The sequence below is a fragment of the Malania oleifera genome, chromosome 9, assembly GCF_029873635.1.
Source record: "Malania oleifera isolate guangnan ecotype guangnan chromosome 9, ASM2987363v1, whole genome shotgun sequence".
Lineage (NCBI taxonomy): Eukaryota > Viridiplantae > Streptophyta > Magnoliopsida > Santalales > Ximeniaceae > Malania > Malania oleifera.
Window position 1 is genome coordinate 69536599 of NC_080425.1, and position 72089 is coordinate 69608687.

At 36.5% G+C, this 72089-nt stretch overlaps 1 protein-coding gene and 1 non-coding gene across 2 annotated transcripts; both read left to right on the forward strand.

The window, feature by feature from the left end:
- The first annotated feature begins 40019 nt into the window (after positions 1–40019).
- On the forward strand, positions 40020–40126 carry LOC131165123 (small nucleolar RNA R71). Its single transcript, XR_009139445.1, has one exon. It is a non-coding gene; the product is annotated as a small nucleolar RNA R71 (small nucleolar RNA).
- Positions 40127–40727: 601 nt separating this feature from the next.
- On the forward strand, positions 40728–44760 carry LOC131163493 (classical arabinogalactan protein 7-like). The gene is made up of 2 exons (XM_058120088.1): positions 40728–40762; positions 44412–44760. The coding sequence occupies exons 1-2, from the start codon at positions 40728–40730 to the stop codon at positions 44758–44760; spliced, it is 384 nt and encodes a 127-aa protein (XP_057976071.1).
- Positions 44761–72089: the final 27329 nt, after the last annotated feature.

Consider the following 72089-nt stretch of genomic DNA (forward strand, 5'->3'; position numbering starts at 1 on the left):
ACCAACGATCCGCTTCGGCAGATTCGGAGAGAACTTCCCCAGGAGCGTCGTGGTGACTTTGGATTGTCGATCCAGCGAAGATCTGGCCCGAAATTGACGAAAAAGAGAGAGAGAACCGAAGGGGAAAAAGAGAGGAGAGAGATTTCTTACTTATGGAGTAAATTTCCAGATTTTTCTATTTATTGGACAAGGGATTTCGTCGACAAACCACGTCATTTGTCAACGAATCCTTCAATAATTTCGTCGATGAAATTCAGTCCTCGTCAATGAAATTTAGTTGGCTCAGAACGCCTCTCAGTATTTCTTTGTCGATGAATCCCCTATGTTCGTTGATGAATCCTCTTATGCCTTCATCGACGAATCCCCTGTGTTCGTCGACGAATCCTCTAATGCCTCCGTCAACGAATCCCCTGTGTTCGTCGACGAGGCCCTAATAACTTTCCCTCTGTTTTTCCTTCCAAAGTGCAATGTCGTCGATGAAGTCGAATGCCTCCTTCTGTTTCGGTTTCCATTCCCTTTTCTTTTATTGTTTAAATACCATTTTAAATGCGGGTCGTTACATTCTCTCCTCCTTATAAAATTTCGTCCTTGAAATTTACTATTCACCAAACTTATCGTCCCTTAACAAGAAAAGGGTCTACTTATTTTATTACCTACCCTCACTTATGGCGGAGGAATACCGTGGTTACATTCCGAGTCTTGGGAGATTACATATACAAAAGAATAGTTCTCCAAAAACTAAAATACTACACTATTTAAACCATTGCATGTACTTGCAAAAAAAACTACCTAACTACTTACATTTTATCCAATCAACTTTCTTGGAATATATGTGGATAGTTGTGTTTTATCTGCTCCTCAGACTCTCAAGAAGCCTCTTCTACCGCATGATTCCTCCATAAAACTTATTACCTAAGGAATTTTCTTGTTACATAGCTCCTGTACTTTCCTATCCAGAATCTGTAGTGGTATCTCCTCATACACCAGTGAATCACTAAGCTCTAAATCCTCATAAATGATTGACACGAGAAGGGTCGGGGACGTATTTCCTTAACATAGCAACATGGAATACGTCATGGATCCTGGACAAAGCAGGTGGCGAAGTTAGCCTGTAGGCTACTGGCCCCACTTTATCTAGAATCTCAAATGGACTGATAAACCAAGGACTAAGTTTACCCTTCTTCACAAATCGTACAACCCCTTTCATCGGAGCTATATTTAGAAACACATGATTACCCACATCAAATTCTAGATTCCTGCGGCCTATATCAGCATAACTTTTTTGTCGGCTCTAAGCTGCACTGATCCTGTCTCTGATAAGCCGAACCTTATCACGCGCTTTTTGCACAAGCTCTGGTCCCACTTCTCGCCGCTGACCCACTTCATCCCAAAACAAAGGAGAATGACATCTCCTACTGTATAGAGCCTCAAACGGTGCCATGCCAATGCTAGACTGATAAGTGTTATTATATGCGAACTCTACTAGTGGCATGAACTGAGTCCAACTACCCCTAAAATTCAATACACACGCTTGGAGCATATCCTCTAATGTATGTATCGTCCTCTCAGTCTGTCCATCTAACTATGGATGGAATGCCGTACTAAACGATAATTGAGACCCCAGAGCCTCCTACAAGCTCCTCCAAAATTGTGACGTGAATTTCGGGTCTCGATCTGACACAATAAATACAGGCACCCTATGAGAACGAACTATCTCTTGAATGTAGATCTCCGCTAAACAGTTGAGGGAGTAGTTGATCTTGATAGGAATAAAATGGGCGGTCTTAGTCAGACAGTCAGCAATCACCCAGATGACATTCTGGCCATGTAATGCCTTCGGAAGTCCTGACACGAAATCCATAGATATATGATCCCACTTCCACTTTGGGATAAATAACGGCTGCAACTGCCCTGCCGGCCTCTGATGCTCAGCCTTTACCTGCTGGCACATCAAACACTAGGCTACATACTCGGCGATCTCTCTTTTCAAACCACTCCACCAATATGACTCTCGCAGATCTCTGTACATATTCATACTACCGAGATGAACTGTATACAAAGATCTGTGAACCTCCTTTAGAATGGTCTTCCTGATCTCAGTATCAGCAGGAACACATAATCTAGAACAAAACCGCAAGGCTCCGTCATCTGCAATACTGAATTCCTCCCCCTGACCACTCTGTACTTTGTTCATCACCTCTACCAATTCTAGATCTTCTTTCTGGGTGGCTTTAATTCTTTCCTGCAGAGTAGGCTGTACTACCAAGCTAGCAATACACACTGGAAGATCGCTCTCTACCAACTCTACACCGAGTCTCTCCAGATCCATCATGATCGGATACTGAATTTCCATAGCCGCCAACACTGGTTCCCTAGATTTCCTACTCAATGCATCAGCTATCACATTTGCTTTTCATGGGTGATAATTGATGGTACAATCAAAATCCTTAATCAGTTCTAACCACCTTCTTTACCTTATATTCAGTTCCTTCTGCGTGAAGAAATACTTTAAGCTCTTGTGATCGGAGAAAATCTCACATTGCTCGCGGTACAAGTAATGCCTCCAAATGTTTAGTGCATGTACCACTGCAATTAATTCAAGATCGTGTGTAGGGTAGTTCTTTTCATATTCTTTTAGTTTCCTGGATGCATATGCCACTACCCTACCATGCTGCATCAATACACAGCCAAGTCCCTGCAAGGACGCATCACTATAAATGACATACCCCTTACCCCCTGATGGGCTAACCGATACTGGTGCTGTGAGTAATCTCTGCTTCAGTTCCTGAAAACTCTACTCATAGCTGTCGTCCCACTCAAATCTGACATTTTTCCTCATCAGTCATGTCAAGGGTCCTAACAAAGCTAAGAATCCCTCAACGAAACGACGGTAATAACCGGCTAACCCCAAGAAACTCCTGATCTCTTGGATGTTCCTCGGCCTAACCCAATTCACTACCGCCTTAATCTTACTAAGATCTACAGAAATTCCATCTCCTGAAATAACATGCCCCAAAAATACAATTTTCTCGAGCCAAAATTCACATTTACTGAATTTGGCGTACAACTTATTTTCCCGAAGTGTCTGCAAAACCTACCACAAATGCGCCTTATACTCCTCATAGCTCTTCGAATAGACCAGTACATCGTCAATAAAAAACAACAACACACTGGTCTAGATATTGGTGAAAGACTCTGTTCATCAAGTCCATAAATACCGCAAGAATATTCGTCAGACCAAACGGCATAACAAGAAACTCGTAATGCCCGTACTTGGTCCTGAAGGCCGTCTTTGAGACGTCTTCTGCTTTTACTTTTACCTGATGGTAGTCGGATCTGAGGTCAATCTTCGAATACACTCATGTACCCTGGAGCTTATCAAACATATCGTCAATACGGGGTGGAGGATACTTGTTCTTGATTGTCACTTTATTAATCTCCCTATAGTCTATACACATCCTCATAGTCCCGTCTTTCTTCTTTACAAATAAAATTGAAGCTCCCCACGGAGATACACTGGGTCGTATGAAGCCTTTTATCAAGCAAGTCATGCAATTGATTCTTCAATTCTACCAATTCTACTGGTGTCATCCGATAAGGTACTTTAGAAATTGGCGTTGTACTGGAAGGTAGATCAATAAAGAAATCTACCTCACGGTCAGGTGGCAAGCCTGGTAACTCATCTGGGAAAACATCTGTAAACTCCTTTACTACAGGCGTGCTAGCAAGCTTTAATTCATTCTCTAACATCTCCTTTACAACAGCCACAAAACCCTAACAACCACTCATCAGTAATCTTCTGGCCTGAACAGTTGAAACTAGCTGAGGCGAGGATTAGACTCGCGACCCTACAAACTTGAATTCTGCTTCCCCCGAAGATCTGAATATCGCTTCTCGTGCCCGGCAATCTATGCTGGCAAAATTAGTTGCTAGCCAATCCATGCAAAATATAACATCAAACCCGTGCATGTCTAGCACTATCAGATCCGCAGACAAAGTTTTTCCTTGAATATCAATTAGATAACCTCGGAGCACCCTACTATACCTCACTACCAACCCAGTTGGTGTAGATACCAACAATTCAACATCTAATGACTGTATTTTAGCTCCACATAATTTAACACACCCCGATGACATGAACGAGTGTGTAGCTCTGGAATCAAACAATGCAATAACTTTAAAAGAAAGCATAATGACCATACCTATCACCATGTCATCTGACATCTCAGCCTCACCCAGCATCAGAGTAAACACCTTGGCTAGAGTCGTATTCCTCTACTGGCCCCCACGTGGTGCTTGATAACCTCCCCGCTATAGTCTAGGAGCTAGAACTGCATCTGGTGGGGTAGGATAGTCTCGCACCATATGCCCTGATCTACCACAGCGATAACACACTGGAACTACATCTGGTGGGGTAGGACAGTCTCGCACCATGTGTCCCAATCTACCATAGCGATAGCACACCACACCACCAGCTCAACACTCCCCCCAGTGCCTCCTACCATAAGTCTGACAGACTGGAGGACCCTGCCCTTCCTGCACCTCGCGTCCTCCCATCTCTTGTCTTCGTCCTTTACCATGGTTTCCTCTCCTCCACTGACCAGGCCTATGACCCTGCTAGTAGCCCGTAGATGCAGATCTCTTCCTCTGTCCCTGCTTCTCTACATCAAGACCCTCACCAATCTCTGCCAAGGTCACCCTGTCGACCAACTCAGCAAAGTCCTGAATCCGCAGCACCACCACCTGCTTAAATATATTTTGCCTCAAGCCTCTCTCAAATTGCCTCACTTTCTTCACCTCATCAGGAACAATGTATGGGGCAAAATGAGAGAGCTCGATGAAACGTGTTGCATACTATTGGACAGATAGTTGCCCCTACTTCAGACTTAGGAACTCTTCTACTTTAACCTCCCTGACAGTAGCTAGGAAATACCTATCAAAGAACAATTCTTTAAACCGATCCCATATCTTAGCTATCGGAGTCACCCTATGCTGCTCCAATAGTCTCACTGCAGTCCACCACCTTTCAGCCTCTCCTGTCAGTCTATAGGTGGCAAAGAGGACCCTTTGTTCCTCAGTACACTGCAACATGGCCAAGACCTTCTCGATCTCCTGCATCCAGTTCTCGACGGCGGCAGGATCAACTCCACCCAAGAATGTCGTGGGATTCATCTTCGTAAACTTCTCTATAGTGCACCCATGGTCTGCAGATGAACCACTCTGCTCCCTCGAGCTCTTAGTGATCTTAGCCATAACTTGCTGAGCCACGCTACGTAATACCGCGTCAGAGTCGGTCCCAGCTACACCTGATGGTCCTGCTCCATCACTGCCACTCGCATGGGCACTAATTCCTTCTAGATCCATCCTAAAAAAAACAACTACAAATTAGGAATTATATCTTTATAATTGGCCCACCTATCCTCACCACTCATCTTAACATTTCTAACTCATTTCTAATTTCCCAGTCCTACATTCTAGGAACACAACCCGACAATAGCTTACTATGGTTTTCTTGAAATCATCACCTTAGGAAAAACACAAAAACTACCATGAAAGTCCTGCCTCTAGGCTTTAGAAGAACCTTAAATCTTTTCCTAGACTCTGGTATCATTTCCGCTGCATTCTAGATTCTACAGAATCTAGCAACCTAGTCTCTGATACCAAACTGTGACGACCTTCTTATTTTCCCTTTAAAAAAAATATAATAATAAAATCAAAATCACCAATCTCAGCTCAGCAGATCATAATCCACCTGGACCTGTGGGTACCAGGGATACATCAAAATAACCAACGGAAGCCTAGGCAGTAGGAAACATACAATCATATACATCTCAATACCATATATCACAATATATGCTAGAGCCACAACAATCACTGTATTTCAATATATACATTCCAAAAATTATATCTAGGGACATATCCCCAAAATCTAACTGTCCTACAAAACTTACCCTTCAAAAAGGGCAGATAACTGCTCTAGATCAGTGGGGCTTTTCCCACTTTCCTATTAGAGGCACTTGAAAAGTTTATAAAATTTAGGGGTGAGACACCTCTCAGTAAGGGAAATAAACTAATATCAGTGTGTGGCAACATGAGTATATTGTGTTCTACATATATCATACATAACATACTCAGTAACTGTTTGTCAAATCTGGGAAAACATATATATCATCAAATCATGGTAGAATATACTACATTTTCATAAACATATTTCATTTTATATAATCATAATACAAAAGCATCCCTAGTAGGTTAGTTGGCCGTTGTCATGTATTACCCCCACATGATTGGGTTGTGTGGCCCAAAGGCGGGACCTGACAATGGTTGGCCGACCACTACCAAGTCAAACGTACAGTCTGTAAGCCCGATGGGTCTGTCTGACCTGGTCCGTACACCAAGGGTGATCACACACACTTCTTAAAACCCACATCAACCATCCAATCTTACACCACTCCGTACAGCGGAGTTAACACAAATATCATGATCACGAAGACTATGGACACATAGCAACGATACCGTGCAAGTGGTAGCCTAGACCAAGCCAACCAGGTTCTGATACATATAGTATATACTAAAACTGTGATACATGGATATCTTATATCAAAATTTTTCTCATCAATCATATCATTTTGCATATATATATATATATATATATATATTTGTGTGTGTGTGTGTGTGTCATAAAAATCATCGGCCCCTACGCTGGTATTTCACATTTTACCATAGTTCGGCCCGTACGCCAGAAATCATATCATAGCCCGTATGCTAGCAATCAAATTCATAGCTCGGCCCGTATGCCAGAAAATCATATTATAGCACAGCCCATATATTGGCAAATCACACCCATGACACGACTCATACGCCGGCAAATCATATCATAGCACAGCCCATACGCTGGCAGATCACACACATAGCATGCCCCGTACACCGATAAAATACATAAAAATATCAGCCTGTATGTCGGTTTTCCATTATGAAAATCCGTATTATTCACACTCCTAGAAAACAGTATTTTATAACAATTTATACTCATGACACACTAACAGATTTTCACAAATTCAACATACCATCATTTTCAACAATATTTTTCCCAAATATATAAATCATATATAAATATATTTTTTTTCTGAAATCGAACGCTATATATACATATACATTTCCTTAAAAAGAACTAGCTTAATTTTTCCCTTTACCTGATTCCTGAAAAGTCCCTAAGAAAATCTACCCCGCTTCCGCAGGGTTCTCAACTCAACATCTTGGAAATAATATTTTCCACAACTAAGTTTAGTATTTCTAAGCGTATAACACTTTTCTCAACTATCAAAAATCCAAATATTGAGTAAAAATCCTTACCCTGGATTTGGGATGGTTTCCACCTTACTTTCACCAACGATCCGCTCTGGCAGATTTGGAGAGAACTTCCCTAAGAGCATCGTGGTGACTTTGGATTGTCGATCCAACGAAGATTTGGCCTGAAATTGACGAAAGAGAGAGACAGAACCAAAGGGAAAGAGAGAGGAGAGAGATTTCTTACTTATGAAGTAAATTTCTGGATTTTTCTATTTATAAGACAGGGGATTTTGTCGACGAACCACGTCATTCGTCAAAGAATCCTTCAATAATTTCATCGAAAAAATTCAATCCTCGTCGACAAAATTCACTCGGCTCGGAACGCCCCTCGGTATTTCTTCGTCGACGAAACACAAGGGATTCGTCGACGAATCCTTTTATGCCTTCATCGACGAATCCCTTATGTTCGTCGACGAATCCTCTAATGCCTCCATCGATGAATCCCCTGTGTTCGTCGACAAGGCCCTGATAACTTTCCCTCGGTTTTTCCTTCCAAAATGCAATGTCGTCAATGAACGCTTCGACTGCCTCCTTCTGTTTCGGTTTCCATTCCCTTTTTTCTTTTATTGTTTAAATACCATTTTAAATTTGGGTCATTACATACACTCTGCTTGTTTTAAATTGATTAAGTTCTTCTTACATGGACATCACCCAAGACTCATCTTCTATAGCTTCTTTAATACTTTTAAGTTCTTCTTAGGACAAGAAAGCAGAACGACTCACTAGGTTCTTCAAGGAGGATCTTTTGGCTACACGAGGGGATGGTTCACCTATGATTTGATCTATAGGATGGTTCCTAATAAATTTCCAATCTCTAGGTAACTCCTGAATTTCATTTTCATTATCTTCAGATGATTTATCATTTACTTTTGAGTTTTCACTTGCGTTGTTTTCAATAGATAATTTATCTAAGCATTTTCTAATATCAAGATCATCTTCATCATCTTTCTTAGAAAATGGATTAGATTCATCAAACACAACATGGATAGATTCAATGACAGTCAATATTCTTTTATTGAATACCCTATATGCTTTACTATTAAGAGCATAGCCTAGGAAATGCCTTCATCAGATTTAGAGTCAAATTTCCCTAGAAGATCATTATCCCTAAGTACAAAGCATTTACAACCAAAAACATGAAAATAGGAAATATTAGATTTATGGTTATTCCACAATTCATAAGGGGTTTTATTAAATAACGGTCTGATCAACACCCTATTCATGACATAACAAGTATTATTTATGGCTTCGACCCAAAAATATTTAGGCAAGTTATGCTCATTCATCATAGTTCTACCCATTTCTTGTAATGACCTATTCTTTCTTTCTACCCCACCATTTTGTTGAGGGGTCCTAGGTGCAGAAAAGTTATGTGATATGCCATCTAGGTCACAATAATTTTCTATGCCTTCATTCCTAAATTCAGTGCCTGTATCACTTCTTATATGAGTTATCTTAAAACCTTTTTCATTTTGAATTTTCCTACAAAGCTTGGTAAACTGTTCACATGATTCATTTTTATGTGAAAGAAAGAACACCCATGTGAATCTAGAAAAGTCATCAACAATGACAAAAGCATATGATTTACCACCAAGACTTTGCACAGAATTAGGACCAAACAAATCCAAATGAAGAATTTCAAGTGGTCTAGTGGTGGATATAAATTTCTTTTTCTTAAAACTAGATTTTGATTGCTTACCTATTTGACATGCATCACAGATTTTTTCTTTTACAAATGACATTTTAGGCAAACCTTTTACTAATTCTTTTGACTGTATGAGTCCAATCCTATTTTGATAATAGCAAATCACTTGGTATTTGATATGTGCATTGAGATTGTGAACAGGAACAATATTTAGCATGCATGGAAGGCTAGAAAGTCATGGAAGCCATGAAGGTTAAAGCATATACATCTTGGCACAACTCATGGAACTAAAAGAGTAGAAGAATTAAGATGCAAGCGGCAAGTTCAAGATCGTCATGGGAATGGGTATTCGAACTGAATGTATTTACATATTTCATATGATTTAATTCGAAACTCAAAATACACCCTAGAATGGCCTTAGGACTCATGCATCTCATGAACATCTTTAGGGAATCTTTATGGACTTAGAGATATTTTAAAACTCTGAAAAATATTCTATAAAAGATCAAAGAAAGAGTGCAAAAGAAGATTTTGAAAACTAAAAGAAAAATCCCAAAAATGGTCTGTTCAGAAGACTGAACTCCCTGACCAAAAGACTTAAGTGTCAACTTCAAAAGGCTAAAGTGTACGCTTAGTTGTCTGAAGATGCAACTTCAAAAGACTGAAGTTTAAGCTCAATCGTCTGAAGAATTTCTTCAGAAGACGAAAAATTAAGTTCAGTCGCCTAAAGAATTATTGGAGAAACACATAAGCAGGCAAAAGCATACTAGAGGACTGAATCCTAAGTTTAGTCGTCTGAACCCGCAACTTCAGAAGTCTGAACCCTAACTTCAGACGTCTAACCCTGTGTCCAAGTTAATTTTTCGAAGCTCTAAGGAACTTCAGTCTTCTGAGCCTTAACCCTTAGTCGTCTGAAACTGCGGGAAAGTTAAAAAATTTAATTTTTAATGAGAGAACATACAAGTTATTTTTTTAATCAAGTTGATCCAATGGTTAAGACCCATCCTAAGGGTAAGGTTATCTTTATAATCAATATCTAAACCCTAGTTGCCCTAAGAGAAAGAACTTTTGGCATACGATTGAGTGAATTGAACACGTAGCACAACTTGGGAGAACATTGAACACACTGCTAAAGTTTTTGCTTGGAATTTCAAAGCTTATACTTCAAATCTAAGCTAAGGCTATATTTATATTCAAAAGGCATTCTAGTAATCGTTGTGCATTAAACTTGGTATTGAGGTTTGGTAAATCGATTTGCTTGTTAATATTTATTCTCGAAGAGTTTTTCAACTAAATTGATTTACTTGTTAATATTTATTCTCAAAGAGTTTTTCATCTCAAAATCCATTATTGAATATTATTTAAGAGTTTGATCTTAAGCATGCTTATATTAGATTGTTTTGACATGATCACTACTTGAGAAAAGTTTTTTCATTGGCTCAACATTCTTTGATTCAAGTGTGTATTCATTTAAAGATTCGATATTTTCGATAGTACAAAACCACTTGATTGAATATCCATAGAGTTCATAACTATATATATTATTAAGGGATATTTTTTGAAAAATATCATATTAGGTTTTTGATCTTCGGAACTTATATATATATATATATATATACATATTCATATACAAAGATTGTTTTGGATATTTAGAAGAAAACTTATTGATCTAGATCTTTATAATATTCAAGACAATTTTTTAATAAGATCACATTTGGTATTCGTGCATCTAGAAAGTTGAACTAGAACTCTAAGTTCTCCAAAGCATTTACTTATATCATTACTTGGGAGATTTGATAAAAGGGAATTTGTGTTGAAGCATATAATTCATATAACGATTATATCGTTACATACATACTGAGCTTCAAGTTTCATCATATGAATATGTGTTAGGTTTCCAATTGTACTCACTAGCTTTGTTAGAAGCAATATTGAGTTATTTTGCAGATTTGAAATTCTATATGTTGACCTTATAGGTCACGGCCAGTTTTGATAATGAAAAATACTCATTATATCTAATGGGTGTTTGAAGTTATATGCAGGAACTCAAATTGACAAGATCATAATGCGCATAGAGAGAGTGAAGATTGAAGACTCAATTTCTATTTGTATTGTATTTCACATTTATTCAAAGGGTCTATAATAGTAATCAGGTTCTTTGATTGTAGTAATTGCATGCACCACCTGCATGATACAATAGGTAAGTTTAGACGAAAAAGGATAAGCTCAAAATGAACATGACCTTAGAAAGACCTTAGGGATTACCCTTCGGTCGACCGACGTCGAATTTTTTCGGTGTCTTCGAATGGACTTAGAAAAGACCCTAGGACACTCACCTTTGCACTTATATGTCTTAGGCACTTTAATAGGGTGATTTTGTATTGAAACAAGAATGATATGTACAAGTTATGCACTTTCGGTCGACAAACCTTTACAGGTCATTTTGCCCTCGATCGATCGAATCTGGTCTGGGTTAACCGATTGACCACAATCCGGTCGACCGTGCCCCTAAAGCTTATTTGACCCTAGTCGACCGAACCACCTGAAAATCAAGAGTTTGACTTCCTGGTCAACAGAGAGACTTTTGAACTACACCAACCTGGTTGATCGAGTTCCCACGTGTGGGAACCCAACAGTTAGTTCATTTTCACCCTGGCCAACCGAACTGCGCTATTTTGAAAAATCGCCTTTCCCAGTCGACCGATCCTAAATTTCAAAATTGTCTTAGTCGATCGAGCCATATGAACTTCGGTCAACCGAAAGTCTTCTAGCCGACCGGTGCTCTCAAGTTGTTCCGAATTTTTATCGCAGTTAACTATTTTAAACGGGGTTAATTAGGGTTAAAATGATTTAAAACAAAATTAATAATACCCTACATGTCCTAACAACTATAATTCTTCCAACTTCTATAAATAGCCCATCATTTGCAAATATTAAGGTGGATTAGCCATTTTTATTCGGAGAGATTCTCTGAAATTCCCAAAATCTATAATACTCATTTCTAAGCCTCGACTACTCATACTTACCTTCTCTTACTGCCAGAAGTCTTTTGTAAGTAGATAGAGTGATTGTTTAGAAAGGTTTGCTCTCCTTGTTTGTTTGATTGAAATGATTTTCTTGAGATTCAAACCTAAGTGTTTCTTAGGGGGCTTTGTCAATATGCCTATCCTAAGAAGACTTGCATTTAGCTTCTAAGTATTGCATTTGTATTGCAATATCTTAGGAAGCTTGTATTTTCTTTTAGGGTTACAAAAACGTTTTCAAAAACATAATCAAATATCTTGTATGATTTATATTGACATATTTTTGAAAAGATATTTGTGTTTGTGATATTGATCTTTGTTGCAATATTTATTCACTTACATATCATTTGTTAAATACAAAGGTTAAATATCTTTTGCAAACCAAGCATATACACTATATTCGTGATTGAAAAATCCTACTGATTGATATACTTGAGACTTACTTGACATCTTTGTGTGAATCTGTTAACTGAATATCTTGAGATACAAAGACTGTTTGTTGGCACTCTCATGCACTAATTACAACGATTGTAAATCTATTTGAGAGTAGACATCTAAGACCACACTAAGCTTACATATTAAATCATTTGTGGTGTATGTGACTGAGCGCATTTGGGTACATATCTGCTTTACAAAAAAGTACAATCATTGTACTAGTTACTTTGTGAAAAATATTGTTGTATTTCCAGGCATGGCCTGAGGGGGTTTGATCTAACCTAGAAGGATTAGGTTGGGGTCTGCCCTGTGAATTTGACCTAGGGCCTTCTTCGCTCCGCAAGGAGAGTTTGTAAAGGTTGAGGTTAGCCTTGTGTTAATTGACCTAGTTGTATTAAGTGCTGCTCCACCTTTTAAGTGAGTCATTAGTGGAATCCTCGAGCTTACGAGCTAGAGACGGGGACGTAGGCACAGTTGGCAGAACCCCGATAACATATGGTGTGTATGTTTACATTTTCGCACTTTATATTTACCGCACGAGTATGTTATGGTATGAATGATGTGCATGAATTAAATTTTCACATATTTTATTTATCAGCACATTGGGAATTGTATAGAAAGACGCTAGGTTACAAAATCATATTGACTTCTGACTTAACCTAGGAGAAAATTTTAAATTTCTAATTCACCCCCCTTTTGGGAATACACCAATTCTAACAATTGGTATCAGAGCCTCGTTGCACTAGACTTAAATGTCTTTTCAAAAAGATCATAATGGCTCAAATTGGTGTATCCCAATTCGGTGAGGGACAGTCACCTTTCAGTCCTCCTACATTTTATGGTGTTTATTACACCTCTTGGAAAACTAGAGTGAGCATATTTATAAAATCTACGAATTGGGGGGCCTGGCAAGTGATTGATAAGGGAATTTGTATGGCTGTAGAAAATGATATTAATTTGTTGCATGCAAATTCACATTCCATGGACATGATGTATTTTGCTTTGGATACTAATATTCTTCATGAGATTATGGCATGTGCTAGTGCACAGGAAATCTAGGTTGAGCTGGAAAAGAGATATAGAGAGACCTAGGAAAGGGAGATTGCCACTCTAGAAACTCCAAGATCAGATGATCTGGTAGTGGCGAATCATGAGTTGGTAATCAATGAGAGGTATATGATTTACCTCCTGTTTCAGTTTGTTATGCAGTTGATGATTCTTATACTAATTGTTGCAAAATATCATGTGAAGAATCATCTGTTGATCTTTGTGAAAGTACTGCTGTTGTTGCATGCAATGATTCATGTGAAAATTATTGTGTTAATTCGTTTGATGAATCATCTGATATTCTTTGTAATAATTCTGTTGACAAAGCATGCAATGATTCTTGTAATAATTATGATATATCTTATGATGAATCATGCATTGAATTCACTATTGAAAGCATGCCTTCAAACAAAGAACTAGAATGTACTTTATCTAAAATGCATAAGCTTGTAGTTCAAACATCTAAGCATAAAATACTTTTGAAGAATGAGAACAAAAGAATAGCAAAACAATTAAAGGAGTTAGAAAATTATCATGCTATTCTTGAAAAGAAAAAGAATGAGAGAATATTAAAAATTATATGCTTGGAGAAAGAAACGAATGATTATTCTAGATTTACACTCAAAGTTATAAATGAGAAGAATAATCATAACAAATCCTTAAAGATTAAAAAGAAAAATATTTTCAAAAAGGATTTAGAACTGTCACATAATTCCCACTATCATGCCTCAACAAGCAATCATAAGAATTGTAAGCATATCCTTTCACGCATTTACAAAACCTTCTTACATTATAAAAGAAAAGGGCACAACCGATTTATTTTCTCATCCAGAAGTGCTAGAGGGTTAGAAAAAGAAATGATGTGGGTAATCATGAAAGTAAACCCTTTAGGAACTGAAGAAGATCGGAGTCAAATAGATATAACTTAACGATTTTCTGCTTTCTTAGATCATAGGATTAAGTTTAGGGGTTGTGATGACTATAGGTTTGGGAAGTGGTTGTCGCTTAAAATGAAAATCTTAGTAGACACACTCACTAAACACGATCTTGTTATACTAAGAACCTTTATCCATTTCCAAATGGACATGACATCTATGCCTGGTATTTAACTCAAGATGCTCAACTCATGGTTAAAGATAAAACATCTCAAGTTAAGCAACTGTTGTTCATTGCACATAAATGAGCTTTAGGGGTCCATCATATTCTATATATCTTTAACTCTAATCTCATTAATCACAATTGAGTCATCACTCTAGGTATAAGCACCAGTAATCATAAATTCCATATGTACTAGTGCTAATTAAAAGTCATTCCTCTCAGAACCAAATTAGAGGCATCCACAAAGGGAATCAAGTCTTCATCTAGATATAATAAAATTTTTCCCTTTGAGTTTAAATCATAAATCCTCTAATTTTGGCTTATTCCATTCACAAAGAATCCATACCACTTCATGATCATATCTGGTAAAGTATTATCCATCCATGGGCTCGTATCCTTAACTTAATTGGTTAATTATGCTAATTATCCATCCATGGGCTCGTATCCTTAACTTAACTGGTCAATTATGCTTCAACAGATACCCTCCAGCCATGGTTTATTTGAAATTATCAAAGAGCATCATTCTTTAAATATTCACACAATCCATACTACTCTTTGCAAGAGCTAGTTAGGACGTATTGTTTGGCGTGCACATCATGCGTATCATCCTACTTCCTCAAATACTCTTATGAACATAATAGAAACTTAATCTTTAAGAGTATTTAATTTATACTTCTCACATAGCTTTCAAACTTTATATAAAATCATTTAGAGCTTCATCCTCAAGAATTAAGTTAAATGGCTAAAATGATTAATATAGGTTTCAATCTAGATGAATGTACAAAATTCAAAGAAACCTATGCATGAACCTTAACATTCAAAGCCATTTAAACTTACGTCTCTCACATATTGTAAATCATATGAAAAGAGGCAAAGGCTTTGAACTCTTAAAGAAATAATCATTGTGACTTTTTGGTCCGTTAAGCCTAAGAATTCATGCCAAGATTAAACCATTGAAAATCTTATAACTCCTGGCTAAAGAAATTAGAAATTGAAAAAGGAATTAAATGAGTTAAGTACATAACTCAAGGGGAGCATTTCTCTTTTATGACTATTTATATTAAATGCTCTTATGATCATAGCTTATATGCCTTAATGAATTACAGAACTAAACTCATAACTATCCATTGTTATTTATTGTTCATATTATATCTTGATGAATAGTGATTTATGATTATCTAGTATTGTGAGCTATTATTGAATACATTGTTTGATAATACTGGATTGCATGGACGCCATCTGCAAGGCTGTTGTAGAAACTTATTTACTTGCATGCTTGTATAAAACACCAACTACATGACTGATGTAGTATGTTGTGTATTGCATACTGGTAGCAAATATAGATTCTCGTGTGCCTTGAACTTAATTATAAATTTCTTAATTGAACCTATCAGGTACAAGTTTTAAGGGAAAATGTCTAATTTATAGATGACATGCTGCCGAAATTTTGATAGGAATTTTCCCAAAATAAAACCTTGTGCTAAAAATGATTATGATAAAATTAATGTTAAAACATTTTTGAAAGGATGAGTGAAACCAAATAGACTATTAAACTTCATCCTAGTATAATCATCAACCGTTTAGAAAGGTTTAGATCCATTCCTATAGGAAGGGCATAAATGATCCATATGCCTCACTTTCACTTATTGAATATCGAGGCTCTTGAGAATACCCTAAATATTATATCCAATGCTTAAGGGCTTATGATTTGATATGGAATGTTCTTAGGACATAAACATTATTGCATGCCTTAATATATATCTTTTGATGCATCTATGGTTTTTAGAGACAACTATACTAATCAAGTGACAAATTTAATTGACAAATATTCAGTATAGTTGATTTTAAAGATTTGGATTGATGACTTATACTACTAAGAATAATAAAATTAATCTTTGGTTAGTATAAGTAATTAAAGAATCTAAGCACGTACTCAAATTGATAGGGGGAGCATCTAAACATAAAATCCTATTTTGTTTTGCTCACCAATATATTTTAACTTAGATCTATTTTGAATCAAGTGTGGCATGTTCTTAACTAAAATGATATTGTTGAAAATATGTGTTTGTATTTGCCACATGTTGTTTGTGTTTGCCATGTGAGCCTTGCTTTAAATCGTTTGACATCTTTAGGATCATTGTGGTAGTGATTTTATGGTTATATCTTAGTATGTGCTAATTGACAAACCAAAAAATTTGTGCTAAATTTGTGCTTGCTTGTTTTAAAATTATAGTTTCTTTTTCCGCAAACACACCCCTAGTACTTTAAGCAAATATCATAAGGGGGATATATACTTATATATATATATTATATATATATATACATATTTATTGTAATACCTTATGGCAAGAATTACTTTCAAAACTCAAACTTTTTCTCTTGCCTTATTATTATTATTATTATTTACTATATGGTTTTAACTTGCATAACTAGTTTGGTAACTTCACATAAAAATGAATGCGAACTAGTTAGATCGTTTTTATGCTCAAACCTATTATTTGGTATCATATGCCGTGTGTTTTAAACTCAAATCTCTCACGAGTCTTATGATATGTTTCAATTGCCATGGCTTGTGCATATTTATGGTTTAATTCAGTTTTCATGTCATTTAAATCATTTAAATGACCAGTTTTATAATTTGTGTGCTTAATTGCTGAAGTTATCTTTGTCTTTTATTTTGAATCATTACTTGTCTTGCATGTGTGTATGTTGAATAGCCCCACACGCACTTGATAATTAATTTAGTAGGATAGATTTCATTGAGATAATTATTTGAATTAGTGTCAAACCATTGCAATTAATTGATTGAATATAGAAATAAGGATGAAGTGGTAAATAATATTAAAGGTTTTAAAAATACCTAATTCACCCCCCCTCTTGGGATTACTCCTAAACTAACAAATTCTTTTCTTACTAGTTTTGACAATAAGTCCATGCTAGTGTGTCCTAAGCGCCTATATCATAACCAACTAGCTTCATTTATTGCAGAAAAACAAGTTACTTGTTGTGAAGTTAAGTTATCAAAAGTCATAGTGTAAACATTTTCATGGCAATCTGCAGTAAAAAGAACTTTGTGATCTAATTTATTTTCAACTATACATTTATCATTTTCAAATGATACCTTATATCCTTTATAACTCAATTGACTTATGCTCAATAAATTATACTTTAGCTCATAAACTAATAAAAACATTATCAATAACAAGGGAAGGATCCTTACCAACATTACCTACGCCGATGATGCGCCCCTTTGCATTGTCGCCGAACGTCACATATCCTCCATCCTTGGGAATGATTGACGCAAATTTTGCCTTGTCGCCGGTCATGTGCCATGAGCACCCGCTATCCAAATACCACCTGTCCTTGGGGGAGGATGATCTTAAACATACCTGCAAAATAGACTAAGTAACTAATGTTGGTCCCCAAATTTTTTTGGGTCCATGGGGGTTAGTAACTGGATCACCCTTAACAACCCACACTCTTCTAATTTTCGCATGCTTGTTCCTGAATAGGCAATCAAATTGAATATGGTTGATTTGTTTGCATTTAAAATATTTCATTTTACACTTAGGATCTTTAGGTGGGACTTGAGATTTTGATTCACGTGTGGAATGTCTCAAGTAAATATTAGGTCGTCTAACATTTTCAACGGCATTAAAACCTAGACCCTCTTTACTTAGAGAATTTCTTTGAGCACCAAGTAGTTTTTCAAAATTGCATTTGCTCTCGGTGAATTTAAAAATAATTTTGGAGCTATCCTCCAATTTCCTCTCAAGTTCAGCAATAGTTACATCTTTTTCTTTTAAAATAGAAGTATGAGAGGTTTTTGCAATACCAAACAATTTTGACCAATTTTCACATTTCTTTTTCAAATCATCATTTTTTTGATCATTTTACTCAACTGTTTAGATACAAAAATATATTCACATTGTAATTCTCTAAACATAGGCATGCAATCAGAATCACAATCATCAGATGAATAATATGAAGATAATGAACAAGAGGACGATACCTCATCACCATGTGCCATCAAGCATAGATTAGCAACCTTTGAGTCACTGCAGTCTGATTCTGAGTCACTGCTGCTTAATTTATCCCATGAGTGCCTACCTTCATGGCTTTCTTCTTTTTCTTAGTCTCCTTTTTCATTATTGGGTAGTCTGGCTTGATGTGCCCAACTATGTTGCAATTGTAACATGTGGGAGCATTTGAATTTTCTTTTCTTTTTCAGGACTCTCCCTTCTCAGATGCGAACTACCTATATCTTTTGTATGGCTTTCTATTCTTCCTGAAAAATCTGCTAAATTTTCTAGTTATTATGACCATATCATCATTAGTGTCAGGTTTGTTGCATTCACTAGATGTGTTAGTGGAGGTTTTCAATGCAATCACTTTCTTCGCCCCATTGTGTTCATTAACTCTCTCATTTATAGTTAATTCATAGGTGATCAGGTAAAGGTCTCTACCCTTTTACATCAAGACTACAATACATAATGCTCATAGTAGTAGCATTCAAACGAACATCTTTCATATCCTCATCATCATATTCTTCCTCAGTTTTAAGAACTCTAGTTGTACCCTCTGTTTTCATAGGAACATAATTTCCCTTAAAGACGATCCTCCACACCTTCAAATGTATATTTTGGAGGTAGATGCGTATCCTCTGTTTCCAGAAGGTGTAATTAAAACCACTAAAAACTGGAGGTCGTGTGGAAGATGGTCCCTCAGGGAAAGGGGTCACGGAGCTATGAGTTATATAAGATCTTTTGCAAAATAACTACTAGTCTATGCTACATGTCTCTCATACCAATTGTTAGCTTTATCATGATCCCAAGAAGGGGGGGACCAACTTTTAAAATTAATGTCTTAGATCAGTATCCTAACAACAGTATATTCACAACTCTATGGTCAAACTAGTGCAAGTAAAGTAAATCAATTATAATATGTACCAAAAATCAAATAACACAATTTAATTAACTACGCATGCACCAGAAAGTAGTAAAGAGAAATGACACGCAGAAGTGTTATCGAGGTTCGAAAAATTGCCTATGTCCCCACCTTGGCTAACAAGCACAAGGATTACCACTATAATGCTCACTTAAATGGGTGGATCAGCACCTAAACAACCGGGCCAATTAGCACAGGGCTGACCTTAACCTTTACAATCAATCCTTACCGAGCTGGATTACCGCCCCCTCAGGCCATGCCTGGAAACACAACGATATGTTCACAATAATGAAGTTGGTACAATGATTATGCTTTAATGTAAAACATATATATACCCATTATAAACAATCACATACACTCCCAAATGATATAATGAAGTAAGCTCAATGTGGTCTAAGATGTCCACTCTCGAATATTTATGCAAGCGTTGCAATCAGTGCGTAAGAGTGCAAATAATATGATCTTTGTATCACACAATATGTTCAATCACAATGCTCAAACAAAGATATTTGTCACACTTCAGATATCTCAACAAATGATTTTTCTCAACATATAAGTCTTAAGAGATGTTTATATTTTGTTTGCAAAAGGATTTGATCTCTGTGTTCAAAAGATAATATTACTTAAGGAATATTGCAACAAAGATCTTTAAAACATAAACAAATATCTCTCCGAGAATTTTTCTCAAAATGAAACACACGAGATATTTGAAAATGATTTGAAAATATTTTTAGCAACCAAAATCGAATGAGAACTTCTTAAGATATTGCAATGATAATGCAATACTCAGAGGCCCAAGTGAAGTCTTCTTAGGAAAGACTTATTAATAAAGTCTCCTAAGAAAACTTGAGGTCTTGCTCTCAAACAAGATAATATCAATCAATCACACATTTGAGAGAGCAAAACTATAAGACAAGAAAACTTAATTTACACTTACAAACGAATTTTTGGTAATATGGCAAGGTAAGTATGAGTGTGGGATGCTTGGAAGTGAGTAAGAAAGATTTTGGAATTCACAGAATTTTCACTAATCAAGTTTGCTAATCTGATGCTAATCATTCCAAATGAGGGGGTATATATAGACTACCCCTTAATTAAAGTCGTCTAGGACACAGGGATTATTAAATTTTTTTAAAAAATTTTTAACCAAATTAACCCTATTTAAATATTTTAACCGTGGTAAAAATAATATGGCAACCCGAGAGCACCAGTCGATCGAAGGTGAGGTGAGGTTGACCGAGTGTCCAAGTTTGGTCGACTGGGTGAGATTTGAACCAGAAGTTCGGTCAACCGGTCGATAGGGTTCCAAGGCGATTTTTTATTTTTCACGTGATTCGGTCGACTGTGAGGTTTTGAACTAAGTTGTTTGGTCGACCGGACAGTTGACCAGACACACTTGGGAACTTGGTCAACCAGGTGGCTGGCTTAATATTTGGGTGCGGTCGACCGTATGGTCAAGTGTTTGACCTAGAAGGAGTTTGGTCGACCTGGTGATTTGAACTAGGCATGGTTCAGCCGACTGGGCTGTGGTCAAACAATTGACCTAATCACCGATTTGGTCGATCAACAAATATGTACTTGTGAAGTACAATCGACCGAACATGCATTTTAAGTTCATTTCGGTTCTATTTGCTTATGTGATCACCTTTTCCATATAAATATATATATATATATATATATATTTGTGCACGTATGAGTGTCCTAGGGTCATTCTGGGTCCTTTTCATTTTGAGCTTACTAATTATATCATGCAGGTGATGCATATAATTATTACAACCCAGATCCTATTTACTATTACAGACCCATAATGAATAATGAATATAAATACAACATAAATAAGGTCTTTAGGGCCTCCAACTTCTACTTCTTGTGCTGTTATTTTGATTTACCAATTGTATACCTGCACATATCCTCAAACATCCATCAAATACAACAAGTATTTGTCATTATCAAAATCAGGTGTGACCTATAAGGTTAACAGGTATTTTAAAAAATCTTGGTCTTTAAGTCCTAATTATGAAAACATACAACCACACACATAAAAGCTAGGTGACAAGCAATTCAGTATTACACAACCTAACAATTTTAAAGTATGACTTTATCAATCAATCAATATTACCCAATCACTCACAAGTGTGATAGATATTTAATACATGCATAATATACAAATAATTAAGTGCAAGCAGAAATTAAATGAGTTAAGGGAAGGGAGATGGAAACACGATTTTACGAGGTTTTTCCAACTCAGCCTACGTCCTCGCCTTGGGTACCCAAGGATTCCACTATACTGCTCCTTAACTTGGGACTAAACTTACCGTTACAATCCACTGCTTACAAGAGACGTAGCTATCTCCTAATCCGCTGCTTACAAGAGGCGTAGCTTCCTCCTCATGATTCACAAATCAAACCATTAATACAAATAACAATTAAATATTCTTGAACACTTGGACACTTCTCAATAAGCTAATGAGTACAACCAGCCCTAAGCACTCTTACAAGATATAATATAAAGGTTAAGAGAGAATATATATATTTTTTTCAATGATGTATGTAAAAAATATGATCTTTATATGAAAAATATATGTATATGAGATGCTTCAAAGATCTAAACTTTATTCAATATCTCCCAAAAATTATATCTTAAGAATATGCTTTGGAAATCCTAGGGTTTGGTTTCAAATTGCTTTTGCAAGAATAATAAAATGTAAAATCTTTGAATCAGAATATAGCTTTAAATATCATGAAGATTTAAGCTCTTGCTTTCAAATACCTTTTTCAGAAATAATATGAAATATTTTGAATAAAAATATACCTTTGAATATTACAAAAGAGTTTTTTAAACAAATATATATGTGAAATTTGAGTTTTTACTCCCAATAAATATTTTAAATGAAAGAATATGGGAATAGATGAGCTTATAAAAATAAGATTAAATGCTCAATAGTAAATTTAACCAAACCTCAAGATCAAACCAATTTTTCGTAAGATGATTTGAGTGTAAGCACTTGGATTTTGAAGACAATATTGACGAATGCCCAAACTTGATGTGAATACATTAAAAGTAGGCAAAGCTTAGCAAAAGATGTGCAAACATTGTGCAAAAATTTTACCAAAATTTTAACCTAGGGTTTAGAATTGGTATATATAAGTATTCATGGCCTTTGATCAATTTTCAACCATTGGATTATTTAATTAAAAAAAATATTTGTTTGTTTCTACGCTGAAGCATCATTCTGCGCCACGAATTTGTTGATGAATGTCCATATCAGTCGATGAGTGTCCATCAATCGCTCGTTGGCGAGAACAAGGGATTTGGTGACGAGTGGACTATATAAAAAAATCAAGGTCTTGGTATTTTCTCGTCGATGAGTGTGCTGCACTCGCTCGTTGACGACTCCATGTGGCTAGTCGACGAGTGCCCTATTTTTTAGCCCTATGATCCTTCTAAAATGCAGATCCACCTTATGAAAAAAGCATATGAATATGTCATGAAAAACATGCTTTGTAGTGTTAGTCTATATGTCATTTTGAGCTTCGCATCATATCTTATGAGTTATGCAAATATGAACGAACCTAATTTTTGAAATACAATTGAAAATCTAGATTATGTTTATCCTTATACTCTTCTGCTTTCATGGATTGAGCCAAGTGGTATATACTTCATGTTCCTCATGGCTTTCCATAATGTGCTTACCATCTGTGCATGCTAAGTCATGATCCTGTTCAAAATCTCAATGCACAGGTAATATACCAAGTATTTTGTCATTATCAAAACATGATTGGACTCAAAGTCAACAGACAGAAATCTTTGATGCTAACAATGCTGCAATTTTGACATGTGTGTTTTGGTCGTTTGCAGCATCAATAAAGGGATTTCATCATTTTCCTCCAGTTCTCTATGTGGAAGGAACACACTTCTACAACAAATATAAATGTAAACTATTAATTGCAATGGCCCAAGATGCAAATCAACAAATATTTCCTATAGCATTTGCCGTCGTTGAGGAGGAGAGTCTGCGCACATGGTTATGGTTCCTTGAGTGCAATCAGGGTGAAGTGATTGACTACGATAATTTGTGTCTTATATTAGATAGAAATGCCAGTATTCTTGCTACCGTTCATCAAAACGTTGATTGGAAACTGCCGCGTGCACACCATCGATTTTGCTTACGTCATGTTGTTGGCAACTTCAACTAGAGAGTGCACAATACCATGCTCAAGCGGATGATTTAAATAGTTGGTTGGGAGCACCAAGTTAGGAAATTCAATAGTATGATGGAAAGAATCCTAACAGAAGGTGTGCCATCTGTAAACTCTTTTTTTGAAAAGATCCCTCTTAAATTAACGATGTAATCCCAAAAGAGGGGTGAATTGGGTAATTGAAATTTTCCTAGCAAAATTTGAGTTTATTTTATCCCTCTTAATTTAAATTTTTACAACCACACAATCACAATAAGCTAATCAGCGATCGTACTATACCAATCAATAGTCCTAGTTATATATATATGAATGTTGAAATTACAAACCAAATCCAAACTTTAATTAATTTAGTTAAATAAATTTCAGAGTATGATTTTCATATCCTCAAGCTACAAATTCAATAATGCAACTTAGATTATCTTAACACTTGCGCTTCAATTAAATGATCAATCACCAACACTTTACTTCAGCAATTTTGCACCTGAATTCAGATATAAGATCTTATCTGATTTTTTAATCCAACAACACAAACTAGCATTCAAGATGATAACTTGATTCAATCACAATCAACTCTCAATATTCAACAAGTTTTCAATGGATTTAAAGCATCCATATAGATTATAAGTTGCAGGAACTTAAAGAGATAGGGAAGACAAAGATCAAATACAAGATTTTTTACAAGGTTTTGCCAACAACCTATGTCCTTGCCTCAAGCAATCCGCTATGAGGATTTTCCCTTCTCGCTTCATTAACCAGGTGAAGCACCTCTCTCTCCATTCAAGGTGGAGATCCCTCTCTGATGAGAACAATCCTCTTACATGGCAATGATTCAACGCCCTGAACCGTCAAGAACAAAAAACAACAATGCAAGCTTGTTTGTACAATAAAAATACTCTTCAATAAAGCATAATTTGTACACGTTAGAGCACAATATACTTCAATAATCAATATGAAAGTGAAGCTCAAAAATATATCCCTAGTAATCTCATTATAGAGCGTGAACTTTGGAAAATTAGATCAGAAAATCGTTAGGTTTTCAACAAGAACTCACAACAACCGTTCGGAAAGATTTTGAAGAGTATATCACGATTTTAGAACTTTATGTGAGTATTAGATAACCTAATTTGCAAAAAGAATAACTTTATATAAATTCAAGTTGGCTTCAAGTTTGGAAACCCAATTGTTCAAATTTAGAAACAAAATTTGTACTGTTAAAAGTTTAAAACATAGACATCAGTTGACTAAGCCATAGGGTCAATTGCCTGATCTTCTTTAAAATAGCGCATAAGTGGTAGGCTCGCCAAGGCTTGGGTCAATTGCCTGATCTTCTATAAAATAGCGCATCAGTCAACTACCAAAAATAATATTTATAAGACATAAGTAATCTCAAGTTATGTAGAAAGTGGGGAAAGTCGGGTGTCGATCCTCAAGGACTCTAATGCAGTATCAACCACTTCTTGATTAGTTTATTAAAGCATTGTGTAAAAGAAAAGTAAATAAGGAGAGTTTTGAAAAGTTTTTTCTAACAACCACTTAAAAGCATGTAAATCTAAGTTAGCTATACTCCTACAAAACAGTGCTATCTCATGAATTTGACCTAGGATGTCGTGTACATAAACTACACTCAAAAAACTATATGTATTAGTACTAACCCAAAAATTAGGCTAAACAATAGAGGGTCGTTCAAGGGCATAGGTTAGCAAGGGTGCACCAACCGTCTGGAGCACAGTCAAGAATCGGAGTATACCCTATCTCAACAATCACGCCCACCTCCGCAGTGTTTGTAGCCTAATATGTATATATGATCGAATCAATAGTAGTGATATCCTATTATGCAAGGCTTCGTGACAATCAAAGCAGTAAAGAAAGCAGTAAATCGAAATCAAGTAAAGGAAAATAATGTAAAAGATCATTCTATGGAAATCAAAACGTCTGTCAATAATGCTAGAAATACAGTTGAAGATCAAAATAGGGATGTAAATGAAAGCAGTAAATCTATCCTAAGGTTGGTTCTCAATGGTGTTTTAGGTCTCATAGAAACTAGAAAATCAACCAAAAAGGAACTCTAAGCATATTTTCGAAGCTAGTTTATATACCCATTAGGGTTTACAAGATTTGAAATTCAAAAATGGAAACTTCTGCAAGTATCTCGGGATGCAGATCATTGTCATCAACCGTGTCGCCCCCATGTTCTACCTCGGTTGTGCCCTGGTCGAAGCTCCTGGGAAAGTAGGGATTTTAATTTGACTACTCTCAACATAGTCGCACCATTGGGTCTTTGTTGGTCGAGTTGATAGTCGAGGCTTGTAAGATCTCAGACTTTAGGAAATTTTTGGAACTCGACATAGTCGCCCGTCATGGTCTCTTTGGTTGAAGACTTGGTTGAGATTGAACGTATCGTTCCTGGTCGACCGAACCAGAATGTGTCTGACCCCTAACTGTTCGACTGACCGTTTGTGCAGTTCAAACTGGCCACAGTCGACCGAACCATATGAGCGGCCAACTAAACCTTAGTCATGGTTGACCGAACCCATGAAGGGTTCAAAATTGCCTTGAGACGGTTGACCATATCTTCAGTTCAATATTGCCGCGATCGACCGAACTTAGTAATGTGGTCGAACGAACCTTATATATGATCAACTGAACCTCTCGGGTTCATCAATTTTTTACCGCAAGTAAACGAGGTTAATTTTAATTAAACATCATTAATATTTTTCTAAAATGCCTTCCATGTCCCCAATGGTCATATTTTCCTGAAACTCTATATATACCCCTTCATTTGCTTAGATTAACAACTTTGATTAACAAATGTTTTCTCCCAAATTTTTCACTTAATCAAAGTTCCCCCACATACACTTTTATTTCAAAAATCGTTTTGGTGTTAAATTTTTTACTCTCCAACTATCTTTATTACTATTTCAAAAAATTTTGAAAGAGAGCATTTTATTTTGTTTCGGAATTTCATTTTTTAAAAATCACTTACTCTCTTGAGCTGTTAGGTTTAGAGTTCTTCCCATATTATTTCTTTAATAAATACTTTGTGGGAAAAACTCTTTTTAGCCTTTGAATCTTTGCACCTCTATTGCAATATTCAAATGCTCAAATAGTACTCGTTGCACAAATATCTTTGAGCTTAACTCCTAGATTCTCCAAATAATTTTTATTTGCAAAATTCTTTGTTGGAGAACATATTTCTCATTTATATATATATTCATCTATAACTTAATTGTGCAAAAAAATTTTGAAGAACAAAACCCTAGGTTCTCTTATATTTTTATTGAAATATATTTTTGGAGAAAATTTCTTATTAGGGTGTAAATATATTTAAGCACTCTTTCTCTACTGAGCATATTTCATATCATATTAGAGTGCGTGTATTCAGAACTTAAACGTTGTACATCTTTTCTTATATTTAGAAGCATTTTATCATGTACAAAAATATTTTTATTGTATCGGTTGGGTTCAACCTGTAATTGAATTAGGAAGTCTCAGCCCCGTAAGTGAGACTGGTTTGGTTCAACCTAAAAATTGAACTGGAGAGTCTCCGCCCTGTAAAGGAGACAAGTTAGACTTAACCTTATAATTGAGCTAGGGTTTACCTCGCCCCGTAAGAAGAGGTTGTACGTAACGGCTTCTACTCTGCCCATTTAAGATAGCAGGGATAGTGGAATCCTTGGAGGTATGCCTAAGGCGGGGACGCAGGCTGGTTTGGCCGAACCTCAATAACAAATTTTTGTGTGTGTGTGTGTGTCTCTCTCTCTCTCTCTCCCTCTCTCTCTCCCTCTCTCTCTATCTATCTTATTTACTTTCTGCACTTTAATTTCTATATGTATATGCTTGTTTATTTATTGTCATATGATTACGCGCCGAAACTGCGTAATTGGGCATCTTAACCCGGGCTTTACGGTTTATATTTTTAATTAAATGTCCAAAATTATCTAATACTTTAATAAAGTGCTAAAATCATCATTCTTGAACTTTATTGCACTATTTATGAAATTTTGGTAATTTTTTGTCGCAGGAAAATTCCCAAGAACCAAAATCGACACCTATTCGTATTTCATGTATAACTTTTCTGTTCAAGCTCCGATTGAGACGATTCAAATTTCTAGAGAAAGAGAAAAGGATTATCTACAATTTTTGTGTTTTTAGCTTTATGAGATATGGGCTCCAGAAGAGTCAGATTTGTGATGAATAGAAAATGAAAAAAATGAAAAAAATATAACAATACGGGTCAACCCTTTTCAAACGGGTCGGGTCGTGGCTTCACGGATCCTAAGGCACCCAATTTCCCCTTTTTATTCCCCTACTTCTTCCCCCTACGTAGGCAGCCCTGTGAGGGCTCTCCTCTCCTCTCCTCTCCTCTCTTCTTCTTCTTCTTCTCTTCTTCTTCTCTTCTCCTGTCCCTTCTCTTTCCCTTAGCTTTTCTCTGTCCTCTCTCTTGTTCATTCTCTTTCTCCCCTGTTTTCCTTAACCTCTTGCAGTCTATCCCTCTCCCTGTTCCTTCTCTGCTGCTCTAGCTTTGCGGACCACCCTAGCACTCCTCAGCCCACCGGAGTACCTCCATCACAGTAAGCCAGCATCTTCTCCACAGCTCCTTGCAGCAGCTTGCTGCCACGCCAACACCAGCGTAGACCCGAGAGCACCAGTAGTAGCTATCAGTAGCAGTAGCACGCCTCGGTCACCTGTGCACAGCTTCAACCCGAAGCTACAGCAGCCTCACTACAACTTCTCCACCCGAGCCTCTTCTGTAGCAGTTCCATATAGCCGCTGCAACCACTGGTTCAGTCAGCCGAGACCAGAACAGAGCCACCAGCGATCTCCACCCTGGGCAACACACCAATACACAACTCCATCCTTGGCTCTGCCACAACAACACCATACCAGATTCCCGAAGCCACTCCTCGGCCAGCCTAAGCCAGGAACTTCTCCAGCCAGTTCCATCTCCACGGCTCTGTTCATCACTCTCTCTTCTTTCTCTCCTTTCCTTGTCTTTTTAAATTGCAATTGAATAATTTTTATTTTATTTCATTTATTAAAGTTATTCTGCATTTAGGATTTGGATATTTGTTACGTAATTTTTTTCTTGAAAGTTTAGTTTTTATTCATTTATCTTGCCCTTGATTAATGTTAGTATTAGCTTTGAAGAATTTAAGTTAATTGTTTTCTATTTATTGTTCTTTGGTCTATCTCTTAAAAAAGAAAAAAAAGAAAAAATCCAAAAAAAAGAAAAAAATGTTTTTGTTTTATAGAATTTAAACTAGTTTTTTTTCTTCCAAAAATTTAATCTTTTTATCGAAGCTCGGTTTAATTAGGGTCGGGTTGATTAAAGTTTGTATTTTTTTTTGGTTGTGTTTCGTTATCATTCAAGCTTAGATTTTTTTTTATGTGCTCGCATTTTGGTTCAAAATTGTGATTTGATTAAAAGTTTGTTTTTTTTTAGTGTGTGTGTGTTTGATTAAGTTATCATTGCGTGTTTTAATTCTGTGTTCAAAGTTGACATTTTTAATTAGTGTGTGTTTGATGTCCTTTAGGTAGATTAGAGTTTCTATTTTTATTGTTTACTTTAATGCCAACTAGGTCTAGGGTTTTAATTCGTGTGTGTTTGTCTAATTTATCAAAAGAAATCCCAACAATTTTGAAAAATCCCGAATCTGAATCGAGTTTAGTGCATTTTAAATTTCGATTGGAAGAACGTAAATTTTGAAATTAAAACGCATTCCCTGAGGAGACGATCTAGCCCTTAGGCTTAATATTATACGACGTAACTCGTATACTTGGGATAGCTTTCGAGCTGCTCATTTTTCGAGTAAGTCATCATAATTATTTACATGCACACATTTGAGTTAAATGAGATATGTCGCACGTGTATGTTAGAATGTATAGCTTCATTATTTTTCATACACGTTATTATACTGAATGGAATATGAAATGTGGTGAATCAAAATGTTTTAATTAGCCGAAAAATTTTTAAAACCTAATTCACCCCCTCCCCCTCTTGAGATCACACCAAAGTCAATAGGTTATTTGATTTTTTTTTTTACTTTTATGTCATAAGTAGATAATTTATTTAGTAAATGAAAAAGAAATATTTATAAGAGGCTAATACAGGGATTTAGAAAGATGACATCAAAGTGGGAATCCCCTTTATAATAGTATAGATATGGAAAAAGTGCACAATATATACTACTTCTATCTATCCTATCGCCTGTATATTTTGATATAAAAAAGGTGAAAAAAGAAATCCTGCGAATTTGAACTTTGTATTTGAATTTGTATAAATTTGGATGAAACATATTGCAAAATTACGTTATTTTTTTTTATAAACATTTACAAATTCGAATTCAAATCGTACAATTCACACTTTCAAAAACTATTTAAGGGGTTTTTTGGTATCATTGTCAAAAATTATGAAAATAAAAATTAAAAATGCAAACTAAAACCAAAAATAAAAATTTAAAGTCAAAAACTAGCAACCTATTTGTTTAAAATTTGTTAAGTTAAAAAAAATAAAATATTAATTGCAAATGCTCATTTTTTATTTAAATGAAATAATATTATAAATGAAAACTAAAACCAAAGACAGAAATTTAAAGTCAAAAATTAGCAACATGTTTAGTTAATATTTGTAAAGTTAAAAAATAAAATATTAATTACTAATGCTCATTTTTTTCTTTAAATCAAATAATATTATAATAATATCATTAAAATAATAAAAGTGTAAATTAATATGAACTAAAAAACTATAAAAAAAAAATAAAATCAAGTTGCCCTAATTATTTTACTAAATCATTATATGTTCAAAAGTTTACTTTATAATAAACAATCTTATTGTACTTGGCAATTTAAAAGTAGTAAAAGAAATTTAGTAATTATTTTTTATTATTTATATTTGTTTAATTTTTTTATATTTTATATTAATTCATAGGATCAATTTACTTTAATTTTAGTTTAAAAGCGAGTATAAAATGAATGATTTAATTGAAAAAATTATTTCTAAACATTAACATTTTCAGTAATAGAATGTCAAAATAATTGAAAATCATGAATTTTGATTTTCAATTTTTTCACAAAAATCAACAATAAAAGTATAAAAAGATAACTTAAAAAAATACATTTTTATAATTTTATTTTTTATTATATATAAATAAAAATAAAAAATAGAAAATAAAAATTATACCAAGAATATTCTAAAATGTTAATGTGTTTATTTTTTTTTTTTTCAATTTTAATGCATACTAGAACCGTACTTTTCTCAGTTTTAGAATTAAAATAGAAAAGGTGCACCAAGGAATTGAATCACAAGAGAGGGCCTTTTATTGCCCTCTTTTGCACGGAAATGTCAACGACTTAAACAAATATGAAATATTTAATAAACATTTTACAAATTTTTCTTGAAATTGTAGGAAAAGGTCAACTTAAACTTATGCATACACACTACAAACCTTCTACATATAAATAGACAAACTAAAACTTTGAACCAAAAATCTTGCGTATATATGTACGTAAGTTCAAATTCAAACATTAAATTGTATACTCTCATACTATTTCTGGTTAGTCAAAATCATGAGTCATAGAAAAGTTAAGTTTACAGGTCGATTAATTAATGAAATAAACAAGCACGCACAAAAAAATATTGATTCCGAAGTCACGTGGTTTGGCCAAATTCCGGTCTACGTCCACGGGAGAGATAAATTAGTGTATGTACTAGGGAAAGTATGGAGGATGAGGAGGATACAATAATCACTCAACTCTTATAGCTCTCTCTGCTGATTCATTACACACACACTAAATTACGAAAAAAATTTCGGCATTCCCTCTGCCTTGCCTTGTGTTGTGTTCTCTTCTCTTTTTTTTTTCATCTCACACACTCACACACACACATACACACACACACACATATATATATAAGGAAGGGGAGGATCAAAAATCAAAATTGATAGGTTGCCTAATTTTTGCATTCTGGACAGTCGGTGCCGACAAGGTTGAAATGGAGTAGCCACCAGTGGCATAAGATTAATACTAGTACCAAGATCACATAAAACTTTACTAAAAAATGAATTTCCAATAGTGCAAGGCAAGGTGAAACTCTCCGGATGTTTAAATTTTTGAGGTAAATTCTTTTGAAGAATAGCACTGCATTCTTCAGTAAGTTTCACCGTTTCAAACTCCTCCAACCCTCTTTTCTTGGAAATGATGTCCTTTAGGAATTTGACATAGTTTGGCATTTGTTCCAAGGCATATACAAAAGGAATGTTTATGTAAATTTTCTTAAAAATATCCAAAAACTTAGAAAATTACTTATCTAATTTTTTTTTTGAAAACGTTAAGGATAAGGAAGTGGCGTAGAAAGAATAGGAGGATTGTAAGGAAATGAAATTGCTGGAGGCATGTCTGTCTCTCTTGATTTAACATCCACAATCTCCTCATCTTCCACTTTATTCTTGCTTTGGCCATTATTTTCAACTGTAGGTGTGGACGTGGTTTCCTTTAATGGTGATCTCTCAATTTCTTTTTCACTCCTAAGTGTGATGACCTTGTATTGTTTCTTTGGATTCACTTCTGTGTTGTTAGGAAAGGTTCCTCTTTAATGGGCATTTATGGTCATGGCCAGTTGTCCAATTTTCATTTCAAGATTCTTCATAGTGGCTCTCATATTACTACAATAAGTTTCAATGTTATCCAACCGTGAATCAGTCTTTTTAAACCTTGTTTTTGTCTCCTCCAAAAATGATACCATGGCATCCTTAAGTGACATCTTCTTCTCGGTTTGTTGACTATCAAGTCCTAGAGGAGGTTGTAGTACATTCTTTATATTTCCATAAGAAAAATTCTCCTGATTTTGAAACCCTGGATGGTAATATTATGGCATAGGATTACCAAGATAGTTGTAATTCTAATTGTTGATGTATTTAACTTGTTCTTGACTCGCTTCATTGCTAGGATTTGTCGTACTTGTAGCTTCCACATATTCTGCACTTTGTGGTATCCTTTTTGTGGTGAAAACTGAAATCTTATGAGAGAAAGAAGTAACTTGAGCTAAAAGGGTAGCAAATGGCTCCAAATCATGAATTCCAGCAACTTTCTTAGCCATAGTTCTTTCAGTTGGCCGTTGATAGTTATTTGAGGTCATGTCTTCAAAAAGACAAGTAGCATCCTTAGCTATGTTGGAATTGTAGGAAAAGGTCAACTTAAACTTACGCATACACACTACAAACCTTCTATATATAAATAGACAAACTAAAACTTTGAACCGAAAATCTTGAGTATATATGTACGTAAGTTCAAATTCAAATGTTAAATTGTATACTCTCATACTCTTTTTGGTTAGTCAAAATCGTGAGCCACAGAAATGTTGAGTTTATAGGTTAATTAATTAATGAAATAAACAAGCACGCACAAAAAAATATTGACACCGAAGTCACGTGGTTTGGCCAAATTCCAGCCTACGTCCACGGCAGGGAGAAATTAGTATATGTACTAGGAAAAATACGGAGGAGGAGGAGGAGGATACAATAATCACTCAACTCTTACAGCTCTCTCTGTCGATTCACTACACACACACTAATTTACAAAAAAATTTCCGGTGTTCCCTCTGCCTTGCCTTTTGTGTGTTGTCTTCTCTTTTTTTTTTTTTTCATCTCACGCACTCACACATATATATAGGGAAGGGGAGGATCAAAAATCAAAATTGATAGGCTGCCTAATTTTTGCATTCTGGACAATCGGTGCCGACAAGGTTGAAACGGAGTAGCCACCATTGGCATAAGATTAATACTAGCACCAAGATCACATAAAACTTTATTAAAAAATGAATTTCCAATAGTGCAAGGCAAGGTGAAACTCTCCGGATCTTTAAATTTTTCAAGTAATTTCTTTTGAAGAATAGCACTGCATTCTTTAGTAAGCTTCACCGTTTCAAACTCCTCCAACCCTCTTTTCTTTGAAATGATGTCCTTCCGGAATTTGACATAGTTTGGCATTTTTTCCAAGGCATATACAAAAGGAATGTTTATGTGAATTTTCTTAAAAATATCCAAAAACTTAGAAAATTACTTATCTAATTTTTGTTTTTGAAAACGTCAAGGATAAGGAAGTGGAGTAGAAATAATAGGAGGAATGTCAGGAAATGAAATTGCTGGAGGCATGTTTGTCTCTCTTGGTTTATCATCCACAATCTCCTCATCTTCCACTTTATTCTTGCTTTGACCATTATTTTCAACTGCAGGTGTGGACGTGGTTTCCTTTGATGGTGATCTCTCAATTTCTTTTTCACTCCTAAGTGTGATGACCTTGCATTGTTTCTTTGGATTCACTTATGTGTTGTTAGGAAAGGCTCCTCTTTAATGGGCGTTTATGGCCATGGCCAGTTGTCTAATTTTCATTTCAAGATGCTTCATAGTGGCTCTCATATTACTACAATGAGTCTCAATGTTATCCAACCGTGAATCAGTCTTTTTAAACCTTGCTTTTGTCACCTCAACAAATGATACCATGGCATCCTCAAGTGACATCTTCTTCTCTTCTTGTTGGTTATCAAGTCCTAGAGGGGGTTGTAGTACATTCTTTATATTTCCATAAGGAAAATTCTCATGATTTTGAAGCCCTGGATGGTAATATTGTGGCGTAGGATTACCACGATAGTTGTAGTTCTTATTGTTGATGTATTTAACTTGTTCTTGACTCGCTTCATTGCTAGGATTTGTCCTACTTGTAGGTTCCACATATTCTGCGCTTTGTGGTATCCTTTTTGTAGTCAAAATGGAAATCTTATGAGATAGAGAAGTAACTTGAGCTGAAAGCGCAGCAAATGGCTCCAAATCGTAAATTCCAGCAACTTTCTTAGACATAGCTCTTTCATTTGGCCATTGATAGTTAGTTGAGGTCATTTCTTCAGAAAGACAAGTAGCATCCTTAGCTATGTTGGAATTGTAGGAAAAGGTCAACTTAAACTTACGCATACACACTACAAACCTTCTATATATAAATAGACAAACTAAAACTTTGAACCAAAAATCTTGCGTATATATGTACGTATGTTCAAATTCAAATGTTAAATTGTATACTTTCATACTGTTTTCGATTAGTCAAAATCGTGGGCCATAGAAATATTGAGTTTACTGGTAGATTAATTAATGAAATAAACAAGCACGCAAAAAAAAATATTGACACCGAACTCACATGGTTTGGCCAAATTCCAGCCTACGTCCACGGGAGAGAGAAATTAGTATATGTACTAGGAAAAATATGGAAGAGCAGGAGGATACAATAATCACTCAACTCTTACAGCTCTCTCTGCCGATTCACTACACACACACTAATTTACAAAAAAATTTCGGGTGTTCCCTCTGCCTTGCCTTGTGTTGTGTAGTCTTTTTTTTTTTTTTTTTCTTCTCACACACTCACACATATATATGGGGAAGGGGAGGATCAAAAATCAAAATTGATAGGCTGCCTAATTTTTGCATTTTGGACAGTCGATGCTGACAAGGTTGAAACAGAGTAGCCACCAGTGGCATAAGATTAATACTAGCACCAAGATCACATAAAACTTTATTAAAAAATGAATTTCCAATAGTGCAAGGCAAGGTGAAACTCTCCGGATTTTAAATTTTTGAGGTAATTTCTTTTGAAGAATAGCACTGCATTCTTCACTAAGCTTCACCGTTTCAAACTCCTCAAACCCTCTTTTCATGGAAATGATGTCCTCAGGAATTTGACATAGTTTGGCATTTGTTCCAAGGCATATACAAAAGGAATGTTTACGTGAATTTTCTTTAAAATATCCAAAAACTTAGAAAACTTATCTAATTTTTTTTTTTTTTTGAAAACGTTGAGGATAAGGTAGTGGAGTAGAAAGAATAGGAGGATTGTCAGGAAATGAAATTGCTGGAGGCATGCCTGTCTCTCTTGGTTTATCATCCACAATCTCCCCATATTCCACTTTATTCTTGCTTTGGCCATTATTTTCAACTGTAGGTGTGGACGTGGTTTCCTTTGATGGTGATCTCTCAATTTCTTTTTCACTCCTAAGTGTGATGACCTTGCATTGTTTGTTTGGATTCACTTATGTGTTGTTAGGAAAGGTTCCTCTTTAATGGGCATTTATGGTCATGGCCAGTTGTCCAATTTTCATTTCAAGATTTTTCATAGTGGCTCTCATATTACTACAATGAGTCTCAATGTTATCCAACCGTGAATCAGTCCTTTTAAACCTTGCTTTTGTCTCCTCAAAAAATGAGACCATGGCATCCTCAAGTGACATCTTCTTCTCGCTTTGACTATCAAGTCCTAGAGGAGGTTGTAGTGCATTCTTTATATTTCCATAAGACAAATTCTCCTGATTTTGAAGCCCTAGATGGTAATATTGTGGCATAGGATTACCACGATAGTTTTAGTTCTTATTGTTGATGTATTTAACTTGTTCTTGACTCGCTTCATTGCTAGGATTTGTCTTACTTGTAGCTGCCACATATTCTGCACTTTGTGATTTCCTTTTTGTGGTGAAAACTGAAATCTTATGAGATAGAGAAGTAACTTGAGCTGAAAGGGCAGCAAATGGCTCCAAATCATGAATTCCAGCAACTTTCTTAGCCATAGTTCTTTCATTTGGCCATTGATAGTTATTTGAGGTCATTTCTTCAAAAAGACAAGTAGCATCCTTAGCTATGTTGGAATTGTAGGAAAAGGTCAACTTAAACTTACGCATACACACTACAAACTTCTATATATAAATAGACAAACTAAAACTTTGAACCAAAATTCTTGCGTATATATGTACGTAAGTTCAAATTCAGATGTTAAATTGTATACTCTCATACTGTTTTTGGTTAGTCAAAATCGCGAGCCATACAAATGTTTAGTTTACAGGCCGATTAATTAATGAAACAAACAAGCACGCACAAAAAAATATTGACACTGAAGTCACGTGGTTTGGCCAAATTCCGGCCTACGACCACGGGAGAGAGAAATTAGAATATGTACAAGGAAAAATATGGAGGAGGTGGAGGATACAATAATCACTCAACTGTTAGAGCTCTCTCTGCCGATTCACTACACACACATTAATTTACAAAAAAAAATTTTGTGTTCCCTCTGCCTTGCCTTGTGTTGTGTTGTCTTCTCTTTTTTTTTTTCGTTTTTCATCTCACACACTCACACATATATATAGGGAAGGGGAGGATAAAAAATCAAAATTGATAAGTTGCCTAATTTTTACATTCTGGAAAGTCAGTGCCGACAAGGTTGAAACGGAGTAGCCACCAGTGGCATAAGATTAATACTAGCACGAAGAACACATAAAACTTTATTAAAAAATGAATTTGCGATAGTGCAAGGCAAGGTGAAACTCTCCGGATCTTTAAATTTTTCAAGTAATTTCTTTTGAAGAATAGCACTACATGCTTCAGTAAGCTTCACCATTTCAAACTCCTCCAACCCTCTTTTCTTGGAAATGATATCCTTCAGGAATTTGACATAGTTTGGCATTTGTTCCAAGGCATATACAAAAGGAATGTTTACGTGAATTTTCTTTAAAATATCCAAAAACTTAGAAAATTACTTATCTAATTTTTGTTTTTGAAACCGTTGAGGATAAGGAAGTGGAGTAGAAAGAATAGGAGGATTGTCAGGAAATGAAATTGCTTGAGGCATGTTTGTCTCTCTTGGTTTATCATCCACAATCTCCTCATCTTCCACATTATTCTTGCTTTCGCCATTATTTTCAACTGTAGGTGTGGACGTGGTTTCCTTTGATGGTGATCTCTCAATTTCTTTTTCACTCCTAAGTGTGATGACCTTGCATTGTTTCTTTGGATTCACTTCTGTGTTGTTAGGAAAGGTTCCTCTTTAATGGGCATTTATGGTCATGGCCAGTTGTCCAATTTTCATTTCAAGATTCTTCATAGTGGCTCTCATATTACTACTATGAGTCTCAATGTTATCCAACCGTGAATTAGTCTTTTTAAACCTTGCTTTTGTCTCCTCAAAAAATGATACCATGGCATCCTCAAGTGACATCTTCTTCTCGGTTTGTTGACTATCAAGTCCTAGAGGAGGTTGTAGTACATTCTTTATATTTCCATAAGACAAATTCTCATGATTTTGAAGCCCTGGATGGTAATATTGTGGCATAGGATTACCACGATAGTTGTAGTTCTAATTGTTGATGTATTTAACTTGTTCTTGACTCTTTTCATTGCTAGGATTTGTCCTACTTGTAGCTACCACATATTCTGCACTTTGTGGTATCCTTTTTGTGGTGAAAATTGAAATCTTATGAGATAGAGAAGTAACTTGAGCTAAAAGGGTAGCAAATGGCTTCAAATCATGAATTCCAGCAACTTTCTTAGCCATAGTTCTTTCAGTTGGCCATTGATAGTTATTTGAGGTCATTTCTTCAAAAAGACAAGTAGCATTCTTAGCTATGTTGGAATTGTAGGAAAAGGTCAACTTAAACTTATGCATACACACTACAAACCTTCTATATATAAATAGACAAACTAAAACTTTGAACCAAAAATCTTGCGTATATATGTACGTAAGTTCAAATTCAAATGTTAAATTGTATACTCTCATACTCTTTTTGGTTAGTCAAAATCGTGAGCCACAGAAATGTTGAGTTTATAGGTCGATTAATTAATGAAATAAACAAGCACGCACAAAAAAATATTGACACCGAAGTCACATGGTTTGGCCAAATTCCAGCCTACATCCACGGGAGGGAGAAATTAGTATATGTACTAGGAAAAATACGGAGGAGGAGGAGGATACAATAATCACTCAACTCTTACAGCTCTCTCTGCCGATTCACTACACACACACTAATTTAAAAAAAAAAATTCCGGTGTTCCCTCTGCCTTGCCTTGTGCTGTGTTGTCTTCTTTTTTTTTTTTTTCTTCTCACACACTCACACATATATATAGGGAAGGGGAGGATCAAAAATCAAAATTGATAGGCTGCCTAATTTTTGCATTCTGGACAGTCGGTGCCGACAAGGTTGAAACAGAGTAGCCACCAGTGGCATAAGATTAATACTAGCACCAAGATCACATAAAACTTTATTAAAAAATGAATTTCCAATAGTGCAAGGCAAGGTGAAACTCTCCGGATCTTTAAATTTTTCAAGTAATTTCTTTTGAAGAATAGCACTGCATTCTTCAGTAAGCTTCACCGTTTTAACCTCCTCCAACCCTCTTTTCTTGGAAATGATGTCCTTTAGGAATTTGACATAGTTTGGCATTTGTTCCAAGGAATATATAAAAGGAATGTTTATGTGAATTTTCTTAAATATATCCAAAAACTTAGAAAATTACTTATCTAATTTTTGTTTTTGAAAACGTTGAGGATAAGGAAGTGGAGTAGAAATAATAGGAGGATTGTTAGGAAATGAAATTGCTGGAGGCTTGTTTTCTCTCTTGGTTTATCATCCACAATCTCCTCATCTTCCACTTTATTCTTGCTTTGGCCATTATTTTCAACTGTAGGTGTGGACGTGGTTCCCTTTGATGGTGATCTCTCAATTTCTCTTTCACTCCTAAGTGTGATGACCTTGCATTGTTTCTTTGGATTCACTTCCATGTTGTTAGGAAAGGTTCCTCTTTAATGGGCACTTATGGTCATGGCCAGTTGTCCATATTTCATTTCAAGATTCTTCATAATGGCTCTCATATTACTACAATGAGTCTCAATGTTATCCAACCGTGAATCAGCCTTTTTAAACCTTGCTTTTGTCTCCTCAACAAATGATACCATGGCATCCTCAAGTGACATCTTCTTCTCGCTTTGTTGACTATCAAATCCTAATAGAGGTTGTAGTACATTCTTTATATTTCCATAAGACAAATTCTCGTGATTTTGAAGCCCTGGATGGTAATATTGTGGCATAGGATTACCACGATTGTTGTAGTTCTAATTGTTGATGTATTTAACTTGTTCTTGACTTGCTTCATTGCTAGGATTTGTCCTACTTGTAGGTGCCACATATTCTGCACTGTGGTATCCTTTTTGTGGTCAAAACGGAAATCTTATGAGATAGAGAAGTAACTTGAGCTGAAAGGGCATCAAATGGCTCCAAATCATGAATTCCAACAACTTTCTTAGCCATAGTTCTTTCAGTTGGCCATTGATTGTTATTTGAGGTCATTCCTTCCAAAATACAAGTAGCATCCTTAGCTATCTTTGGCATCAAAGTTCCCCTAGATGCAGCATCAACTAAAGTCCGAGTTTGTCCATTTAACTTATTATAGAACATTTGAATTTGCAAGCAATCCTGCAATCCATGTTATAGGCAACGTCGAATCAAATTTTTATACCTTTCCCATGCTTCATAGAGTGATTCAAAATCATTTTTCTTGAATTGACCAATTTCACTCCTGAGTTGGGCTGTTTTTGCAAGTGGATAGAATTTAGCCAGAAACCTTTCTGCCATGTCCTGCCATCTAGTGATACTTCCCGGTTGTAGAGATTATAGTCAACCTCTTGCCTTGTCCTTCAAAGGAAAAGGGATCAATTTCAGTCTAATGGTGTCTTCAGTAAGACCATTGATCTTTACAGTATCGCAAATCTCCAAAAACATCACCAAATGAATATTGGGATCATCAAGTGGTGATCCACTAAATTGGGCTTATTGCACCATGCTGATCAAGGCGGGTTTGAGCTCAAAGTTTTTGGCATTAATGGTCAGACGTCTTATACCCGAGTGGTTGTCATTCACAACTGGCCGTACATAATCCTTGAAGGCGTGTGGCTGCACATTCGCTTGTCCGTTATCCATGGCTAGTACCTTCTTCTTTCTTAGTGCTTTGAGAGTTCTTTCAATCTCTAGATCAAAACGAGTAATGTCACGGGTTCTAGCACGGCGCATCCAACATCAAAAGCACCCTTGAAAAAAAAAGATAAATAAATAAATAAAAAATATAAATTAAAACCAAGATTACTTTTTATCGATATTGGCAAAAATAAGAAGAAATCAATCCCCGACAATGGCGCCAAAAACTTTATCGGTTCAAAACTACAAGTACACAGTATCATAGTTTTATAGTAAAGTGACACTACAAAAAATAAGGTTATTAGTGAAGGATCAAAACTATTAGTAACGAATTTGTGAGTATTAGTGACGGTTCTAAATTAGTTGCTATATCCGCCGTTATTACTAATTATTAGTGACAAATATTGAAACCGTCACTAATAATTTCGTATTACTGACGAATTAAAACTGTCACTAAAACCCCAATACCATGACTATAAATTCTATATTGGCACAGTACAAATTCGTCACTAATAGTAGGGTATTAGTGATGAATTTCAAAACCATCACTAATATTTTAGTATTAGTAAAGGATAAAAACCGTCACTAATACGTGTGAGCCTTTAGTGAATGATCATAATTCGTCACTAATAGTGTAGTATTAGTGACGGTTTTAAAGTCATCACTAATAGTGTAGTATTACTGAAGGATCAAAACTGTGACTAATACTTATTTGCCTTTAGTGAAGGATTATAATTCATCACTAATAGTTGGGCTTTAGTGAAGAATAAAAAACCCTCACTAATACTTGGCCTTTAGTGAAGGGTTAATATTCACCATTAATAGTATAGTATTAGTGACGGTTTTAATCCTTTACTAATATCTATAGAAATCGTCACTAATTAACTAGAAATTAATATTTTTTTAAAATCATTAATTCCTATGAAAATCCGTAACTACATTTTTGCATAGACAACATTAAACCATAATTATTAAAAAGATTCATAAATTATTAAAAATTAAAATTCAAAATCATATACACTATACAAATTCTAAATGTTTTATACATGAATCTCATATGTTCAGGTAAAAAAACATACAAAAAAAAAAAAAAATCAAAAGCTGCATCCTTCTGTAGTGCATGGGATTGTGTTAATGGTGTGACAACTACAAACCCTACAAATTAAGAATTATAAAAAAAAAAATTAGTATACGATTTTTGACCATATGCTTACTATAAGTATCAATGATTCGATAGAAAAATATTTGGACATTCAGACAAAGTAAAAAAAAAAACTGATACTATTTTAAATTGCTAAGTTTTATCAGTTTTGAGAATTTTGGCACCATTTCCCCTGTAAATAGGACATTTTTCATAGAGATATGTTTGAAATCTGAGTGTTTACACAAACAATTCACAATAATTCAACCAGTCATTAATGAATTTTATGAGTGCACAAAATCTTCATATAATTAGTATTAAATAATGTAATGTGTTTATGCATCTTACAAATAATCTATATTAGACTATAGTTCTATGGTATATAGCTTTGATTATTTTGGGAGAAATTTAATAAATTTTTGGTAATATGACGTCTGTAAATAGAACATTTCCCAAACCTGCAAGTCACAAAAGCATGCAATTCAGAAGATTTTTGTATCATACAGATGCTCAATGTGCTCAAGACAACCTAATGACTTAAAAATAAAGACAATGATATGCATGCAAGTCCATAAGATTTGATTTTCTAAAATTATAGAAGTTTTGATTTTCATTTCCCTAATTGCGTCTTAAGTTAGGACTTTAATGTTGTTAGATCTTCAGTTAAGGAGTTGGGAGGCTCTTGTAGTACTTGTAGTCTAGTGTTTGGAAGATTTATTCAGGAGGAGGTTGAGAAAGCATTGGAATTTAACAATTTTTTGGCAATGTGCCATCTGTAAATAGAACATTTTCAAACCTACAAGTCACAAAAGTTCTTTCTAAGTTTAGCTAAACCAGCAGCAATAGTACACAACCTAGGGTTTGTCTATGTCTATGCATGTATGATATTGTAGAAAAGCTAAATCAAGTCCTAACAGTACAAGCAATACAGTTCTAGTATCTCGCACCAATTCAAAATTCAAAAATTTGACCTGAAAAGGAGTTCATATATGTATATAGAAGGGCATGCGAGAATCCTAGATTCACTACCTGTATGCAATACAAAAAACTGCATGAGCCATGTAGATGACATTTATACTACCAGTGTTAAGTGAATCTAGTATATTCACAACCCGACATAATTCAACATATATATGAATAGAATCAAACAAGCAAGTATTTCCTTTCAATTATGCAACATTATATAAAGGATTTTCACTCATCCTTTCAAAAATAGTTTTAGAAAAATCATTTCTGATTTCATTTTTGAGAAAGTTTTAACAAAATTTTGGTAGCATGCCAATTGTAGTTTGAAATTTTTCCCAAAAAAAAAAATTTATTTGAAAAGGAGTTCATATATATATAGAAGAGCGTATGAGAATCCTAGATTCACTACCAGCATGTAATACATAAATCTGCATCACCCATGCAAATGACATTTATGCAACCAGTGTCAAGTCAATCTAGTATATTCACAACCTGACACAATTCAGCATATATATATGAATAGAATCAAACAAGCAAATATTCCTTTTCAAGCATGTAACATTCTATAAAGGATTTTCACTTATCCTTTCAAAAACGGTTTTAGCAAAATCATTTCTGATTTCATTTGTGGGAACAATTTCTCAAAAAAATTTGACGTGAAAAGGAGTTCATATATATACATACATATATATATATAATATATATAAGGGCATGCGAGAATCCTAAATTCACTACTAGAATGTAATGCACAAATCTGTATCAATCATGCAAATGACATTTATACTACAAGTGTCAAGTCAATCTAGTATATTCACAACTAGACACAACTCAGCGTATATATGAATAGAGTCAAACAAGCAAGTATTTCCTTTCAAGCATGCAACATTCTATAAAGGATTTTCATTCATCCTTTCAAAAACAGTTTTAGTAAAATCATTTCTGATTTCATTTTTAAGAAAGTTTTAGCAAAATTCAGCATATATATTAATAGAATCAAACAAGCACACACGTGCACATTTTTAGAATGTATATTACCTGATGACAGGGCATGTGTACAACACCTTGAGATTCAACCTAAAATACAAAATCCCAACTCCCAAGACTAGTGCATTACAAGATGAGGCTTCGCATTTATACAGAAGGCGCGCTTATTTTGTGTCTTTAATTAAGGCATATGCTTTTTGGGTGTGTGACTCTCAAGTTAGATTTGGTTAGAAAATTTAACTCCATGATTATTGTAGACACCCATTTTTGCCCAGGGCCCAATACATTATTATTATTATTATTATTATTATTATTATTATTATTAGTACTGTTACTTTATTATTATTATTATTATTATTATTATTATTATTATTATTATTATTATTTTTATTATTGTTATTTATATTATTCTTACTATTATTTTCACTATTATTATTATTATTATTATTTTCCTACATTATTATTATTACTTTATTATTATTACTATTATTTTTCTATTATTATTATTATTATTATTAATTATTACTTTTAATATTAGTATTATTACTTTATTTACTAATTATTATTATTTTTATTATCATTATTACTGTATCTATTATTACCATAAAAATATAAAAAGAATAAAAAGAAAAAGGAAAAGAAAAGTAGGATTTTTAGGGTTGTGTTTTTATAAATAGGAGGCCAAAGCACACAGCACAGTAAAGGGGGGAGGAGGGGGGCGCAGTACAGGGAGATTAAAAAAAAAACAAATTGTCTGTTTCTTCTTCTTCTTCCTCTTCTCTTTCTTCTTCTTCTTCTTCTCGGAAGCCTCCTTGCAGAAACCATCTTCAACCTCACTGCCAGCATCCTTGCTCTTGTTGCCTCTTCGCCCCCTCCACCTCCGGCCACCACCTTGCAGCCGCCTCCATTCCTCCCAGCCGGCTGCCTCCTGCAACACCCAGCTTTAGTATCAGACCCAAACACCACAGCACCTCCTTCCCTGGCGTCTTCTTGGCAGACTGCGACCCAGCGTTTCTGCCCTCCTCTGCTACTGTCGTCGCCGGCCAAGCCTACAGCAGCGGCCCAGCTCTCCGATCATCTACCCCGGCAGCCTCCAGTCTTCCTCGGCTCCACTGCTGCTACACCAGCCCCCCAGGACCTCCGACCACCATCATAGCCCAGCTCCGGCAAAACCATCACAACACAGCTCCTCCTCAACCAGAAGGTATATATTTTTATGATTATTATATGCATCTCATGTATGTCTTATTTTCTAGTCAGTATGCATATATTGATATTGTGATTGTTAATATTAGTATTGTTAATATTATTTTCTAATTATTTTATTCTTTTTGGGTGCAGGATTTCTGCTCATATTTAAATTTTTATTGTTTTTGTTTAATAATATTTAATACTAATTGTTTTATTCTTTTTTGGGTGCAGGATTTTTGCTCATATTTAAATTTTTATTGTTTTTGTTTAATAATATTTTATGCTAATTGATTTATGCTTTTTTTGGGTGCAGAATTTTTGTTCACATTTAAATTTTTATTATTTTTATTTATGCATATTAAATACTAATTGATTTATTCTTCTTGGGTGCAGAATTTTTGTTCATATTTAAATCTTTATTGTTTTTGTTTATGCATATTAAATACTAATTGATTTATTTTTCTTGGGTGTAGAATTTTTGTTCATATTAGATATTTGCTTGATATTTAAATATTATTATTGAATTTATAGCTCTTTAGGGTATGTTGTAATATTGTTGTTTATTGATATTTTTGTCATGTATATATTTAGGTAATACGGTGGTATATTATTTCATATTAATTTTATTATTATGATTTATTAGGTTATAAGGTTGTTATGCATATATGATTTAGGTACCTTAGGGTTTATGATATTGTTTCTATTATCATGTATATGCTATAATTCATTATTTTGTATTATACGTAATATAATGGTCTACCATGTAATATTGTATTCTTATCATGTTAACTGTTTAGAATTATATATCGAATTTGATTTGATTTATTACTATAAGTTTAGAAGTTATCATACTGATTGTTTGCATATTAGTAATAGTTTGAATAAGTTTCCATAAGTTCATTATTTGCTTCCCTTTAATTTGATTTGTTTTATTAATTGGTTGCTTATATACGCGTGTATTGTATCTTTAATGAGGTATCAATATTAAGGTAAAAAAAATATGTATATTACTATTACCATAAATATTGTTATTATTCCTAGCATTACTTATTATTATCCTTATCATTTATTACTTACTATTATTATCATATCTATTATTTACTATTATCATTTATTCGTCGCAATATTAATATGATATTATCAGTGTAGGACTATTATTATAGTAATATGTTTTTATTATTGTCAATATTGTCATCACTTTTAATTAGTACTAATGTTAAATATTTTTAGTATTTTTGTTCCTTGGGTATATTTATATTTTGTATCATGTATTATGATATTTATTTTTATTATTTTATAGTATTATTTATTTTCGTGTATGTTTATCCCTATGATTTTAATGTTAGGGTGTGAGCCTTCGGGCTTCATGTACCTTTTTGTTATGAGGGAATATGTAAATATTTATATTTTACATATATTTTTGTATTATTTAATTATTTATTTATTTATTCACTTTGCACGTGTATTAGTAAATTCACTAGAGGAGTATTTTTAAAGACTTTTTAGATTAACTTAGAGATAATTCCAAATTAATTAGGTACCGTTCGTAAGAACGGGCGCGTAGGGGGTGCTCGTACCTTTCCCTCGCGTAACCGAACTCCCGAGCCCAACTCTGGTGACATAGACCCATTCTACCCTTAATAGGGTAGTAATCATGTGTTCTAACCACACTAAAAGGTTAGTGGCAACTCCGACATTCATTATTTTTCCCTGAAAATATAAAACTACATTTTGTATTTCGCCGCTCGGAGCACACAGGCTCCGGAACGTCGCGACAATTATATAAAAGGAATGTCTATGAGTTGAATTGTATAACTTTTATTCCTCAACTTTTTCAAAATAATTGAAAGCTATATCTTAGATTTTGAAAATAATTTGAGCTTTGTAATGCTATAGCTATCTCATCATGATGTATGCAGAGAATTCAAGTTAGCAATTTTTAAGTTGCAACAAGTAGTTTAGAAATTATATTTGATTTTTTTTATATTCGTGTTTTTTTAAATTTTATTTACTTGCAAAAAATATGTAATTTACTCACATTATTTTATCTAAAAAAAAATTCTCAAAAGACTTATGTCCCAATGCCTTAAGGCTTACACCTTGTCTCTTAAAACATCTTGCCTTAGGCCTTTACTTTTTAAAACTTTGGTTAAAATGAAAAAATAAAAGCAAAACATGCTTTTGGATAGATTTACCTATCAGTTCGAATATCCATATTTTCCAGAATTCTCTAAAAATTCCTACTCTATGAGGTATAGATGCTAAATTTTCAACGCACAAGAATAGAACAATGACATACCTTCTAATGAGAGGAGCCACCTGCATCATTTGATCGACATTTGCGCATCATTTCTTCGAACTGCGCTTGCTTGTTTAGAACTATTATGAGCGTGGCTTCAACGGACACCTTTTCTTTCAAACTCTAGTTCTCCACTGTGATGTTAGACATCATGTGTCTCAATTCCTGGTTCTCCAGCTCCACTATATACACTCGCTGAACCATCTCTTCCTTCCAAGCCTCGACCTCTCGACGCGCTCGTTCTATCTCAGCATGAGTTGCCGCACTCATGGAAGACGATGCTATTGGGGCGATGTATCCACTTCCAAGACCTTTCAACCAGCCCCCCGCTTGTTCCCCAAGTACTTCAGCAGTTATCTGGTAATCCATCATTTGCTGGCTCCCCTCTTAACATGAGCATCTCTCAGCTGGGTGCCTATTTTTAGTTAAGAAAATGATAAAAAAGAAGAAATAAGAATACAACTTTGAGGTTTTGAATCAAATTATAAACTACATTTTTAATTTGACTTACATGTTTGCTCTGCGCACCGTCGCACCACTCCCCCGATCGCCTTTGGTGCGTTCTCTGATAAAGATCTAGTAGCGGCTCCTCGGCGCCAATCGCAGGATCATGCTACATTATCGGTAATCGTCAGATAGTGTTATATATACCAATTACCCGTCGATGATTTACGAATAACCTCGACCCACCGCAATGCGTCAAAGGGAGTTTGCTGCAGTTCGCAACATTTTTTAAACATATAGCCTACAAAAAAAGATGTAATGACTTCTTATTAGTCATAACAAAGCTTAAAGTAGATATTATAATACAAACACATCATATGATAGTGTGGGTTGCGGAAATGGTGACACGCCACCTCCCAATCCTCTTGGGATATCTTACTGTATGGGTGGGTTTCTACTTCATCTCCCATCGCACGAAAATGTTCACGCATTTTGGCACGATAGGACTTAAATTTATTGGAAAGTTGGACGTCCACCGCCCTCTTCACATGGTCCACATGGAGAATGTCCATATCGAACTCCTCTTGGATAGGTAATACATTTAGCATGTTAAACAATTGTTTGGCTAGTATATTAAAAGTAAAACAAAAAAAAAAACAAAAAAGAAGGTTTTAGATTACTTACTTAGAAGCGCATGTAAACAACCATGTGCTGTGCCTTAGTCACTTGCGGTTGGCTAAAGGTGGTGACTGGAGCATATTATCGGCATATAATGCCAAGCTGTCGTGACCACGCTAGGCACCAATCATCACGCGAGGAGGTGAAGCCTAGAGGAATGTTGATCCAAATGTGTTGCCCCGTCCTCTCTATGTGTTTCTTTAGTGTTGTGTTCTTTGCGCACCACAGCCTGACCTGGCCTTAGATGTCAATGCTAAAAGAAGAGTTAAATTAAGAACAATATTACAATCATACATGTTAATAAAAATCAATAGTTTACATCAAAATAAATAAAAGAAAACCTTACCAACGTTGCTGATCATGGTTGGCAACTCACCCTGCGTGTCATCCCGAGTTGAGGTATCCACATCTGGCTGAGGTGCCGATGGCTCGGAAAATGGTGCCGCCGCATCAGGACTGACAGGCTCCATTGGTCTCGAGGATGTCGAATCATCCTCATGCGATGTAGTCGAGTTCCTAGAAGGAAGTCAGCCATGTCGACCTCCAGGTGCCATGTCTGCAAAATATTAGACAAGTAAATATAATAAGTATGCATATTCGATGGATGCATTATAAATATATTTTTAGTTATTTACACATGTCGGATACATAGTGACAAAAATAGCATGCTTACCCCTTATACATCCTCAATATCGGTATCATCCTCACTTTCTAAAGTGTCTTCCTCTTCACTACAGTATTCGACCCCCCTATACATCCTCAATATCTGTATCATCATCACTTTCTAAAGTGTCTTCCCCTTCACTATAGTATTCGACCCCTATTTCATCTTCCCCATCAATTTCCTCATCGTTAATGAAGTGAACGTCTACAGAAGGTTCAATTGTAGTATCAGCAGTCCCTGCGTGTTTTGCCGTGGCACCAACCCTATTCAATGGTATAGGATTGGCTCCTTCTTTGACAACATTGAAAGTAGATTGCACTACTACAATGACAGATGGCTCATCTTCTTGGAATGCAGCCTCACCGGCACTCTTCTCCCCATCTACAACTTCTGTAATAGCATAAAAACTTCAATGAGGAATCTTTTGGGCCACATGTCATTCACCCTTCAATTTTGTGTCTTTAAGATAAAACACTAGTTCTACCTGCATCGCTAGCACAAAGGGTCATTTGATACCATGCCTTGCTAAAATTGACACTAGTAAAGTAGGCATCCGTGTTTATCCAAGCCTTTCTATTGCCAATGTCCCACTAGGTACACTTGAACAAGCGGACAAGCCTATTGGCTCCATAGTTAAGCTCTATAATGTCATCCAAGACACCAAAGTAGTCAATTTCTTCATCTCCTTTTTTCCCTATCACCGCAACCCCACAATTTTGGGTTCTTCTATTTAGTTTGAGGGACTTTGTATGAAATCGTAACCTATTGACAATGCAACTGTTGTAGCGGTTAACTCGTTGATTGGGGCCACATGCCAATGCATACAAATCTTTACTTGCCATTGGTTCTTTATTATAATATATGACTTTCATCTATTAAATAAATAGGAGTTTAGATGAGTAAACTGTCAGTATTGAAAATGTACATTACTTCGTATTCAGGTAGTATTTGTTATTACACGGCTCCCAAACCAATTGACAAATTCCTTCTTATGTCTTTCATCGACATTCCTTTCATTTTGGGTCAGAAGTTCAGTTTTATGTTTGCTATATGCAACAATAGTACATGTTCATACCAAGTAAATAAATATGCATACGTAAATACAATGCAAAGTAAGGAGTTTTAAACCACGTACTTGATATATGGAACCATTTCATCACAATTATTGAGGACATAAAAATGGGCCTTTTGTAGGTTGGCCATATCTATGACATCGTAAACCCATGCACCGAACGGATGAACATTTTCTCAAAATATAGAGCTCCTCAGTTCTTCATCTTCGACATTAATAGCATGAACGTCAACATTTCGCTCTTCATAAGTGAACCTTGTATCAATGTTATGTAGATACATTGAGCAAAATGCAAGACATTTACTATCAATGTATGCCTCAATTATTGAACCTTCTGGTCGTACTTTATTGCGCACATACCCCTTCAAAGTGGACAAGAACCTGTGCATTTTACATAGCATTATTGACTTGTAGACACAAAAAGGAAAAAAAATAATGAGAACGAGGAAATCACGTGACCATTATAGAAAGACTTTATAATTTACCTCTCAATAGGATATATCCAATGATATTGGACCAGTCCTCCAGTTATGGCCTCCCTTGGTAAATGGATGGCTAGGTTAACCATCACACCGAAGAATGCTGGAGAAAATATTTTCTCTAGCTTGCATAGTATGATCATGATGTCATCCTCTAACCATTTAAGCATGTTTATACTCAATTTTTTGGAGAACAAATTTTGAAAAAAGATCCCCAACTCAATCAGCACCAAGTGAACATATTCGGTCAAGTGTCCACGAAGGAAAAGGGGTAGAACCCGTTGAAGAAGGACGTGATAGTGATGACTTTTCATTCTTAACATCTTCCCTTCTTTCGTGTTTATGCATCGAGCTATGTTCAATGTATATCCATCAGGGAACTTTAGTGATTTCAACCATTCGAAGAATTTATTCTTATCATCCTTCGAAAAGGTGTAAAAAGCAAATGGCATGAGATGATTGTCCCCATCATGAAACAGGTGCAGCTCAGGTCGTATTCCCATGTCTTCCATATATCGGCGAGCATTTGTGGTGTCCTTTATCTTTCCATTCATATCCAACAATGTACAAATAACATTCTCACAAATGTTCTTTTCGATGTGCATGACATCCAAGTTGTGATGTAGTGGAAGATCTTTCCAATATGGCAACTCAAAGAAGATGCTTCTCTTTGTCCAATTCAACTCCAACTAAGCACGTTTCCTTTTTCTACTGATCGGTGGTTTCCCAAATTTCACATATTCGATCAACTTGAGCTGGTTTAATATCTCGTTCCCACTTAGCCAGTTTTGCTGCAACCTTCATTTAGGTTTTCCATTAAAGCTTTCGACGCCATAAGTTCTCGAAGGATGTCCAGGTCGTAGAAAATGATGACGACACATAAAGCATAACTTGTGTCCATGCTTCAAGGATAAGGACACATCATCCTTATTATAGACTGGGCATGCTAAGTAACCTTTTGTGCTCCAACCCGACAGGTTGCCATAAGCAGGGAAATCATTAATTGTCCACAACACTATAGCATGCATCCAAAAGTTTGTCCCGGTTTCCACATCGAATGTCTCCACTCCTTTTTCCTATAGTTATATCAACTTGTCAATTAACGAATGCAGATACACATCAATATTATTACCAGGTGCCCTCAATCCAAGAATAAGCATAGAGATATAAATGAAGGGTTCTTTCATACATTACCATGGCGGCATATTGTATGGCATGATCATAACTAGCCACATGCTATACGGGGTGTTCATGTTACTGAAAGGATTGAACCCATATGAAGCAAGGCCAAGTCTGATGTTTCGAGGATCACTAGCAAACCACGGATGCATTTTATCAAAATCGGCCCAAGCATTGGAGTCCACTAGATGGCTAAGGGTGTTTCCATCTTGAAAACGTTTCTTTTGATGTCATCTCATATCTGTAGCAGTCTTTCTGCACATGTACAATCATTGCAGTCGCGGGATTAATGGATAATATCACAAAAATTTATGGGGTATCTTTTATCCTTTTTCTGATTAGTTGTATACCTCAGTTCATCACATTCTAGGCACTTCTTCGTATTTTCATGTTCACCATAAAACAGTGCACAATACCTGCACGCTTGTATTAGAGTGTAACCGAAACCCAATTCAAGCATGTATGTCTTCGCCTCATAAAAGGACTTCGGAAGTGTTTCACCATCAGGCAGTGCCTCCTTAACGAGGCTTAAATGCATGTTAAATGGACTCTGAAATAACCTATGCATTCTACTTGCATGAAGCAACTTTATTAGAAACACTAATTTTGAGAACTTTTTACAGTTTGGATATAGGGGCACTTGTGCATCCCTCACGAGATTAGAAAATGGTTTACCGAGTCAATTTAACATACTAAGATCACAAGGTATGGTACCTACTGAAGTAGATTCATCACCAGTACGTGACACATTGACATCGTCCGTGTCCACTACAATCCCCCTTTACAAGTCACCTAACATTTTGATTAACCCTTGTAAATGTGTATCACCGCCCACTATATTTTCCCCCTCATCTTCATCGTCGTCATCATCGCTCAAAACTGCGTAATCTTCATTGTGGAACACCTATGTTGTGTTCCTTTTCTCCATTCCAAAGTCTAATAAATGTGTATGAACCAAATCAATGTGTTTGAATGTTGTGTTTTTGCATTTCTTACAAGGACACCTTATTCTACTGGTTTTGTCTACACGATGACACATGAACTCTATGAAATCATGTATCCCTTTCACGTATTCTGGAAAAAACCTACCTCGAGCGTTCATCCAACTCTTATCCATGTTCATTAATTACCCTATAACATGTTCAAGTAAATCGTGTTGATTACATTCTCATAATGTTTATGACACATTCATTGTGAATCCTATAATCGACGACCTTCCGTCTAAAGGATACGGATCCTATCCCATTCAGGAATATTGCATTTATGTTGTGATCAATCACTAAAATTCCTTCGTTGTAGTCGTAATAAATTTTGGTAAAATCTCCCTATGGCTCTCCAAGTACACGATACGGGGGAAGTGAACATGTTGTTAGTTTTCCATCCCTAACAAATTGTCACGACATCCCACTATGCACCTAGAGAACACAAGTAGAGATTCGCTCGAAATATACAATGACAATTGACAAAGCATGAATGATAAAAACAATGCAAATGCAACTTCCTGAACTGTCCACATTGGAAAATCCAAGAATGGTTGAAATACAAACATTACTATTCGTAAGTGAAACAAATAATTAACATGATCAATCGATTATTAGTCAACATAGTATGACTAATAATAAATTGAATTTCAATAATTGTTTTGCCTCACATGTACGATGAGGCATGAATGTATAGTAATCATTCTTTAATGGGTCTAAGCTTTAATGAACACAAGAAATGATAGTAATTAATTTGGCAGTTTAATTCATATGCCATTTAATTCTTGGCCTTTCACTATATTTTATACATTGTTGTTCCAAAGATTTGCCAGCCGTGCACAACCTCAAATGAATGCACAAGAAGGATAAAAAAAAGTGAACACTTATCTACCTACCCTATCTGTGTTAGTAACATCCACATAAATTCCTGATTGGCGACTTATTTTTGCCAAATACCAACATTATACTAATCTAGACTTTATTTAGAAAATAAATTAAGATTTTTGTAAGTGCAAAAATCACTTTAAAGAAACTATTCAAAGGAAAATAAAATTGTTTGTCAAGTGTCAAATTAATGAGAAAGAAAACTTCTAAGAAATCGATTTCACCTAGTCTCTCACTATGCTTTACTCATCTAACTAATAAGATTTCATTTTCTCTATTTGTTAGCAAATCTCCAATTCTTCCAAAAAGCCTCTTTCGATAGTCAATTGGAAACTATTCTTGTTCATTAATTAACAAAAGAGTATGCAAATTAATAAAACAAGAATTCCATAAGACCCATGATTGTAATATTACATAGGTTCATACAAGTCTTTCGATCTCTATATTTACCTATGCTGAAATATCCAATATCTATCCTATAGTTTCCCCTTTCGGTAGCAAATCACAATATCAAAATCATCTAATTAATGGCAAGTTAATTAAAAGCACTAAGCTTGGAATAAATCAGACAAACATAGAAGAAAATTACTTCAAATTAGCATAGAAAAGCAAGCATAGTTTAAAACTAGATTACATCGTTTTCCTAGAATAAAGAAAATTAGTTCATGCTAAAACTTAAATTTCACATAAATGAGTTCACCATATTTTCTTTTCTCTTGAGAATAGAAGAAAAATCACCAACAGCCCCAACTATCGTGTGCAAACCTTGTTCTCGAACTTTCTACTGCTTTTCTGCTACTGTTTGTGTTCCTCCTATTCAGTGCCGCGCCTCCAAAAGCCTCCCTTTTTTCTTTTCCTCCTCCCGAAAACCCTAAGCAGCCCATTTTTTATTTGTGCATGGCTAAGTCAAATCAAGCCCAATGCATGCCCAAGAAACCCATTTACCAAAGGTCCTAACGCACGGGTTTCAACCAGCCCCTTATGCATGCACATGCAGCCTCCTTTTATTGCTCCTCTAAAATAACCCCATAGTAAAAGAGAAAAAACACCTTAGCCACTAATTTTGACTTTTCAACATTTATCTTCCCAGCTTAAGCCACAAAAAAGCCCAGCCACTAATTTTGACTTTTCAAAATTTATCTTCCTAGCTTCTCCTTACTGTATAGCACCGAGCATACATATATTGTAGTAACCTGAACCCAAAAAATAAAATAAAAATAAATAAAAGAAAGGAAAAATAAGAAAAAGAAGAAGATGGTTTGGTTTAGCACCAAACTGTCGACGGTTTGAGGATCTTTTAGAAAAACTATCGACGATTTTCTCTTCAGCAGGTAGTTTAAGAACCAAACCGTCAATGGTTTTATCAAGTGCACGAAAACCGTCGACAATTTTTTGCAAGACAACATTATTATAAATAGATCCTAGTTCATTTTTTTTTTTAGAAAATTCTTTCCCACTTAGCTCTCTCTGCTAAGGTTTTGGGTCTTTTGGGATTTTAAAGCATTTCAAGAATTTCTAAGCTTATTTGGGGGTTTGTGATCGCTCCCAGACATAAGGTTCATGTTGTAACTCGTCAGTTTCCATTTTTCGGTAGGTTTGAAGCCTAGGTTTTTGAGTTTTCGTTTATTTTAGGTGATTTCTTTAGGAAATAGGTATGGGTAATTAATTTTAGGCAAGTTTTACTAAGTGTGAGCTGGTTAAATTTGATTATACAAGTTTATATACTTAGGTATAATTGTAAGAACCCAAACCTTGATATAGGGAATTAATTAATTAAGAGAGAGGTAAATTGGTAATTAAGCAAGCTTCGTCGACGAAGCCAGAGTTCGTCGACAAAGTCTTAGTCCTTGGCGATGAAGTGTAGAGTCTTGTCGGTGAAGAGTGGACGGGTCAAAGGGTTATAAATAGATATTTTCATTACTTTTCAGCTAAGAAAACTTAAATTCTCTCTCTATCTCTCTAGAAACTCAACCTACTCTCTATCTCTCTATATTTCTTTACCGTATGTAGCGGGAATCGTAGATCTGACATTACCACGAGGATCATGGAAGCATTCTCTACAAGTTCTATGGATTGGATTTTTGTTTCTGGAATTCTCGAGGTTTGGCCCAAAATAGAGGTAAGGCTCAGTTTTCAGTTCTGATTTGGTAGTCTTGTAGGTAACAGAGTTGTGAGCGAGTTTTGTACTACGGGTTGTAGGTTTTGGAACTCAGTTCGTGGTTTATGAGCCTTAGAGTTTGAGATTTGTCATTTGGGAAAAGGTAAGGGGATTCAGTTTATGTTGGTTATTTTTGAAATCGGACTCGATAGAATTGTAGTTCACGGTCCTGTGTGTTTTTTGGTTACTTATTTTGGAAAATCTAATAGCCAAAACTGTGGATTTTTCATGTAACAGATTTTTGGAAAAATAGGGTACTAGGTTGCAATCCCCAGTTTTGTTGGAAAACCTTTGGTATATTGTGTTATGTATTGTGTTAGGGATGGTCGTGCCTTGACTTTATTAAACTGTATAAGCTTGGAAAATCAATATTATAGATTATCAAATGGGTGTGGTTTGTTTGGCTATATGAGCATGTATGGTTATGTTTTGATGAAATGCAATTGGAACTGGGTTCCAAGTTGTTCCAGGTACTGAAAGAGTATCCGAGGGCATGTTTTTATCACCTGCCATGTTTGGCAAGAGTGTCCAGCTCTATATCTGAGGGCATGAGCCTTACGAGCTGATCACCGAAGGGCATGGATCCACCAATTTGTACTGGTACGATGCCATGGGAGCCTGGGGTTTGCCATATACCAAGGATGCTGTGTATCGCAGGCCGGCTTCAAGCCGAAGGGTGTGACGACATTGGGTTACTTGATCATGTGTGTGTGCGTGTATACACTGTTTTGAATCTATTTTGTGAAAGTACTAGAATTGTATTTAACTGTGTATGTTTTGCTATCATGATAACACTCAAATGTCACACACCGATATAACCTGTATCTACCTTACTAAGAGGTGTCTCACCCTTGCTGTACGTACATATTTTTCAGGTCCTTTAAGTAACTAGAGCTAGCTACCTGGTGTAGGAGCGTAGTGTTGGTGTACTACGGGAAATACTTGGGTAAGTCCTAAGCTTATGCTGGGTGGTCTTTTGGGGGTTTTGGTTGCCACTCAGATTTGTGTTGTATTTTGTGGAGTTAAACTCCTATGTATAGACTTAGGTATGGTACTGTACATTTATAGAAAGACTTATCTTCCGCTGTGTTTCCGTGGTATATGTGAATGTGTATAAGGTGCTTCGGAACCCCATGGGGACGGACCCTCATTCATTTGTACTGTGTCATTGGTGATTTGTATGATACAACGATAGGATTAGCTTACTTATTCACCCTCAGGTCCCATTACTAGGTTCAAGGCAAGACAACTTGGTATCAGAGCTAACCAGGTTGCTAGGTCTTGGAGACTTGGTTAGGCATAGTTGTGTGTACATACCAGAGCATAGGAGGTTGAATGCAGGTAGAGTTGGTCAAGGGATGTTTTATTGCTAAATCGGGACTCATTGGTGGTGTTTTGTGTTTTTCCTGGAATGACTATTTCAATAAAATCACAGCAAACCATTGATGACTTTCGTGTTAGTGTGATAGGACAAACCGAGACCTGACAGGTGATAGTTAACATGATTAGGATTAGATAATTGTGTAAACTATACATGTTGTAGGAGTCTAGATAGAACTCTATTGTGTTTTCAGAATGGAGCCCAAGGATAATGACCTGCGAAGTGGCTCCGAGGATACGGAGAGTGATGACTCCCCTACTGTGCCTCGAGTACTGACGAGATAGGTCCTACGGGAGATCGGGCGGAGTGTTAGGAGACGCAAACGTTCTCCTACGTCTGTGGGATGCACCATTGAGAGGTTCACATGCATGCGTCCTCTGATGTTCTCAGGGGGACATGACTCGAAAATAGCAGAGGAATGGGTTAAGAAGATTGAGAGGATCTTGGAGGTCCTACACTACATAGACAAGTAGAGAGTTCTTTATGCTACCTTCTAGTTATCTGGGGAGGCAGGGCGATGGTGGACTGCCGTGAGTCTGCTGGAGAAGCAGAGAGCTAGTCCTATGGAGATGTCTTGGATCCATTTCAAGGAAGTGTTCTTTGATAGATACTTCCCAGCTTCTGTACGTGACACTAAGGCGGATGAGTTTTCTATGCTGACTCAGGGGAGTATGACGGTGCAAGGGTATGCTGCTCAGTATATAGGGCTATCTCAGTTTACGTCGTATTTGATCTTGAATGAGTACAAGAAGACTTGGAGGTTCGAGAAGGGCTTGAGAAAGGACATCCGCAAATTAGTGGGTATGCTTCAGATCTGCGAGTTTTCGGTTTTGGTGGATAAAGCCACTGTGATTAAGACTGGTATCCGAGAGGATAAGGTGGATAAGGAGCTGAAGAAGAGGCCAGTACCTTCTAGTTTTCAATCTGGATCTTGTCAGAGATCGTGGAAAAAGAGGAACAGGGGCTCAGGTTACCGACAGAATACCAAGCATTAGGGTTCTCAGATGATCTAGATGGGTGATCATTGTACCGGGTGCCATAGATGGCTTAGCAGTGAGTGCCAGCCGTTTGGGGGTAACTGCTGCAACTATGGTCAGTCAGGTCACATAGCTCGAGATTGTCACATACCAAAGAGCGGTACGCCTTCTTCAAGTCAAAATTGGGTGAGTAATCAGGTAACCCAGGTAACCCACCAGATGAATACAGCTCCAGTAAGGGTGTACTCACTTACTCCAGCGGATGCTGAGCATGCGGGGAATGTGGTGACAGGTACTATGATATTTGTTGACTCTACAAGTTCAATTTGGTTTTGATAATGACAAATCACTTGGTATTTGATCTATTGAGTATGTGAATAGGAACCATATTAAGCATGCACGAAAGGATAACGAGTCATGGAAGCCTGAAAGTAAAGCACACATATCTTGGCAAGATCCATGGAACTAAAAGAGTATGAGAATCAAGATGCAAACAGCAAAGTTCTAGCGCATCTTAGGAATGGGTGCTTAGACCTCATGTATTTATATTTTCATATGATTTAGTTTAGGCTCAACATATACCTTGGAATGACTTTAGGAATCATGCCTTTTATAAACATCATTAGGGGACATTCATGGACTTAGAATTAATGTCAAAACCCTGAAAAATGTTTTTATAAAATAGCCAAGAAAGAAAGCAAAACAGATTTTTGAAATGGAAAGTAAATATGCAAAAGTTGGGAACTTCAGATGACTGAACTTTAAGTTTGGTTGATTGAAGAATTTTCTCAGACGTCTGAAGAATAAGCTCAGTCGCCTGAAGATTTTTGGATGAAAAATAGAAATTGGTAGAAGCACTTAGATGACTGAACCTTGACCTCGGTCGTCTGAACTCGACACTTCGGTCAACTGACCGTTGACCTCAGTCCTCTGACCCTGTGTCCAGGCTATTTTTTCAAAGGATAAAAGTGACTTCAGTCGTCTGGGCCCTTGACCTCAATCGTTTGAACTTGCGGGAAAGTTTAAAAGTGTAATTTTTATTAATCAACACACGCGAGCTATCTCATGATCCAACGGTTGAGATCAATTCTAAGGGTAAGACACTATTTATACTTCATATCTAAACCCTAGTACGTGAGAAAACAAGAAGAAGATCTACGTAAAGCGTAGAACACATCTTGCTGAAAAGAGAACTTTGAAACTTGAGCTGATTGATATACTATTGCCTGCTCTTCACTCTAAATTCATCTACTTTGGGTAAATCTACCCAAAATATCTAAGTGGAACTTAGTTACTCATTTGGTTCTTCATTCTAGTATTGAGGTTTGATAAGTCATATTTTTTTTATAAAAGAGTTAGTTGAATAGGGTTCTTCTTATAAAAGGTGATCTACTTGTTGATAACCATTTTTTCATAGAGTATATCATTACAAAATCTACTTTTGAATTCTTGTTAAGAAGTTGATATTGTGTGTGCATATAGCAAATAATTTCATTGAGAAGATTACCACTTGAGAAGAGCTTTAGGTATTGATTAAACACTTTTGATTCAAGTGAGATTTTCAATATAACAAATCTACTTATTTGAAGATCATTTATGTTTGTAACTTTATATATATATATTGAAGGATAGTTTCTGAAAATCAAATATTAAGTTTGTCAATCTTTGGTATTCTCATCATATAGATATATAGATATATACTTTAAGTCAAATATTACCAAGATCGCATTGAGATTGAACTCTTGAGCGAAATATTTTTTTTGACAAAGTGTGTGTCAAATATTTGCAATCTTCAAAGCTATTTTTTGTATTCAAAGATTTAATCTAAGTTTCACCAAGGTATTGATTCATACAAACATTTTGGGAGATTTGATAAAAAGAGAATTGTGTGTTGAAACATATCATACATAAACAATTGTATCGTTTCATACATTCTGAACTTCAAGTTATATCATATGTTAAATGTATTAGGAATTTGAATTGTACTCACAAGCTTTTGTTTGGAAGCATGGTTGAGTGTTTTTATAGATTCTATTATATTCATAATTCGGTGTGTGAACCGGGGTTTGAGGAGAGAGTTGTATCTCTTGTAAGCAGTGGAGTAGGAGGGAGCTGTGCCTTTTGTAAGCAACAGATTGTAAGGGAAGTTCCGTCCCAATTTAAGGAGCAGGAATTTTAGTGAAATCCTAGAGGGGTTCCTCAAGGTGAGGAAGTAGGCCTAGTGGGCTGAACCTCGTAAAAACTGCATTTGTCTTCTCTCTTCCCTTTACTATTTACTTTTAGCACTACATTAAAATTGTTCATCTAGCATGTGTAGGTTGAATAACATTGCATACAATTAATCGGGTAATAAGAACTCATTGCTTAATATACAAGTAGGGATTAAGTGGTAAATAGGTTTAACAAATTTTAAAATACCTAATTCACCCCTTCCCCCCTCTTGGGATTACACCTAATTCAACAATTGGTATCAGAGCGGGTTTACATAGACTTAATAGTCAATTTGTAAAAAAATCACGTGGCACATATCGGTATAACTCCATTCGGTGAGGGACACTCATCCACTAGACCACCCATTTTCTGTGGTTTAAACTACACCTATTTGAAACATAGGATGAGCATATATTTATTGAACGTAGATTGGAAGGTTTGGAAAATAGTGACTAAGGGTAATCATATTCCTATGAAAGTAACTGATAAGATTAATGTACCTAAAACTGAAGATGAATATAATGAAGTGGACTGGAAGTCAGTACAAATCAATGCCACTGCCTTGAACTTGCTTTTTTGTGCATTATATCTAAATGAATTTATTAGGGTAATGTTATGTGACTCGACTAAAGAAATTTGGGAAAAATTAAAAGTTACATATAAAGGTACTAAGGAAGTCAAGGATAGTAGGATAGACATGCTCACCAGTGAATATGAAGCATTTAAAATGACAACTGATAATTCTATACAATCCATGTACACTAGATTCACATACATCATCAATTCTTTGAATGCACTTGGAAAGAATTACCCTACTTATGAGTTGATCACGAAAATATTCAGGGGATTACCTCTAGTGTGGGAAGCAAAAGCTACGGCAATAGCAAAAGGGAGAAATCTCAAGGAGCAGTCGGTGGATGAACTCATTAGATCGCTCATCACCTATGAGCTGACAATAAATGAGAGGAAGATTGAGCAAAGCAAAGCAAAGAAGGTCACTGCACTTAAGGCATCATCAAGCTATTCAAGTGAAGGAAGTGATTCCTAAACGGATGATGACATGGCCTTAATAACAAAGAAGTTTGGGAAGTTCTTAAAGAAGAACAAGAAGTTCAAAAGAAAATTATGAAAATCTAAATCGGAAAGAGGAGACCCTAGTATGAAGAAAAAGAAGGAGGATCCACCAACATGCTACAACTGCCGAGAAGTTGGACACATCAAGCCTGAGTGTCCTAAACAAGTGAAAGCCTCAAAGAAAATGAAGAAGGCACTGAAAGTCGGTTGGGATACTCACAGCACTAGTAGTTCAGAATCTAAATCCAGCGACGATGAAATTCCCAATCTATGCCTAAGGGCACATGATAATCTTGAGGTATGATCATCATTTTCATCATCTTCGTATTATTCTAGTAAGTCTGAAAATGAAAATGACTTGATTTCATATAATGAACTCAAACAAGAATACCTGTCACGCCCCGAACCCCGAAATGGGACCCAAAGTTGAAAATGTAATCTAACCTATCCCTGTATCTGATCAAACATCCCAAGATATAGTACAATGGATGCGGGTCCGACCCCGTGGGATTCCCAGGCACCCTAAATAGCATCCAATCACAAAATCATATGTAACGGAAAAAGGTCATCTATATACACATATGCAATACCATACCAGAGTCTATATAAGAGCAGAACAAAGCTCCCTCAAAACGTACAATGGGTGCCCAAATACATCTCAAAATGGCAACCCAACAAAATTACAGTCCTAGCACTTACCCAGCGCTAAACGCAGTACACTGGCCACTACACTCCCTACACCAAGATGCTAGTTCCTGTTACTCGAAGGACCTGTAAAAATGTACGTAAAGCAGGGGTGAGACACCTTTTAGTAAGGAAGAACACAGGTTATATCGGTGTGTGGCATTTGACTATTATCATGATACACTAACATGCATGGATCAATAGTCAAAATAATCAAACAGTTCCAGTATTTTCACAAACCAAGTAATACAATCTGGTGTCGTCACACCCTTCGGCTCGAAGCCGGATTGTCTGGTCATATTTCACACCCTTCGGTAAAAACCGATGATCTGATGATATTTCACACCCTTCGACTCGAAGCCGGACTGTATGGTGGTATTTCAACCCCTTCGGCAAACGCTGGTGATCTGGTGATATTTCACACCCTTCGACAAATGTCAGTATCCCTGGTAACCTGGCATAACATCAACTTTGAATCGGTGCAAATCTAGTGTTCGCACAGTCTTTGGCTCGAAGGCCAGCCCATCTAGTGGTATTGCGCAATCTTCGGAAAAAGCCAAATTTTCAAACCTGGAACAATTCGGAACCCCGTTCCTATTTCACCCAAAAATACAACATATGTATGCTCATTTAACCAAACAAAGCATACCCAATTGGTAATCTAAATAAGGGTTTTCCAAAAAAATATAGTTTAAACAAATTCAATGCACGGTCATCCCAATATCACACTATAAATCAATATATACCCACGGTTCTCAACAAAACCAGGGATGCAGCCCGTCGCCCCCCTTTTTCCTAAAACTATAGTAATGAAAACCCCATAGTTTTCCCCATTAGATGCCCCCAAATGAGTAGCCAAAACACATATGGGATCGTGAACCACAGTTCCACCAAGTTCGATTTAAAAAATAACCAATATAACACAGTTTCCCCTTACCTTTTCCCTTAATAGCAAATCCCGAACTCCAAGGCCCCTAAACGGCGAACCGAGTTCCAAAACCTACAAATCACAGTACAAAATATACTCACAAGACCATTCTCTAAAAAACTATCGGATCAGACATGAAAACCGAGCCTTACCTCGATTTTTAACTTGAAAATCTTCGAAACGAGATTCTGATTAGTAGAAGTTGTAGAGAATCCTTCCACGATCCTCGTGATAACTTTAGATTTCTGATTCCATCAACGATCGGTGAAGAAATCTAGAGAGAGAGAGAGGGTGTAAGGAGAGTTCTAGAGAGAGAGAGATAGAGTTGAGTTTTCTTAATGAAGAAGTAATGAAAATTTCCTTTTATGGCCCCTTGACTCGGCCCAATTCGTCGATGAAATGATGCCTTCGTCAACAAATCTTCCACTAACTTTGTTGACGAATCGGTGGCCTCGTCGACGAATCAGAGATCACTGGTTTTTTTGAGACTCCTCGGCTTCTCCTCGTCGACGAGTCTCTGAATTTCGCCGACGAGAAATGCTTGGATTTCGTCGACGAATTTTGGCTTCGTCGACGAATCTTGCTATTTTACCAAAATGTCTCTCTCTTATTCATTTAAACCCATTTATCATGGTTCGGGTTCTTACAATCTCCCCTCCTTACAAAAATTTCATCCTCGAAATTTTCCATCTCTTACTCTCAGATTCATACATACAATCAGATACGTAGACACAACTTAAGAGAAAACTGGTGACCACTACAGCGTAGTCCCATCATATACATACACATACATACCCTCACTTATGGCGGAGGAATACCGTGGTTACATATACAACTGTCTCAGGAGTTCACACACACACACACACTCCTGACAACTCACCACCTATCCCAATCCACAGTAGGATCATGTACAAGTGCTCAAAACAAATGTGGATACCTCCGACGTATCTCCGTTTCTAGTTCCCAAGAAGCTTCCTCAACCTTGTGGTTCCGCCACAATACCTTCACTAACGGTTTCTCTTTGGCACGAAGCCTCTGAACTTTACGGTCCAAGACCTGAGCAGGTATCTCCCCATACGTCAAAGTATCCCTAATTTCCAACTCATCATAACTAATAACATGTGAAGGATCCAATACGTACCTCCTCAACATGGATACATGAAATACATCGTGAACCCTCGAAAGTGTTGGAGGTAATGCAATCCTGTAGGCTACCGGACCCACTCGCTCAAGTACCTCGAATGGTCCGATATACCTCAGGCTCAGCTTGCCTTTTCTCCTAAGTCTCATCACCCTTTTCATTGGAGCGATACATAGAAATACCTTACCTCCCACTTTGAACTCTAACTCATGGCGGCAAACATCTGTGTAATGCTTCTGCCAACTCTGAGCTGATCTAATCCTCTCCCAGATCAAACCCACCTTCTCAGACGCCTGCTGCACAAGTTCAAGTCCTAACACCTAATGTTTGCCAACCTCATCCCAACATAAAGGAGATCGACACCTCCGACCATACAAAGCCTCGAATGGTGCCATCCTGATACTAGACTGGAAGTTGTTATTATAAGCGAACTCTACAAGTGGCATAAACTGTATCCAGCTACCACCAAAATCTAACACACAAGCTTGCAACATATCTTCCAATATCTGTATTGTCCTCTCCGACTGTCCATCAGTTTGGGGGTGGAACGCTATACTGAAAATAAGTTTCGTCCCCAATGCCTCCTACAAGCTCATCCAGAATCAAGAAGTAAACCTCGGATCTCGATCTGACACAATGGACGCCGGTACTCCATGCATTCTCACAATCTCCTACATATACAAATTTGCTAGCCTACTCAAATGATAGCCAACTTTCATCGGTATGAAATGAGCAGATTTCGTCAATCTATCCACGATCACCCATATAACATTCTGCCCGTGAAGCGCTAGTGGCAATCCAGTCACAAAATCCAAGGAAATATGCTTCCATTTTCATACCGAAATAGGCAAAGGCTGCAACGGCCCTGCTAGCCTCTGATGTTCAGCTTTCACCTACTGACACATCAGACATTGCCCCACGAACTGAGCAATCTGCCTTTTCATACCAGACCACCAAAAGGTCTTGCGCAAGTTCACATACATCTTTGTACTACCAGGATATACATAGAATGATGTGCCTCCTCTAGAATCGTCCTTCTGATCTCATCATCGTTTGGAACACACAGTCTACTCCCAAACCATAATACTCCCCCTTTAGAGATGTTAAACTCCGTAGTCAGTCTCTGTTGTATTTTTTCCCTAACCTCTGCCAACTCTACATCACTAGCCTGTGCGGCTTTTATACGCTCAAACAAGGTCGGTTGGACCACCAAACCAGCAAAACAAGCCTAATGATCACCAACCACCAACTCTATACCTGAGCTTTCCAAATCCCGTCTGATGTGACACTGAGTTACAATCGCAGATATAGTCATAGGACCTGACTTCCGACTCAACACATCAGCTATCACATTGGGTGATAACTGATCGTGCAATCGTAATCCTTAATCAACTCTAGCCACCGTCTTTGCCTCATGTTCAACTCCTTCTACGTGAAGAAATACTTAAGGCTCTTATGGTCTGTGAAGATCTCACACTGCACCCCGTATAGATAGTGTCGTCAGATCTTTAGTGCATACACCACAGTAGCCAATTCCAGATCATGTGTAGGGTAGCTCTTCTCATACTCTTTCAATTGCCGAGAGGCATACACTACTACCTTACCCTACTACATGAGCACACATCCCAAGCCTTTCAGAGACGTGTCGCTATAAATCACAAATCCACCATCCCCTTAAGGAATGGTCAATACTGGAGCAGTAACCAGCCGATGCTTCAACTCCTGAAAGCACTGTTTTCAATCACTGGTCCACTCAAACCGCACTCCTTTCCTAGTCAATCGTGTCAGAGGCCCAGATAGTTTAGAGAAACCCTCTACGAACCGACGATAGTAACCTGCCAGTCCTAGAAAACTCTGAACCTCCTGCAAATTCTTCAGCCTTACCCAGTCAACAACAGCTTCAATCTTGCTAGGATCAACTGATATACCATCCCCAGTAACCACATGGCCTAAGAACGCAATCTAACTCAACCAGAATTCACATTTCTTCAGCTTAGCATACAGCTTCTTCTCCCGCAGAATCTGTAACACTAACCTTAAATGTTCCACGTGCTCTTCCATACTTCTCGAGTATACCAGAATGTTGTCAATGAATACCACTACAAATCGATCTAGCTACTCATGGAAAACCCTATTCATCAGATCCATGAACACCATAGGAGCATTCATCAACCCAAAAGGCATGACTAAGAACTTATAGTGGCCATATCTGGTTCAGAAAGCTGTCTTCGCTACATCCTCTGATTTGACCCTCACTTGATGATATCTTGACCGCAAATCAATCTATGAAAAGACCTGCATCCCCTACAACTGGTCAAAAAGATCATCTATATGAGGTAAAGGATAGCGATTTTTCATAATTACCTTGTTAATCTCATGGTAATCAATGCACATCCACATCGGCCCATCCTTCTTCTTCACAAACAATACTAGAGCTCCCTAGGGTGAAACACTAGGTCAAATGAATCCCCTATCCAGTAATTCCTACAACTAGTCCTCCAACTCCCGAAGTTCTACTGGAGCCATCCGGTACAGAGCTTTAGAGATCGGTGCCTTACCAGGCAGCAATTCTATCACAATCTCCACCTAACGATCCGGAGGTAAATCGGGTAAATCATCTGGAAACACATTCGGGAACTCACTAACTACCCGAATGTTCTCGAGTCTCAACTCATCTTGCGGTAGTTCCTTCACACAAGCTAGGTACCCCTGGCATCCATCCAAGAGTAGCCTTCCTGCCTATAGTGCCGACAGAATCTGTGGCGCTGGACGCACACACGATCCCACAAATTTATATTCCTGCTCCCTAGGAGGTCCAAACCCTACTACCTTCTTACGACAGTCGATCACCGCATAACTAGAGAACAACCAATCCATCCCCATAATGATATCGAACCCCGACATGTCGTATACCACAAGGTTCGCTAGTAGAAGCTTTCCTTGAATTTCCACTGAGCATTCTATCAACATCTTCCTACAAAAAGATACACTCCCAGAGGACGTAGTAACAGATAATACCTCATTCATATCTCGGGTCTCAACCCCACACCGTCCCACAAAATTCACAGACACAAAGGAATGGGTTGCACCTGAATCAAACAAAACAGAAGCTTTATTCAAAAGAAATAATAAGCTACCTATCACCATGTTACCTGCATTCTCAGCGTCCGCTGGAGTAAGAGAGTATACTCTAGCTGGAGCTGTATTCGTCTGAGTGGTTCCCCGAGGTATCTGATTGCTCCCTCAGTCCCCACTGAATGTAGGCACATCTCGCTTAAGTGCACGACAATCATGAGCCATATGACTAGTTTGACCACAGTTATAGCAATTACCCCCAATTGACCGGCACTCACCCTTGTGCCATTTGTGGCATCTGACACAATGTCCACGAGTCTAGCTCATCTGAGAATCCTAGCGCTTGGTATTCTGACAATAACTCGAGCTCTTGCTCCTCTTCTTCCACGATCCCTAATGAGATCCTATATGAGAACCAAAAGGTACTATCCTCTTCCTCGATTCCTGATCCACCTCGTCGTCTTGGATACCGGTCTCAATTACCGTGGCCTTATCCACCAACACTGAGAACTCACAGATTTGAAGCATACCCACCAGTCTATGGATATCCTTCCTCAAACCCTTCTCGAACCTCCAGGTCTTTTTGTACTCGCTCGAGATCATACATGGTGCAAAGCGGGACAGCTCTATGTATCGAGCCGCATACCCCTGCACCGTCAAATTCCCCTGAGTTAGAGGAGAAAACTCATCTGCCTTCGCATCACGTACAGAAGCCGAGAAGTATCTGTCAAAGAACACCTCCTTGAAATGGCTCCACGTCATCTCCTCAAGACCATCTCTCTGCTTCTCCAGCAGATTCACCGCAGTCCACCATAGACCCGCCTCCCTAGACAACTAGAAAGTAGCATAGAGGACTTGCTGCCTATCCGTGCAGTGCAAGACTCCTAGAATCCTCTCAGTCTTCTATATCCAGTCCTCTATTGTCGTTGGGTCAGGTCCTCTAGAGAACATCGGAGGATGCATGCGTTTGAACCTCTCAATGGTGCACCTCGCAGCAGCAGGAGAGCGCTCGAGTCTTCTCACATTCCGCCCTATCTCCCGTAATACCTGCCTCGTCAAACCTCAAAGCACAGAAGGAGACTCATCACTCGCAGTCTCTTCGGAGCCACCTCCAAGATTATTATCCTTGGGCTCTATGCTGTAACAAAATAGGAATCTATCAGTATCCCTACAACACTTATAGTTAACACAATAATCTACACTGATCGTGTTAACTACTCCCTGCTAGGTCTAGGTCTGTCCTATCACACCGACACGAAAGTCATCAATGATCTGCCCTGCTTTTACTGGAATCGGCATCCTAGGAAAAATACGAAATACCGTTGACAAATCTCGGTCTAGCAACAGAACCACCCTCAGCCAACTCTACCCATATCCACATCCTATACTCTGGTATATACTCATAACTAAGCCTAACCAAGTCTAACAGATCTAGTAACCCGATTAGCTCTGATACCAAGTTGTCACGCCCCGAACCCCGAAATAGGACCCAAGAGTGAAAATGTAATCTAACCTATCCCTGTATCTGATCAAACATCCTAAGATACAGTACAATGGATGAGGGTCTGACCCCATGCGGTTCCTAGGCACCCTAAACAACATCCAATCACAAACATATACGCATCAGAAAAAGGTCATCTATATGCACATATGTAGTACCATACCAGAGTCTATACAAGAGTAGAACAAAGCTCCCTCAAAACGTACAACGGATGCCCAAATACATCTCAAAATGGCAACCCAACAAAATTACAGTCCTAGCACTTACCCAGCGCTAAATGCAGTACAATGGCCACTACACTCCCTACACCAGGATGCTAGTTCTGGTTACTCGAAGGACCTGTAAAAATGTACGTACAGTAGGGGTGAGTCACCTCTTAGTAAGGAAGAACACAGGTTATATCAGTGTGTGGAATTTGAGTGTTATCATGATACAGTAACATGCATGGATCAATGGTCAAAACAATCAAACAGTTCCAGTATTTTCACAAACCAAGCAATACAATCTGGTGTCGTCACACCCTTCGGCTTGAAGCCGGACTGTCCGGTTGTATTTCACACCCTTCGATAAAAACTGGTGATCTAATGATATTTCACACCCTTCGACTCGAAGCTGAATATCTGGTGGTATTTCAACCCCTTTGGCAAACACCGGTGATCTGGTGATATTTCACACCCTTCGGCAAATGCCGGTGCCCCTAGTAACCTAGCATAGCATCAACGTTGAACCGGTGCAAATCTGGTGTTCACACACCCTTCGGCTCGAAGGCTGGCCCATCTTGTGGTATTGCGCACTCTTCTGAAAAAGCTAGATTTTCAAACCTGGAACAATTCGGAACCCCGTTCCTATTTCACTTAAAAATACAACATATGCATGCTCATATAACCAAACAAACCACACCCATTCGGTAATCTAAATCATGGTTTTCCAAAAAAATATAGTTTAAACAAAGTCAAGGCATGACCATCCCAATATCACAGTATAAATCAACATATACCCACGGTTTTCAACAAAACCAGGGATGCAGCCCTTCACCCCCCTTTTTCCAAAAAATTGTTACCGTCGCCCCCCCTTTTCCCAAAACTGTAATAATGAAAATCCATAATTTTCCCCATTAGATCCCTACAGATGAGTAGCCAAAACACACACGAGATCGTGAACCACAGTTCCACTGAGTCCGATTTCAAAAATAACCAATATAACACAGTTTCCCCTTACCTTTTCCCCGAATAGCAAATCCCGAACTCCAAGGCCCCTAAACGGCGGACCGAGTTTCAAAACCTACAAATCACAGTACAGAATATACTCACAAGACCATTCTCTACAAAACTACAGGATCAGAAATGAAAACCGAGCCTTACCTCGATTTTTAGCCAAAACCCCAAAATCTCCGAAACGAGATTCCAATCCATAGAAGTTATAGAGAATCTTTCCATGATCCTCATGGTAACTTCATATTTCCAATTCCATCAACGATCGATGAAGAAATCTAGAGAGAGAGTGTGTAAGGAGAGTTATAGAGAGAGAGAGAGAGAGAGAGAGAGAGAGAGAGAGAGAGAGAGAGATAGATAGAATTGAGTTTTCTTAATGAAGAAGTAATGAAATTTTCCTTTTATAGCCCCTTGACCCAGCCCAATTCATCAACGAAATGATGCCTTTGTCGATGAATCTTCCACTGACTTCGTCGGCGAATCAGAGATCACCAGTTTTTCCGAGACTCCTCGGCTTCTCCTCATCGACGAGTCTCTAAATTTTGTCGACGAATTCTGGCTTCGTCGACGAATCTTACTCTTTTACCAAAATGTCCCTCTCTTATTCATTTAAACCCATTTATCATGGTTCGGGTTCTTACAATACCTATGCTTTATTAAAATGCTTGAAAAGAAAACAAAGAAAATCTTTGAGTTGAAAAAAAAAAAAGTCAAAGAACTTTCAATTTTGGTTGAACACCAAAATGAATCACATGCATCTTTCATAAAAGATAAAGATTTGAAAATCAAGGAGTTAGAAAAGGATTTGAAAGTTAAATCTAAAATTATTTGTAAATTTACTGAGGGACAAAACAATTTTGAAGAGCTCCTAGGATCTCAAAGAAATTCCCTAGAAAAGGAAGCGCTTGGCTTTAATGGAAAGGAAAATCTAAAGAATAGACATCTTTACATGGGTTATTTCATAAGAGAGTCAAAGTCATATGTTCCAACTAAGAATTATTATAGAAATACTACATGCTTTAAATGTAGAAGGTTGGGTCACTTACAATTCAACTGTCCTTTCAAAAATAAAGATGTCAAAATCAAGAAATAATGGAGAGTCAAAGGAGAATACAGCACTAACCCCCATGGACCCAAGAAAATCTGGGTACCAAAGCTAGTTGTTTGATTGTGTCTTGCAGATATGCTTAAGATCAGCATCCTCAAAAGATAGATGGTATATGGATAGCAGATGCTCACGTCACATGACTGGAGATAAAGTGAAGTTCATATCCATCACACCCAAGGATGAAGGGTTTGTTACTTTTGGAGATAATGCTAAGGGAAGGATCACAAGTGTAGGTAAAGTCGGTAATGATTCCTCACTCATTATAGATGATGTTTTATTAGTTAAAGGTTTAAAGCACAACTTATTGAGCATAAGCCAACTATGTGATAAAGGTTACAAAGTATCTTTTGAACATGACAAGTGCATAGTTGAACATAAAACTGATAATAAGATATTGTTCACTGCTAAACGTCATGAAACGTATATACCACAAGCTTTGACAACTTAACTTCACAGAGTGTGACATGCTTATCTCCTATGAATGAAATAAGTTGGATTTGGCATAGGAGACTAGGACATGCAAGCATGGATTTAATCTCAAAATTAGTTAAGAAAGAATTAGTTAAGGGGCCGCCTAAGACAAAATTTGTGAAAGATAAAATCAGTGATGCATGCCAACTAGGAAAAAAAGCAAGAACAAGCTTTAAGAAGAAATAAATCTTCACAACTAGCCACTCCAAATGCTACACTTAGACTTATTTGGTCCAAACCTAATTCAGAGCTTAGGAGGAAAATCATACGCCTTTGTCATTGTTTATGACTTTTCAAGATATACATGGGTACTATTCTTAGGCCACAAAGATGAAGCAAGTGAAAATTTCATAAACCTATGCAAGAAAATCCAAAATGAAAAGGGATATACAATCACTAAAATTAGAAGTGATATGGGTAGAGAATTCAAAAATTAGGGCATGGAAGACTATTGTAATTCATTAGGAATTGCCTATAATTTCTCAGCTTCTAGAACACCACAACAGAATGGTGTAGTTGAGAGGAAGAATGGGTCTATACAAGAAATGGCCAGAACTATGCTTAACAAACATAAATTACCTAAGTACTTCTAGGCTGAGGCAGTGAATACCGCCTGCTATGTTCTAAACAGAGTATTGGTTAGACCATCTCTTAATAAGACCCCTTACGAATTATGGAATGGCCATAGACCAAA

Coding starts and splice junctions, on each gene's coding strand:
- LOC131163493 (XM_058120088.1), top strand. CDS start 40,728: ATGGCGCCAAAAACTTTATCGGTTCAAAACTACAA. Junction 40,763..44,411: donor TTATCGGTTCAAAACTACAA/GTACACAGTATC, acceptor TCTTCTCGGAAG/CCTCCTTGCAGAAACCATCT.